The 72089-nt window shown below is 38.8% G+C and overlaps 3 protein-coding genes and 1 long non-coding RNA gene across 7 annotated transcripts in view; 1 reads left to right on the forward strand and 3 right to left on the reverse strand.

The window, feature by feature from the left end:
* Positions 1 to 21701: 21701 nt before the first annotated feature.
* LOC130185425 (uncharacterized) lies at positions 21702 to 37395 on the reverse strand. Its single transcript, XR_008830151.1, has 2 exons — positions 37010 to 37395; positions 21702 to 23150 (listed from the first exon to the last, which is right to left on the reverse strand). It is a non-coding gene; the product is annotated as an uncharacterized LOC130185425 (long non-coding RNA).
* Positions 37396 to 58488: 21093 nt separating this feature from the next.
* Positions 58489 to 62249, reverse strand: mrm2 (mitochondrial rRNA methyltransferase 2). The gene is made up of 2 exons (XM_056400459.1): positions 61923 to 62249; positions 58489 to 59685 (listed from the first exon to the last, which is right to left on the reverse strand). Exons 1-2 carry the CDS (start codon positions 62209 to 62211, stop codon positions 59255 to 59257), a joined length of 720 nt encoding a protein of 239 aa, XP_056256434.1. The 5' UTR covers positions 62212 to 62249; the 3' UTR covers positions 58489 to 59254.
* A 734-nt stretch (positions 62250 to 62983) lies between these two features.
* On the forward strand, positions 62984 to 67806 carry nudt1 (nudix (nucleoside diphosphate linked moiety X)-type motif 1). 2 transcript variants are annotated; one of them, XM_056402346.1, is made up of 4 exons: positions 62984 to 63178; positions 63278 to 63434; positions 65118 to 65263; positions 67236 to 67806. In XM_056402346.1, exons 2-4 carry the CDS (start codon positions 63283 to 63285, stop codon positions 67406 to 67408), a joined length of 471 nt encoding a protein of 156 aa, XP_056258321.1. In that variant the 5' UTR covers positions 62984 to 63178; positions 63278 to 63282; the 3' UTR covers positions 67409 to 67806. The 2 variants fall into 2 exon arrangements, with proteins under 2 accessions (XP_056258321.1, XP_056258320.1); XM_056402345.1 differs by having other exon boundaries at positions 62989 to 63158.
* snx8a (sorting nexin 8a) overlaps positions 67712 to 72089 on the reverse strand; it is a 10882-nt gene continuing 6504 nt past the window's right edge. For all 3 annotated transcript variants that reach the window (XM_056402342.1, XM_056402343.1, XM_056402344.1), the window contains 3 exons: positions 71879 to 72028; positions 69731 to 69880; positions 67712 to 69261 (listed from right to left, as the gene is read on the reverse strand). In XM_056402342.1, the coding sequence (XP_056258317.1) occupies positions 69181 to 69261; positions 69731 to 69880; positions 71879 to 72028 (381 nt within the window). In that variant the 3' untranslated portion in view covers positions 67712 to 69180. The remainder of the gene's footprint in view (positions 69262 to 69730; positions 69881 to 71878; positions 72029 to 72089) is intronic.

The following is a 72089-nucleotide window of genomic DNA, read 5'->3' on the forward strand; positions in this document are numbered from 1 at the left end:
GAATTTTAATAAGACTTCAAGTGTAGGAGGACCAAAGTATCACTTGCATACTCCATCATACTTACTAACACAATTATTTTTTATACGGATACAATAAAGCTCCAACACAAATTATTGTTGCTTTTGCTTAAAATAAAAGTAGACCTCCAGATGTTCTGTCATTCACCCCAAAACATGTACTCACAGTTACTGGTGGGGATTTGTGTGGAAAGTCCAGAGAATGAGTCATTGTAAGAAAAAAAAAAGGTTTGGATATAAAAACCCACAAACATGTTTTTTGTGACATGTTTTTGGCATATAATGATGGACAGCAGAACAATACACCACAGGGCCACAGAGTAACACTGAATATAAGACATTTTTCATTTCTTGGGACCTTTGAGCCTTCTGAGTTACACAGGAGTCATTTCAAATCTGCCAATACGATTATGTTTACTATCTGAACATTCATATTGCATTTAAGTACAATGTCTCTCAGGAAATTACTACTCTAGGTTGTTTCAACATCAAACAGCTGGCCCACTTTTTTGTGCAACGACCTTTTCAGCCCTCATGAAAACCATTTATATTATATTCCCTCAAGCACAGCAGCATTAATTCATGCTGAAACTCTATTCTAAGCTCGGGATTTGAACTCGGTCACATTCGTTACAACCCCTCTCACCTCTGCTGGTTTTCACTCTCAACAACAGATCAGCCGAGTGACTGAAGCCCGAAGCCCATTTAGTTCATCAGACTTCCTGCAGCAGCTGACTGGGGCGAGGCGTCCGTCACAGCTGCAACACAGGCACTCTCTCCAGATTGGAACATGTCGCTCCGACGAAATGCCAAGTGTCGGCGGTCATAAAACCTGTAGTGCATTGGTTCCTGTGTACTCCATGTCGTGGTTCTAATAAGCCTCATGCACTTTAGGCGTAGTCTTCTCATTATTTGAACATCAAACCGTGAAGACTGGTAAGCCTGCATTCATTAACACACTCAAGAAGATTAATGGGTCCAGCTACGGCGGCGCACGCCGTCTCAGTGCAAGACAACGTAAACACACAACTCTGACAAGGCTCTTCATAATGATCTTAAGTCCTCTCCGAACAGATTGCATCATCAGGAGATTGTCTGCAAGGTAATTTCTACTGCAGGACATCTGTAATGTTAATGGCCAATTCACATGAGATAACAGATCTCTAATCAGTCTTTGAAATTACAGAGATGGGGGTGTCTGCTCCATTTACAGAGGCGTCTGCTCTATTTACACACATTTGACATCAAAACAGTTCAACACATAAAGTCAAAAAGACAAGAGTATCATAATGGGCTGCACACGGCTGCTGTTCGGGAATGTTTCATCTTGTCTTTTTTATTGTCTGGCATTTAAGGACAGTATATTTCAATCACAGACACGTCAAGGAATTGACCATTTATAGCAAATGGTTGTGCAGTCAGATCAGCATTGGGATGAGTGTGTCAGCAGAGTAACAGTGATATCTATCAGGTTATAAAACCGTGCTGTACCTGCATAAAATTGGATTTCAGGTTACTCGACTATAAAGAACGTGACGATAAGACGCCACGAGCGGATCATTTTTCTTCAGTATAATGCCGAGCTGCGTTATGAGCCGACATGCACAGAACAGAGGTGCTGCTCTAAATATCATCTGCCCTCATTTACATCTACAAGTGCCTGTCCGTCACGACGTGTGCGTGCGCCGGCTGCTTTCTGAGCTTTGTTATACACACACCAAAACAGCTCATTTACTTTGTCACTTCCATCCACGCTCAGCTGGGTACTTCCAAAGTGAGGGCACTCTGTGTGTGTTTTAACTTTGTAGGCCAGTAGCTCTATTAGTGACTCTGTCAGCAGCCGTATTTCAGCATCTGTATGTGTTCCCACCCTCTGCTCCCATAACAAACACCGTAAAATGTCAACTGAATTATGAGCCCTGCTTTCTGCCTACTCATTTTGATAATAGATTTTGAGATAAATCACACAGCTTTGTTTGGTGACTAATGCTGGGCTGACAGGATAACAGAGGACAAATCTCCCTTACTCTGTAACCTCTACATCATGGAAAGCACTAACAAGATTCTGCAGGATGTTTCTCACAACAACATATTCACAGGAGACCACGGATTGAAATATTCTAACGCCTCCAAATCCATGGGTGTTAACTAGAGACAAAGCAGAGAGAGTGGCGGTAGCATGGCTAAGTACTACAATACATAAATACAAAGCAGGCAGGGATCTGTCCTGCTATGGTAAATGGACCCTGTTTATATTGCTGGAAGACCAAAACTCTGTAGTGACAGTTTTGCATTGTTCATTACCCAATTAATAACTTCACTGTGAAAGGTTTGCGGGCAGTGCTCATTGATTCTGTGTTATTAAAACTCCCAGTGCTACCCACTAAGTCTCTCAGCCCTCGCCTGCAGACTGTTAAACAGGAACCCCCCCCCCCACCACCACCACCACCACCACCCTCACCACCCTCTACTGTCTGCTCTTCTCATTTGGGCTGTTTGCTATCGATATTGATTAGTTCTTGATATTCCCTTCAGCTGGCCTGTCCGTGAAAGTCTCCACTGTAAGTCATTGCTCACCCACATGTCAATTACTGTAGAAAGGGAGAGCACCACCCTGTCTTAATGAAAGCGGATGGGCTGAGGAGCTGAACGGTCTGCTTCTGCTGCAGATATAAAGGGCTGTGTTCAGGAAGTGAGAAACTAGCAGGTTGCGGAAACTCTGCACAGCTACTGCAAGAAATAATCTAAATATGTAAGGTAGTGTGATTACACCGTCAACTAAGAGTGTGTTCATCTGGTTTAAAGGGAAAACATTACGGCTAAACGTGATATACAGAAGATTAGTGAGGGATTTAATGAAAATAAGTATATTTGGGGATTCATTTAATGTTTTTGACATATACTCTATTTTTAAGTTAATGCAGTGTTTCTGGCATTCCTTGTGTATTGTTGATAAGTGTGTTTTATTATCACATTTGAGGAGACAAAAAGGAAATGGGAAAGAAATGAGAAACATCCAGATCAAACCATAAATGTTTTTTATGAAATTTCCACATGCACCATAATGAGCCTCGAGCATAGCATTTTGAAAGGCTCAAAGTAATACCAACCTTTAAAAGAACTATTAGGCAAATATATGCCTGTAAAGCCTTATAGCTTGTATAAATGATTAAAGTTCCCCTCCTTTGAAAAATATGTTTTGTTTCATACTTTCTTACTTACTTTCTTACTTTCATCATCAATTAATCTGCCGTTTATTTTGTTCATGAACTCATTTGGTCCATGAAATATCACAAAATAGTGGAACAACAAGAATTATTGCCATCACTATTTCCTAAAGACAAATCACATAAGACAAAGAAACGCAAACCCTCATTCAGTCAGTCATTTAAATTGTTACTTCACTTGGATGTTGGAGCCTCTTTGTGCAGTTTGACAATTTGCTGTTTTTCACATTTATCTGCTGAAAAGGGAAAGTTTTGTGACATCACAACTATGGCCTGAGCGATACTTGAGTTTTGAGGCTGATACTGAAACAGCTGTTAGGTTGTTTAAAAATCCGATAATGAGACATTAGCCAATAGTCATTTTTGGACGATTTACCTTTCTAGCTTTAATTTCAAAAAGTTTGGCAGCTTTCAGTGAAGTAGGAGACCAGATCCAGTGTCCAGCAGTTCTTCTTAAATGAAAAATGATTGCATATTCATAGATATGATCTTGCACATCTATGAATATGAAGCAGCAGCTCTAATCATATCCCACCAATAAACTAGTGGTGAACCTACAGAGAATTATCACCTGAATCTGCAGCTCCCCTCTGCTCTATGGAGCTTTATGGCAAGTTTCAGCTGTTCAGCTCTCTGGCCTGTAACTTTACTGTTTAGATTTGCTCTCACTGGACTTTGCCAACCTTATATATCCAGTTGCATGTAATCCTCATATCTACAGGAAACTGCAAACTTCACTCAGTCCCATCGGTCTGGGCGGCATCAGCCACGAGTCGCCTGCAGCAATACAACCGAGGAACATACTAAGGATCACTTGATCCCGAGCTGACTTTGCAGTGCGCTGTTCTTTAAATTGCAGCTGTTCTTACCCAGATCAGGAATGGCCCCCAAGCTATACTCTGGGCATTCCTTCCCCATCAAAGCCACCTCCACCACTTCCAGACGGGGAATCCCACACCACTTCTTCTTCTCTTACGAAGATCTGCAAAGATCTGATCAACATCACAAATGGCCACGTGCAGTTTCATTTTGGAAACCAGGAGAACGAGGGCCGACTCTCCTATCGTCTTCCAGCAACCAGCCCTCACTAGTCCTCACCTCCATCTACATTGTGCAATGAATTACTATGAATCCATATCTCTACCGGAGTGGTCTTTATTAGTGAAATTCATCTAAGATTTACAGTTACACTCTCTTTCCTTACTCATACATTGTTTCTTGCTATGAAGCTCTCTCTGTTCTTGACATCTACAGAACGATAAATCAAGCCTTCCTGGAATCTGCACCTACTTAAAAATCAGACCCAACAATTTATCCTGGCTGGAAACATAGCCAGAAAAGCTAAAGGGGAACGCTGAATGACTTAAATGATAAAATATGGCGTTGCCACAGCTCTGCTTCCTCTGACCCAGGCATGTGAAGCTCATCGCCATGGCTACAAGCATGCAGCCAACACCACCAGCCAGGATTGCCAGCTTGAGGCAAAATTCAGATTTAGGTGCAACAGCCACTAAATTCAATGACAATACAGTACACAGCTGTTGGGCATGGAAAAGCATTAGTCTGCATAAGCATTATGGAGAAGCTAAAGAGAAGGTGTTTAACCATCCACCAAAAATAGCACAGATTTCACTTTTCACTGTATCTGATTATATTTCAATTAATCTGAAAACACTTTATAGATGCACATCTCAGGAATTAAACACAGGCCTATTAGGCATCAAGACCTTGAAGTATGTGCAATCATGATTCCTGAAAGCAGTTATTAGTACAATTTAGTCTGATGAGCTATTAACACATGTCAATGGAGATGATTGCTGAGATGCACATTTCCTCACCACCTGCTGCATTTGATTATCACTGACAGAAAGGCGGAAACGCCATCATGAACTTCAAATCAAAATCTGAATTTGAAAACTTTTCAAACAGGTACAGTATGTGTGGCACCTCAAGCAGAGACACTATTGCCCAAATGATTTTCATTATTTGAGTAGAGGTCTGCTATTTTCTCTGATGAAGGAGCAAGAACAAAGATTTCAAGTTGGTTGTGGATGTTTTCTCTTTTCTTTTCCTTTTTTTTTTTGCTAGTGATGGAGACTGCTGTAAAATTTAATGAGGCCATTTTCTACACATCCTATCTTATTGCAGCAAATGAGTAATGGAGCGTCATGCATGAACAAGGTTGATTAACAGGGAGGAGTTGCATTCAAAGCAAGAGTATGATGACTAATGTGGGGAGACGTGAATTATATTTGTTCAGTTTCAGATTAAAGCCGAGCGCCCCCTATTATCAGAGATGATCATGAACAGAAAGACAATGTGGATGAAAGAGGCATCGGCCCCGGGTCACTGCAAGTACAGTCCAAGATATGTAACAAAAAAGCAGTGAGCAGCAAATTACTCCTTAAAAGCACCCTTGTCTTCTCTGTGATGTACAGGAGGAGAGGACATCAGAGTGATGTTGAGGATTCAGAGGGGACTAGGTGGTGATAATATTAGAAATGGGTGTGAGAGCTCTCCATTCTCAGACAAGATAGATAATGGCATTTCTACCTACCTTCAATCACTAATACCTATAGCACTGCCTATTCCATTATATCACACTCATAGCCTCCATCAAGAATGCCGTTTTGCCCAAGCAGTCATAGGTCACACATCCAGAGGCCATAAAGACTCTGTACAGGCTGCAATTTGAATATAGACAATGTGAAGTCTGTATACCAATGGAATATTATAGCTTTGAAGCTGCTATAATCTATGTCTTTGTAATAACAATGTGTCGAATGACAATGTGAAAATAATGCCACAATGTGTTCATAGTGATGAAGCTGCAGAGTATTATCACCCCAACCTGCAGCACCCCTCGGCTTTACAGAGATTTATAATGACTTTCAGCTCATTGTTTTGTTGTCTGACTTTTGATTCACACTTACTTTCTAGCCTGAGCAGGCCGCTGTTTTAAGCAGAGAAGCTCCAAAAACTCACTGAACACTATACCTGCTCAGCACCAAACAGCAGACGGAACCAGTTAGCAACTAGCTGGTGAAGGTAGTGGAGCCACTAGCAGGTACTAAGCCACATATTTCCCTCAGAAGTTGGCAGAGACCAAAAACAGCGCTAAATCACTAATCCAGATGATAATATTGCACGGTAAACAATAATGATAATTATCACTATGTAATTTTCTTGGGTAGGAATATAACAAATGGTTGATAAATGTTCAGAACAGAACTAAATCAGGAACTGTCAATCATGTCGCAGGAATACAGGTATGCATTGCACAGATTAGATTTTAAGACGGATGTTTCAGATTCTGTTTCAGATTGTTTTGAATCTTATACCTCAGACTTGTGAAATGTTTCACTGCTTGGTGAGTGTTTGTCATGTTCTTATCATAAATAATAGTTTAAAATCACAATTAACTTTTACTCTGGAGCAAAAATCAGCCGTTACACTTGAAAGAAATTATGATTTAACATTTATTGTGATAATTGTTAATATGGCCCGATATGAAAATTTTTAATCGTTATAACATTTGTGGCCATATCGCTCATCCCTACTTACATGTTCACCGAATCAAATGTTTCCGGCCAGAAAAATCTGCTGCTGAAGGTTTAAACTGAGCTGTAAGAAGATTTAATAGACATGGGTCAGTGTCGACTTGATTCGTGATTCATGGTGTCCTGCTGCATCTGTCATTTTGACACTGGCTTTGACTTATTAAATTATTTTTCACTTTCACACTTACGAAATTTTACATGTATTTTCAACACAAGTGATGTGTATTTATGACTTTAAAAAAAACAAACTATTGCATGCAAAGCCCAGCACACAAAACCTTTACTTTAAATTCTAGCATGATCAACACATCTACAATGCTCTGTGTGCACATCTCTGATTTTGACACAAAACAATACGATCAAGGCTTTACACTCTGCACAATCTGCATTATTTTTAAGATATCAGCATGTTAAGAAACAGGATGCAAGCAACTGTGGGGGGTGGAGGTGATGATGATGGCGGTGGACTTGTCTGAGAAGCTGACTGCTGGGCTATCGATCTACCACAACACATCACTCCAGCTCCATTTACAGAACCAATCACATCCCCCGCTGATTGATGTGCGGATAATTGAGCTGTCGCTAGGGTTTTCATGTTTCTCCTCCAGCTTGTTCCAGACTTTAGGAATTGTATTGTATTTTACTTTAACACCATTTACAACAAAGGACATCCTGATGTGTATTTATGTCAATATTCTGCCAGACTGCTGTCAGGGGGACAGAGAGATGCTAACTCCTGCACCAGGCATGATAGACCACAAGCCTGTCCAGGCTAATTAACCTCAGGGGCCAGGCCTCCTGCCACCCTGCAGGGTCAGCCGGTGTGGCAGCTGCTTCATCCCGACATCACAGTCACAGACTCCTTTCTCCATCTTACCACCACAGTTTACTCACCACGATCGCTGTGATCTAAGCATTTAAGTAATTAAATTGCTGTGTCATGTTGTTCAGAGTTATTCAGCCTTAAACATTAACCCACCTTAAAAGGAATAGTTTGACGTTTTGGTCGCTTTGGTGGTTTTACTCACTTTCTTCTGATGAGTTAAACAAGAAGATTGATACCACTCTCATGTCTGTAAGGTAAATATATAGCTGTAGCTAGAATTTGGCTAGCTTGGCTTAGCATAAAGACTACACTGTATCACATTTTTTAAAAACCAAAATGTAAAAACCATACTTCATGTTTTTTTACAGAGAGATTATATGTCAGACTATTTCTTCGACATCCTGAGACTCCAGGTCCTGGCCAACAAATACTCATAACCCCATAATTAGTTGGCTTTAGATGTTCTAATTGTCAAATATTGTTACGTACAGGGGAGCCAGACTACCCTTATCCCCGTTTCCAGTCTTTATGCAAAGCTAAGCTAACTGGCTGCTAGCTCAAGCTACATCAAACTCTCAACATGAAGTTCAGAGCTAATTGGGATGATACACATGTAGCTTTTCCAGTTTGCAACACACTTGTATTTATCATCCTACCTAGAGACCCAGACTTGATAAAAAGCCATTGTAGACAGTGAGTTGACTAATGCTCCGTTAGTATGTAACCTCTGTTCTTTTCTTCCTTTATCATCGATGGCTGTTTTGCCACAGGGTGTTTTACATCCGCTCATCACCCTTCAACTTTTCCTTGGTTTTAGAAGTGGGTTTTGCTGATGCTGTGCTTTATGTGCAGATCCAGCCATCTGTAAAACCTGCTTCTTTTCTTTTTGTTCTCAGACGGGGTCCTATCCGAGGGTGGCCTGTTGTGGTGACAAGTCCACTCCTTTCTCTGCATGTGTAAGTGTGTAGTAAGCTGTATTTGCACTGTGCACTTTTTGAATGTTTTCAGTATTTTTATATCAACAGCGCCTGGTTCATAACTTAATACATTTAGATTCTTAACTAGTACTTTAGCCTAGTTGTATTGTTTCTTTTTTTAATTTTTTTTTTTAATATTGTTTCCACCCAATTTGTAATTTGAATTATCTGAATTAAGTGTCCCTTAATTCATAGCTCTCTTTTGTTGCTCCTTTACCACAGTTGTTTGGGTTAAACAAGGGTCTCTGTACTGAAAAATCAAATACTGGAATCTCACCAAAGCTCAGTTATGTAAATATTGTGATTATTATGTAAATGTGTAGATTTGCTAAGATGGCATGTCAAAAGCTTCAAAACAAAATACAACAAAGAGACCACAACAAAGGACACAGGAAATCAGAATGAGTTTCTTATTTATGCATTGTGTTGTTGACAACTAGGCCAGATGGTAGTTTACAAGTGTCTGGGGCAATTGTTCCCAGCCAGAATTTACATGAGTCCTGTCATAATGATGATGAAGATGGGTTTTCTCTGTGGTCTGAGCAGTGCCTCTTTACAGGGCACATTAGAGCATGAGAACCTCCTATGGTGTCTTTCTGTCTGTGAATGGCCAAACAGCAGGTAAACGCTGCCCACATGGAAAGGGCTGCTGCCAGAGTATTAATAATTAAAGAGGCTCTACGTTTCTCTTCTTGCATTGTTCCTCTCGTGATGGCCATAAGCGAGTTCATTATCCTTTTCAGAATCGACTTGGCAAGATTATCATCGGCTGCCCGCTGATGCAGCGGCCATCACATAAAAGCTTGCTTTCCAGCAAACTGCACCATTGCTCTCAGGCAATGGTAGCTTCATCAGAAAACAGCCAAGCACTGAGATAGAAGGTGATATTGCTTCCACATAGCAGGCAGCAACAGCTTTCGCTATCTCTCTCAAAAATATAACTGGGGCCTTGGCTTCTTAAAGCCTGTCATCAATATCAATGTCCTTATTTTCATTTACATATAATAAATAATGCATACATGCGTGGAATGTGTTAGATGGACAAATTATTTGTCAATATGACCGCTGGCTGTGTTCAATGTTCTCTTTGAGGGCAAAAAAAATCCTAATTTAAAAGACTTTCATTGTGGGGTTGTTCTCTTGACAGGTCTGGAAAGCTGAAGTGGCACTGTATCCCTGTTGGCAAGGACAAGCATTTTTTGAGCTGATGCTGATCAAGACCCATGACTTCTAGGAGGCTAAAACAAAAAGAAAATTTTCCAAGGAGTGATAACAAATCATTTGTTGCTATATACAAAGATCCACCGGGTGCTTGCAGGCCGAGTATCAAATTAAGTGATACTGAGCACCAGTGAAATTGAGACTAGGTTAAACAATAGGGGTCGGGTGGTAAAAGTTCAGTTCAGATGCAGAGATGAGGGGACCTCAGTGGGTCACTGAGTGTGAACAGTGGAGCAAAGGTGGAGATGGAAAAGTTAGACGGTAAAGTGCAAGGAACCTCTAGGGAAGAGAGGACAGAACAGCATCTTAATAGAGTTTGGCTTATTTACCTGGCACAAATGTATCAAAAGAAATCAAATTAATAATAGTGTTTGAGCCACTAATTGCGGTCTTTAATCGGCGTGTGTTTGGATGGTGACCCGGTTCAAGCTTGAACGCTAAAAAGAGGAGGGTGAGGATGTACTTTGTGGTGCTGCTGAACTGTATTGCATTGGATAGAGAGGTGTGTCGGCTTCTGAGTTGACAAAATAATAGAAACACCTGTCACACAGTTGAATCAACACCTCTCTAAAACAATTTCAATAAAAAATTTGGACATTATAACCTTGATTAAGATAGATTGATTGTGATTAATATTCACCACACTGTGGTATTAGACTGCATTAGTTTTTAGTTAGGTGTGCCTAACTATTTTATTAATTAGTGCACAAATTCATTTAAAATTTTAAAAACATTGGTTACAAGTTAACAGTCTGAGATTTTTTTCACCTGCAGGTCGCATACATGAAAAAACATGTATGATATTCGTTATTATAGATATGGATGCTGTTGACGGTCCTACTGGTTTGTGCTTTCAGAGATACTGTGGAACAAGAGGCTGTGTGAGGACAGATATGATCTGCGAGATGAAGAAATAACATGTCATGTTGTTGTTGGGCTGTATTGTAATACCCATGTAAGAGCTGAGAGGGTCCTCCGGGAGGGATGATATGGCTTCACATTCATGCAAGATTTCCCTGAAGGGAGAAAGCTAACCCCTTTCATCTATGTGCTTGGCATACCCGTGATTCATGAAGCATGTGACGCTGCTCACAACTGGGCCCTTTACTCTTTATGTGGCCCTTTAATTTGAAAGCCTGACCTCCCATAGCTGCCAGAGATGTGGACAAGAAAAATGGTGGCGCTTAGAGGAATCCATGGATGAGAATGATTTTGACATTTGTTTCGGGTGTTGTCCCATTTCAGCATGGATCAGTGTCCGGCACACATCAATTTCACATGAGTTGGATCCAAAAGCAAACACAGCCGGAGGGGCTATGGCGGCCTGGTCCTCAAATCCTTTGGAACAAGGCCTCTGGATATCATAATCCAGAGCACGTGCAAACAACATATGCTTAGTAGCTACCGCTCACCTCCTGATAGTACAGGGACTGCTGCTTCAACAGGTTTATGGTAACACAATATGTGGCTTATGATGTGTTTTCAACTGGTGCAGAGGCACATGCTGAAATTTCTTTTTTTTGCAGAACCAATATTCATCAAATCAACAATGAGAGCCCCTCTGGGAGCAAGGATGTATCCGAGTCCTGACTTTTATTTCCTCATATGTAATCTAAAGTTGAAAAGATCTGCTCAAGACAATTAATTAAATAAATCAACGGCAACCATCTCTTTATATATTTATAAGCATTTAATAACACTATTACTCTTGTTGACATTGCATTTATTGGTTGTGTATATCCTTAGTAAAGAATGTCTCAAAATCACATTAAAACAGCCATTTGGAGCTGCTCCCTGGTTGCACATTACAAGGCTTGAAGTTACAGCTCAGAGATGTACACTGCACAATAGGCACAACAGGAGAGAGCGCTGTGAAGTGGAGAGAGATAACACCAAAATGTGTCGGACAGTTTGCCGGAGTTGTACAAATTAAAGGGAGCGCATGGTCCTCAAGTGAAATAACAGTCTGATGTAGAGGATGGACAAATAGACACTGGGTTGTGAACAAAGTTACAGAGGGGCCTCAGCAGATACATACACAGGGAGCAGCAGATAAGTACATCCAGCTCCACACTGTCAGTGCATCAGGCTTTGCTCACTTTGGTTCTTTTTGTAGCACTTATTTTTACTCTCATCGGCACAAAATGAAACAATGCACACGGTACATGAGATGCGGACAGCATAACATATCTTATTCTTTGTGTCCATAGTAAGAATGACAGAAGGTGAAATTACAAGATTTATAGAAAGATTACATGCGTTGATATTTTCTGTAATCTGGATACTATGAAATAAAGATTCTGGTTAATCGAATGCTGAATTCATGGTTTTGCAGACTCTAGCTAGCTGGAAAAAACTTTATGAAAAAAGTGCTAATATCATCCATAATTCAGTTAGACTGGGTTTGAACTGTGACCAAAGGTTTTACCATGGGAAGGTTTTACAATTTTAAGATGGATAGTTGAAGTTAATGCACATTAGGGTTTTTTCAAGAAGGGAAGAAGTCAAGTTCAAACAAATTTGAACTGGCATGTAATTTGTTGAAACTAATTTGACTGCAAATTCTTTATTGCATATCCAATCCATCTCCCCCTCCCCATATTAAAACCACTGGTTTTCATTTTGTGGCTGATGGTTATATATTGCTCAAATAAAAGTTGCCATCACTCAGAAAATGCTCTTTTTATCTACAAACTGTAATGAAGTTTAAGAGCTCACAAACCGCCAAGCGTTTCCCTCAAACCAAGCTTAGTTTGCCTCTGGGCAACCACCTCATGGTGTGACTGTAAATTTGGATATGCCCTAAAAGAATACTGCACTAATTTAGCACCGCACTCCTAAAACAGAATGGACAGTTAAAAAGAAATATCAAAACTGATGAAGCAGAACGGGATTACGTCTTCATTCCACACATTCCTCTTCCTTGTCAAAACCTGGCGCCTACCCATAATACAACGTGGCTGCCTAAAGTTCAGTCAGAAGTTCAGGTGTGTTTTGGTAGTAGAGGCTAATGTAGCCTCAAGCTGCAAGCCTCAAGCTCAAATGAGGAGCAGGATACAGAGGTCTGGTAAGGTGATGTCTGTCTCCACTCCCCCAAAATTTTTTCATTGTCAAACTTGTAGTCTTCAGCCCCAACTGACACCAACTCAAATAACATCACTTCATGCAGCTCCCTCTAGAGTCACAAAGGCTTTTATATAACTTTTTCACAACTTTGTTAACAGACTTTAAGGTGTAAAATCAATGGTGTTCCCCTTTAAATCCGGGGAATGCAAGAATTAAAGACGTACACCATTATGCCAATATTATACAAGAAATCAATATAAGTATCAATTTCCAAAGTATTTTTGGGCACTTTTGCTGTTAGTCAGTACTGACAATTTAGAGCAGACAGGAAATGAGGGACAATGAGGGATGACGTGCAACAACGGTCCCCAATTCTATTCATTAAAGGAATTTTGTATGATTTTACACACTGTTATGTGATGAGTTGTACTCTTGGCAACATGGAGGGATTACATCAGCATCCGAAACTGGTGATTACTGCTCATCAAGCTAGTGACATGAAATACTATATATTCCAGCCAATTGATGTACTAATTAACTTCCCACAGACTCAGACTGCACTAACTCAGTGTGATATGTTAGATTATGTAAGGTACTCAGACTGGATTTTGTGTTTGGAATACGCTATATAAATAAACTTGGATGAAAATATGTTAGATGCAGCTCTGTTTATCATTAAAACAACTCATTCCTCCCAGAATTATATAACTTCATCAACCGTCATGGGAAATCTAACTCCTAAGAATCTATGTTAAATTATGTATTATTTTAATGTGCCATTTCCTGTATACTGCGGTAGGTGGGCTAAATGTATAATAAAAATGTTAAGTCCAGTGCCCGTTCGCCAAGCAGGCAGACTCACACATGAAACAAGTCGTGCTGGTTTAAACGGTTCTGGCTTAATGAACAGCGACACAGAATAATCTCTACTGCCAGGTCGCAGGTGCACACTCCAGGCTACTCAGGCTACTCTTAACTCAGTCAATCTGTCAAACATTGATCAAAAGCACACAGGCTCAGAGACGTGCAGCTAAGATCCCATACAACACTGCTTCTCTAAGGATGCAGACGGATATCCATCAGAAGTTTAACCAAGTGATAACATTTTGAAAAATAATCTAAAAAAGAAACCAGTTTCAATCAGACACTGTTAGATGCAGCCAACTATTATTAGTATTATTCTCAGGGCTTAATTTGTGCCAGATTCTGTCAGTACAGGATCTGGGACCTCTCAGTTTTTGACTGCTCACAGTAGGCGACGTAGTGAAAGAGATGAGAGCTGTCGGTTTATTTCAAATACTGATGGACAAGCAACAGAATTAATAGCATGTCAAAAAAAAAACTGAATGGAGAGAGAGAGAGAGTCTGCAGAGACTTTAAATCTCATCTATGCAAAATCGGTCAGATAATAGACACAAGATGGGTGAATAAACTTTTAGAACAATAGAAGAAATGTGTAAGAGCTACGCAACACTTTACAAACATTTTAAATCAGCAACAGGCAATAGCATTTCGAAGATACAAACATACAATGGACTTGTTATGCGCATATTTTCCCATGCATTTATAAACAACCTAAGCATCATATGCAATGCATTGCAAGAATTGTCCAAACCGTCACTCAAGCTTCAAAAAAGAGAAAGTACCACACAAGGCAATTTGTAGGGAAATGAGGGTATTTGAGGCCGTGTTGGAGCGGCGCTACACAGAACTCAGCCAGAGGGGAATTGAGGGTGTCACACTGAACAGGGGAAAACCCAGCGACAAAACACTTAACCAGAGGACGGTTCTCCGGAGTCTGGCTAAGAATTTGGAGGACCGTATGTTATCTGAAGGGGGGTGGTTGCCAGATAAAACTGGATATAACAAGTTTATTATTTAACAAGAGTTGAAGGTGCTTTACGCACAGCACTGGCCCAAGGACACAAGTGCGGTGTATGTGGAGTAAAAGTTGAATCAGAATTGCTGCGTCAGCACTTTGATATTGACAGCCTGCGCGCAGTCATTCGGGTCACTCAGACGGAAAAGACATCCCTGATGAAATGAAGGAGCTATTTGTTGTAAACAGCATTCATATATCCAGTGCTGAGTGTGAGCGTGGATTTACTGAAATGAACTTGATTTGCACCCCAAACCGTGCCTCTCTGTACACATCCACCATATCATATTTACTCTTTCTGAATCTTGTAGGACCCCACCCCCACCACCACCACCACCAACTCACCCCCACCCCCCACTCCACACCGGCCAAATTCAATCCAGTCTCTTACGTAAGGTTGTGGGCGGCCAAAGGATATAGAACTGCCACAGACACACACAGTAAAACCCAAAACAGGGAAAATTAGAGTCTGGACATGGCTCTGGTGTGGTGTTTTTATCTAGATAAGGTAAGCACACATTTGTCTATTAATATTTCAGAAAGCTCTGTGTGATTCTTTACTGTGAGCAATGAAGACTTATTGTCTTATTTGCGTGTGTTGTGCAGAGTCTAAAAGCCTAAAACACTTCTAAATTATTGCCATAACATTTATATCATGCAAATTCTTTGAAATTGAGGCCTGTAAGCCACACAGCTTAGTAAGTGGGCATTGGAAAACATAACATGTTTTTCTCACTGCTGTGTTCTGTACGTTCTGGGACTTGCCTCCGCCTAGTTTCGTCTGCTCATATCCACATTCCAGCACCTTCTGATTTACAAATTAATCACTGATTATACAGACAAACGACTTCTTCATGTAAATCTGATAAGGATATGTATATGATTAAGTGCAGCAAACAAGCACTTCTGAAAAATAGCAGTTGTCACATTTCAAAATATGCTTAAAGTATGTCATTAGCAGAGAGCTGAAGAAGTTAAACTTGACTTAAGTGAGGCCATTTGAATTTTTAATTATCTTAATATCTCATGTGACTTTGCAGAGGCAATTCCACTCATTTACCATCATTAGGATCCACTGACGATTTCGTATGCATCTTTTTCAAGGGGCAGGTTCATCATGTTCTTCACAGGCTCACTGTGAACAGGTGAAAAGTAAGCCATCCCACTGATTAAACACACAATTGCTCAACCTTTAAGAACAATTAAAGGAAATCATTAAGTTTAATGAAATACTGGAGTGGTGGTGGACTCAAAGGTTTTCCTCATTACAATGGCCCCACAAGGTCAAGTACATGTGATTCAGCTCTGTTCACCATATGAGTTAGGCCTCTCTCATTAGACTCCTCATCCATAGGGAAGACCCTGTCAGATTTAGCCCTCCAACTCACTGAAAGTACATGTTGATAATAGCCAGTACTTATGGCAGTAGCACTGTTTTTACTGAAGTAAATCCCAACTCATCATGCAAAGCGATTCTGGCCCGAGTCTCACCATCTCTCCACTATAGAGCTACTTGTCTTTTGCTTGCCAAGGTGCAGGCCCCTGAGGATGGCACTGAGAGCTGTACACTCAAAAGAAATTGATGCAGTAGCTCTAAAGGGAAGCGGAAAAAGCAGAAAAAAATTCTGGACTGTGTGATGTTAAAAATAAATAAATAAAGAGGGAAATGGGGTCCAGGTCAGAAACTGAGTCATGTTTCAATATGGACAGAACTCTCCCTGCTGGCAAGATTTTCACCAAGAGGATCAATACCATTTCCAAATCCTTTCTTTAAAAACAACCTTTTGTCCACCAGTCTGTTTAGATTTAGATTTGAGATAAATATAATTGCATGGATACTCCTTGATGGAGGTTGATCCAAAGCCCAAACTCGCTAATTAGGAATCTAGGAATAATCCAATGCCAATATTAGGTTGCCCTGAGCACTAGCCCTGGATAAGCATTTGTGAAGGTCATCCCCCTCAATCAGCTCTGCTGGTTATCATGTCAGAGCAGGAATCATGACTCACAAGGCTTTCAGATTCAATGAACGTCTTAACCTGTGACTTTTATTCCTTTTAATTTAGAAAGAATAAACAGGTCACATGGGAATCATGTCTGAGGGAACCTAATATATTAAAAACAAAGGAATTCCCTTGCAAACACAATTCTCTGAAAAGACTCTGCAAAGAGAAAAAAAATGATTATGCACAGCACATATTTCTACTGTTAAACATTTGGAATATAGTTTATCCTGAAGAAACTGTTCTAAATTTACCAAGGTCTTATATTTGCCTATTTGAACCCTATCTATTCTTGCATTCTGTGTCACTTTTTTAAGATCTGACATTTCAATTTCCTCGAGCCCAGAAAATTTCACTTCTGTTCACTATTTATGTTTTGACTCATAACCATCCCCAAATAAATGTGCAACTGTCGTGAGGAATGCAGAGAGGAGCTTTGTTTATGCTAGATACATTTTGGACCATATATACAATTGTATATGGGAAATGCAAACTATACCAAAACATAGTAGACTAATTGGTATTCACATGCCAGAAAAATAGCCTTATGGTTTTCTGCCTATACCGGTGTAAATCAATGCATGAGCACATACAAAAAAGCTCAGAATACCTTTAGGATATCATATGTAGCAAGCTTCAGTCAAACCAGGAATACTTAAACAGATTGTGGTGTAAATGGATGATTATTGAATAAACAGGATAAGCATTTGAGGGAGTCTTTAGTGTCTGAGTTTCATCTTTCTAAAGCGGTGGTAGGACTACTGGATTCAATGGATCTTCCCCACTGGGGCCTCACACTGCCTGCGGCAAGAAAATGACATGAGTGAATGAACAGCGATGTGGGAGGCTTTAAGTTTCATATGTATAATTATTTGATGAAAATAACTGAAGAAGCCATACTGAGTAAAACCAACATTAGAATCATTCAGATGTTTCTGAAAACTGTAGCCGTCAGGGAAACTATTTAACTATTTTTTCAATTAGGATGTGGGGTCTGGTCTGAACTGACTATCTGGCTAAATAATACTGTAGTGTTAGGCGTTTAAAGACAAAATCTTAATGGTGCTTGGATCGGACTCTCTCCGATTTTAGGAACAGTGATATTGAGCAACGACTCACATTAGCCAATGAGAGAGAGCTGACCAGGAAACATCACCACATTTGATGTTTCTCTACCAAGCAATTGACAGTAACATTTGTACCAGCCCAAAGTACTAATCCTTATATGAAACAGCATCTCCATGGCAGTATAAGGTCAGAGAATGTATATAAATGACCACATTTCTAATGATCACAGGTTTCACTCTTCCATCCACCTGTACAAATGTGCAAAAAACAATAATGTTAGCTTGTAGCAGTAGCTTGCACTAGCCCCGTTTGAGACTAGCAATAAAACACCTCTATTCTGATTCAACAAGTCATTCTGATTCCGTTGTCTGAGCCATGACTTCATCCATTTTTTTTCACGTATTTTGTTTTTAGGTGTCTTGACTGAATCATTTGGTGTGTTTGTTCATCTTATTAAAATATTAAAAATCAGTTAAACGTATCGTTATGTCTGCAGTCTCTAATGTTTTTAAAATCGCTTAAGATTTGAAAATCTCCTAGTGTGTACCAAGCCTTACAAAGGTTGATTTACAACTACAAACTTTGGAATTATTTCTGAACATCACTTTAAAATCTTATTGACCCTAATATGAGCCCATAGACATACAGCTGCTTTGTAGAGCTCTTGCCCTTAGACTGTTGTTGGCTGCTAATTTACAGGACAAACAATGTTTTGTCACGGTTATCATGCCATGTCAAAACTAAATAGAGATGACAAATCAATCCAGGCTGGAGATAATTTAATACACATACCATACTAAGATGAATGAGGTTTTGAGCGCTCCTGAGTGACAGGATCCTGCAGAAATGATTGAGCAGCAGAGTCTGTGGTTAAATTAACGACAGAATAAATGGATTTATGACTGTGCAAAGGACAAGCAAACAAACAACTCACTAACATCCAATATTGGTGGAAAGGATTGAGAGCAACAGACCTCACAAAAAGGCTTCAACACTGAGAACAGAACAGTCATCTTGTGTCTAATTTTTCAGGAACACATGTACAGTATAGTACTGAAAATGCTGTATACTTTAAAACACTGTTTTATTCTGGGACTTTGCATGAATTTATAATTGGTTCACAATTTACTTGAAATTCATGACTTGTATTGTTTTTCTTACAAGATAAATGTTTATCTCAGTCACCAACTTTGTCACTAAGTAAGGGGTTAATTAACTGGCTAACAGTGGCAGTGTTGTGTACATGTCAGACAGAAAAATAGAGAAATTAAATGGCCACACTATAACCTAACAGAGTGACATATGTTTTTATAGCTTTGTTTATAAATGAAGCTAAAGTTTTTATCCACACTAGCACTGTGGCGCTGGGATGACAGTGTTGGAGGTCTGTCAATTGGTCTTGACTGAAATATCTCAACAACTATTCAGTGGACATAATTTTGTGTTTCCCAGAAAATAAATCCTAATGAGTTTTGTCATCCTTTCACTTTGCATCTAGTGTCACCACCAAGTCAAAGTTTTTACTTTTACCTGTGAAATATCTCAACATCACTTTTCTCTACCCTCAGGTGTTTTATATCAGCATATTCTGTACAGGTTTGAGTAGAGTTGTCCCGATGCCTATACTAATATAGGAAATGAATCTGATACTGCCTAAAACACTAGATTCAGTATCGGTGAGTACATAAATCTATTTACGACATCGCATAATTTATCAATAAACTTTGTAGTTTTCTTCTTTGCTGCTCTAAAACAGTAGCCTACATAGGAAGTTGCACTGTGCAGCCAGTGGCAACTGTTTTAGAGCAGCAAAGAAGAATTAGCCACTAGCAAAATGTAAGCAATTTGGCAAAATGCTAAACTGTAAAGTCCCACCACTAAAAAAGCAACATGTACAGTATGTGTGGCTTTAGTTTTAAGGGTAAGTAGTATACAGCTTTTTTTTTTTTTTTTGTATTAAACACAATGGTATTGGATCAGTACACGGTACCAGTCAATATACAAGCACCAGAACCAGGAAGGAAAAAATAGTATTGGTGCATCTCTGAGTCTCAAAGTTAAACACCAACTCTCATCTGTTGCAATAATGCAGCTCAGAAACTATTCCCCTGTCGAACTGTACTCATGGTACAAATACCTGCCTTTAGCTTCATGTCATGAACAATGAAAGTCTTTTGGAAAAATGAAAAAAAAAAAAAAAAAACCTGACAGCAAAAACAAATCAATACACCTGAGACAAGCTGGCCACAAACAAGAGTCTGTTTAAGTGGAACCTAGTTTTAAGCTAAAACCCTGTCCTTTCTTCCTGTTGCTTACATAATAACACAATAGCAATAGTGGAAGAATCTGGTTTAATACATCAAAATATGTTACAGTGGCAGTGTGATAAAGGAGCAATTATCATTGTCATGTTACTCATTGAGCTTTATTGTCGTCTCTCAGCATGCACGCCCAATATTGATGTCTCCATCCACCTTTATCCTAATTACGCTCAGAATAATAGCTTGCTGACACGTGAAAAGAGTGGCCTTATGGGAGCACAACACTAAACATAGCTATCAGGAGCTTTCATTATGATCTACTGGGGGCCTATAATTTATAAGCAGGATTTGTATTGCTGTTCAAGGAGATAGAAGTGCACAGTCATTTACAAAAGGTAGGCTTTTTTTATATTCACCACTGGCAGCTTTTGCAATATTATTTATTTGCTTTGTGCATTGGCAACACATTCCAAACAGGAGAAAGTTGTGGTGCAAGTGAAAGGGACACTGGGGGAAAGGGACCCTCAAGGTGCCTTTGAGCAATACACACACAGGTCTCAAGCTGCTGTGTGGCCAGCAGGAGAAGACTGTGCTATTACTGGTAGAGGAGTGTAGACAAATTAATTTGAACACTAACTAAACCACCAGTGCAAATATTGCTGCAAAGCTGGGTGATATTAAGAAGTGTTCAGACTAATTGTCATTGTTCATCTATGACTGCTTCCATATTAGTAAACCAAGTCGCCATGCATGCAAGGGCGTAATTTCCACTGGGGAGAGGGGGACGGGACGTGCTCACCTCACTTTTCAGAAATCTTATTGTGATCCCCCTCAATTTCAAACTTTCTGATTGATTATTAATTCACTAAAGCTTCCTATTATTATTATGACCATTCACTCAAACTTTGTAAACGGTAGTGAGTAATTTGAAGAGGTTTCTTTTGCCCTGGACTCTCAGGAAATATGCATCCTCTGTGTTTTTGGGCCAAAAAGATCATTAGTCTGTTGTCTCTTCATGCCTCCAGCAGGTCTTTATGAAGTAGATTAGATAGAATGCTTTAACCCAAAAAAAGTGGGAACATCCATCATATAATGTATTTGGCAAAGGAGTTAGGCTCTCAATGCTTTTTAAAGTTAACAGTTATGTCTAAATTAATTAGGCTCCTGCTCTTTAATCTGCATGAACAAACTATATGTAGTGGGTAATAAAGCTGCGACTGTTTGCTACAGTTTACAGTGAGCACTGGTGAATGACACTAAACATCAGGGAGCACTTCCAGAATGTAAACAATTAAGTTTACAAGCTACTTAATTGCCTGCAGATACTACCACATTAACTTTGCCTCTAAATGTATTTAATACTGATTTAAAACAGTGATTTACAATACTGCGGTTTGAGCACAGTTAATTAGATTACACTAGTTCATTATGACTAAAAATATGTTACTTCTGTTACTGCATCCATCGTGCCAAACCGTTCTGTTTTCTTATTTAATGCATTATACTGTCTGCCAATGCAGAGAAAACTAACAGAAGCCAAAAGTTCAAACAAAACCAACAGATACCTGACACAAAAAGCAGACAACTTTGAAAGGTGACTTTCAAACACACAGGATATATTTTGGAACATCTCTGCAGTTGGTTCAGATTTTTCTTTCCTGAAATGTTACAAGTTATTCAGCTCATTCCAGATGTGTAAAAGCACATTTCTATCTATAATACTACATTAATCATGGATTATAACATTAAATTGTTTGAGGAAGGGTGTTATTTTTCACAGACTTTGTTTTCAAAAGCTGCCAACATCTGTGAACATCACTGTAACAATGAAATAATGGTTAAATGGAACATTTTCAGATATATCTTGCTTTTAAACAACACACAACTTCCAGTTGGGCTACATGTCCTTGCAATATCAGATCTTTCCAATGCCACTTAACTGTAGGCACTGTATGTTCTTCATTGATCAATGCACTTCCCACGCGGCTACAGTTCAATGGTCCTAAAGTGAATACTTTGGGTCACAATCATACTTTCAGTTCAATTCCTAGGAGCAACACTTGATTGAAAATGGCGTGTTGGGCTTTAGATTCAGAGCTGTCTGATAAGCAGTTTGCAGAAGTAATAAGAGCAGAACAGCTTTGTTAACAGTTGTCTTGGGAGGGGCAACATTCAGCTCTTATTTCATCAGACCTCTGATTGCAGGGATTAATTAACTCTGCAGTCCTGGCGTGTGTCTCAGAGGAGTGCTTCCATTTTGATGTGGGAATTCTTGATGCAGATTTACTGTAGCCTAATTGGTTTCGGCAAGATTACATATCAGATTTTTAACTGACATCAAGAAACACATTTTTGAAAGGCTAAAAATGCTGAAACTGCACACTCTGATACGACACTGCACTGCACAGGTTACGAACCTGCGGCTCACTGTGTGCATTTAAGTCATGTATGAGCAGAAACTTCTCAGGATGTATCCATAACTTTACAAGTATTTTTAAGCACTTCATCAAATGTTCAGCTTTGATGGCCAATAACAGCTGGAACTAGCAGTAGGCGATCTGGCCAAAAGATCATATGAAAATCTTTTTGGGTAGAATAGCAATCCACCATCTGAATCGCAAGTATCCCCATTAGTTATAATAAAGCCTGTCACTACAACTCAAGGCTAAAGGCCCAACTCACATATCTCTACATCCTTTTTCCACTCTCATTTAATTCTTAAAGTCCTGGCTGGAAGTTGTGATTCATATCTTTCAGCCATCTCAACACTTCCTATAAGATTTTTGTCTGCTAGCCACGACTCTTTGCCCACAATGCTGTCTTCTGTTCAGCGCTGCTGTTTATCTATTCATGAGGTGCTATATGTAAGTGTTTCAATTAGGAAGTTCAGTTGTTGCTGACCAGCTAGTCTCTCACTCAGGCAGGTCTCTCCTCCCCTGGGCAGACTGCAACTCCACCTTCTTGGACTGCAGCTGGTGACAGTGGCTCTTGTTCTGCTTTGGTGGAGAACTTGCACATGTGCTCCTACGCCAAGCTTGCCATCGCTGCAGAGCAGAACAAGGATTGCTGTCGTCAGCTGCAGTTAGCAGGATAGCTGTTTAACAGTTCAAACAGTTCAAACAGTTCAAAAGTTCAAAAGTTCAAAATCTTTTAAAAGTTAAATAACTAAATCTAGCATCTTTTAATGATGCAATTGGCACAATTCATCTGAAAAGTAGATGATATGCCAAAGTAAGATCTTCCATGGTGTAATATCATCAGATAAGAAGAGTGTCAGATACAAGAACAGCAGCAAACCTCAAAGGCTGACTATATCCTTTCAAGCTGCAGGTTCATTAGCCAATTACCCATCAGCCTACTGTTGCTGACGTAGATGTCAAGTTTGGGCATTAGTTTATATACTGTGGGCTAATTCTGAACCTTAAGGAATGCGCACTGTAGTAAACACAGTGTACCGCAACTCCAATGAGTGCCAGAATAAGTATGAGGGTGGTGTTTGTGGGACACCAGAATTAAATGCTGAGCCTCCAGGAGGCTTTTAGGTCCATGTCTGTGAAACACCTCTGGATGGAGGTGCCAACTTTACAACCCTAATGAAACACTTAGCCTCCTCAGGCCTTTGTCCTACTTTTACAACACTTAAGATAGTCATAGCAGGTACCATGTACTATTTTTACCTGACACGGGAGCAGTTCAATCAGCCAGAGTAACATTAATGAAATGCAAGGGATAGCAGAGATGTTCAATTTGAACTGTTCAGGGCAGTGGCCCATAATCCAAAGCGTGGGGGGGGGCAGTAGACACCGACTTGCAGTTGGGTTGGGGTTTGATTAGAAACACACCGATAAATCTGCCAGGCCGATATTAGCTTATTGCAGATACTATACTGGTGTATATGCCGGCTGATAAGTGCGAAGAAATTGCAGTACAAAATGCCAAAATATGTTTCACATAGTTTAGAAAAAGCATCATTATTATATAGTTTGTCCACCACATCACGCTTAAAATTGATGTATGTAAAAGGAAAGATAGAAATTTGAGGGATTAGTGTCAAGAATCTTCACGTATTTGTTTGATTTTTATTAGTAGAAAAATTTAATCTTGCAATCTATCTTGCAAAACATACCTTATTAAAATGTAATTCGTTGAGTTATAGTAGTTTTAGTTTTGTTATACTGGACTGGATTTTATATCTCAAACCCCACCAGACAACCTCCACACTGTGTTGTCTGGTAATGAAACTGAACCTGACCCAACTTTTTGTATCAAATATGCTGAAGAGCACCGTCCAGGTGGAACACCGTACGTGAACAACATTTATTCTGCAGTGATCTCTGCATACGTTTTTAAGAGTTTGAAATCCTCTCTAATACCATTGTAAAACTTTATGCCAATCGTTGGTGTCTGACAAGCTTGAAAACTAAAATGTGGGTAAATGGATAAACTGCTAAAACATCTTTCCGAATAGATTTTCACATTTTCATCTTATCACCAGTACCTGTAGCAACACGCCCACACACCAACACAGCCTCTTGGTTTTGTGGGTTTTTTGTTTTTTTTTTTTTGTTTTTTTTGTTTGTTTTTTTTAAACATAGCGCTATTTTTGGTTTGAATGCCCACTAAAAGAGGTTTTTGTAATTGCCAGGAGAGAACATCGTCACACCTTTTATCTTGGCCTCAAATCAACCTTTGTGACAGTTTCACACTCTTTCTGTCCGAGCATCTACCCAAGGGTACAGAAATGGTAAAATTTCCAAACCTGCCAAAAATCTACCGAGATAAGGGGTAAAGAGGTCATGTAGTTTCATGTAACCACAGAAGTTTGGCTACCCAGTGGAAGGACATATTTGACAGTATATGTCTGTGCCTTGGCCAGTGAGCAGACAGGACTGAGTGGCCCTCCCTCAGGGCTGCCACTCTCTGCTGTCTGCTGCGAGGATGAGGCACTGTGGTGAAGCCTCTCTGCGCAGCACCCCTGGGACCCAGGCTTGTGAACGTTCTGTCACAAGCAGTGAGCACCCACGTCAGGCTGGGATTGCTCTGTTACATATACTCCAGCGGAGGCTTTAATGAGTCCATGTTTTTCAGTTTTATCAAGCAAATTTTGCTTGCTGTTGTCAGATATCTCCCACCAGGAAATAGAAAACAGGAAATGGATTCTTCGTACCAATTTGGAGAATTTTGACAAAACCTTAGTGCGTACGATATTGCAGTGATAGTCCTAGATGTATACAGGGAATTTTTGATAGTACATAGAATGTATTTTCTTTACTGGTCAAAGAATGATGGAAAACCAGTAGAGACAAAAAGACCTACAATTTCTTATCAAGGACACAAATATTTTGACATTTATCACATTTTGTCAGTACTTGCAAATTGTATAACAATAATTCCGAGGAATACAATTATCAAATAATGCAACCTGGACCCTGACAAGTGGCAGAAAATTGATGGATGGACTAATCATAAAAAACTGTCAATTTAAGTTCATTTAAGTTTTTGCAAAACTAACATAAGCCCATTATGAGTCAATAAGCTTCCTAGTTACTGGAGTTATTAGTTGTAACAGTGTTTGCAACAGGTCTGATGGTGCTGACTCTAATTCCACAAAAGGATTAAACAGCCTCCTACATATGTTATCCACTGTCACACCAGTCTCACTTGTAGTTTATACTGTTGATGTACAATGTCTCCCAATAATCCGCAACAACATACAAGCAAGCAAGAAAAAATATTCAAGACTTTTTAATACCTTCTCAGGCCTTTTTTTCTAAATTAAATGATTTTCAAGACTTTTCAAAAACCTGCAGATAGTTATCTGGTAACAACAGATTTCCCAAGGTAGCGTAGTAACATTCAAATCTAAACCGCAACTTATTTACAAGAATAGATCTGAAATGTAAAGCCAGTCAGTCCCTTAAGCCCCATCCAGTCTTCACCTAGGGCCCAATTAGAGGAGTTGTGGTGACAAGTCAAGCATTACTGGCCTCCACAAGCCAAAGAGATCTGGACTCTTGTTTATTATCTCTTATTTCAATTGTAGAAACCACATCAGAATTCTCCTTCAGCGTGCTATTAATAAGTGCCAAAACAATGTAAGCTGCATGGCCAGTACATGTTCAATTAGGATTACCCAGAGACACAATTCATTGGGACTGTGGAGTTCAAGTCTTCATGAAGCTTGTCAAACTGCACAAACTTCCATCTGGCCTTAAAGGGTTCAGATTTGCAATTAACTAAAGCGACAGCGAGGAGAACAATACACCTACCCCTGCCACCCCCAGCCCAAAGCTTTTCCATTATTTTAACAAGCACAGCAACATATTGTATGTTAATAGATTTCCTCCCAGGACTCTAGAGCTCACCCGGCTTGTTGTCAGTCTTGTTGATTAACAGGAACGCAATTAGAATTTGAGGACACTGTTTAACATTAGTATTCCCGATATACGGCTTAATGCACCTACATGGTCTTCTTGGTGTCACCCGCCTCCTGTACCTGGCTGTTTCCTCCTCAGGAAGTGTCTCTGTTTGACCTTCGATGAGCATCACGCCTAAACCTATCACTGTGTTAATTTGAGTCGTGATTACATCTCAAACAAAGCCTTACCCTCTCCAAATGCTCCACGAATACTAATAAGTCATATCCAAGTGCATCTATTGCAGCAGCGAATGCTCCTTTAATTAATCTCTGACTAAATTAGTCTAATTACATTACAATATTTCTAAGACACTTCAAGATATTGTAATGAATTTAAAATGGAGGAAAACCCGCATTTTGAGTGTCCTAGCAAAACAAAAGTACAATAGAGCTGTGGAGTGTCAAAACACATTTGAATGCAACAAGAAAAAATGGGTCACAACCCTGGATGAGTATCAGTAATCCATATCCTTGACACCTTAAATTAAAAAAAGGACTGGCCAATTACTTATGTTGTTTCCATTAAAAATGAGATCAAGAATACGACTAGACCAATAAACTGGCCTGACCGATGTACTGGGTGATAATTGCAGATATTGAGATATTGGTATCATTGTCTTTACTAAAGTATATACTATAGTTTAGCAAATGACAAACTGAACCAAGCGCTGACTATGACTACAATGTCTGATAATCTCAGAGAAAAGAAGTTCAAATCCAGGAAAATCCAAATACTTCAAATAGTTGGGCATTTAGCTGCAGTAATTCTGCAGACAAGAGGAGCAGAGCAGCAGAGTGGGTTCAGGACCACAGCTCCCAGTACAGCTCCCATTGAGTCCAGTGTTACATAATAAACAGTGGGCAGAAAACAGGAATTTAGTCTGAGTCTATTCTAATAAGCTAATTAAAGTGCTCAAAGTCTGTATGATCAGGTCAGATCTACAGAATTTTATACCGTAGACACCGTGCTGTCTCCAGATGGGTTCTGGTGGTTATCAAGAGCAGAAACAGGACGGCAGCAGACAGCATATCTAATTATCTAATCTGACTATAAAGCAAGAATCTATTTCTGCCTCAGTGTGTGTGTGTGTGTGTGTGTGTGTGTGTGTGTGTGTGTGTGTGTGTGTGTGTGTGATATTAAAGTAAAGAAACAACATTTGATTTTGGGATGGTTTATATTCACTTTGAGTTGGTTGAAATTGTTTTTCAGGACAGTGGTGAAGAAGTTTGGTGGTTTCCAGAGGATGAATCCCTCATACTTAAGTGATCCCCCTAATTGATTTTTTTTTTTCTTATACCATTTTGATTTTCTACCGAATATCTCAACATTTACTACATGGATTGGCACAAAATTTGGCACTGACATTTGTCTTGGCATGTTAGCATGCAAACACGCTAAGCTAAGATGGTGAACAAGGTAAACGGTATATCTGTGCAGTGCGGATTGGACACTTCTGGCCAGAAGTGCTGTATCAGTTTCTGCCGAGGACAACATACTTGAAACGCTCCCTCTCCTCACCACAAGGCTACAAGCCCGTCTGTTCTTACAGCATCTCTCACTAGTATATACAACCAGGTTACAATGAAAACCGCTCAGAAAAAAAAAAAAAACACCGGAACCCAAAAGGACTGGCACAAATGGCAGTGATGTCAACACTAACAATGTTAAAGCTTAGGATCCTCAGACAAGTAATAGTAACGTTACTAAGGTGACGCAGGTTCAGGTTTGAAGCAGTTCAAAGACAAGTTTCAGGCAAACTTGCTCAGAGCATATCTGTGGCTCAAACTGAACAATGGTTAAATGAGCTCCTCGATTTGTGCGGTGCTGAGATTTTTTACCAGCTGATGTTACAAAGTGTCAACTTTAAGTCATCACCAGATGATGTTTCTCACCCAGCACCTTTTAAAAGGAAGCATGAGGCAGATTTAGCAAAGACTGATGTCATGTGAATGCAGATTCAGCGCATAAAACAGGATTAAAACTAAAATCATAAATTCACTGAGTAATACAAACCTCACTAATTTGATGCTAATTTCAGAGCCTAATCGTTGAAGTTGTTTATCCAGTAAAACTGTGAAACTGTTTATCAAACAAGCAGTTGGACTTAATCAATTGAATAAAAAACTAAGGAAAACAATCATTAGCGGCAGGCCTAATTCCAACAAAACATATAGGCTACAAAGGACAGACACACAGAGGTTTGTTGCTGCGTGTTTGTATGGATTTGCTGATTTGCTGACAGGGAGATGGGTGATTTTCAACAGAGAGGAATGATTCAGACCACTTCAGTTAGCTCATTTTACCCTGAGGACGATCGAGGAGCTTCCATTATTTCACTTCTCTCTCAGTAAACTGGTGCTGTTGTAAAAGCTGCAGTTACTGCTTAAATGTATAATTGTTCAGGTAACGGCCTGTTGTAACTGTGATGAAGACATCAGCTGTTGGTTGTCGCTGAGATAATTCAGTGGATCCTGCTTCTGTCCCCACTCCTACGCAGACATCCCACACAGTTATCAGGCACTATGAATAATCTATTCAGAGCACTCCAGCAGTGTGATAATATGTTGGAGGGACCTGCCAGTTAATGATACACTTGTGATTCTGAGCATAAAAGGTTTACAGACACTGAAAAAATGCCTATTACAAAGACACCATTTGGTTCTCTGAAATTTTTCTTTCCAGTTGAGATGTCCGAGAACAAAGTTTCTTATCTTTACAACTACAGCACCTACATAGTGCATGTTTCACACTGAGGGATTGCGTACTAAAGTTCCACATCAACAACGTTTAGATACAGTAGATACAGTGAAGCCCCGCAACAAACTTTTCATTGTATCTTTATATGAGACAATGAACTCTACCTACACATTCCTGGAACAGCAGTGGGAACAAACATGGCTGCGGGTTATGCAGCTCTTTCAGTGGGTTGACTACAGGGAACTGTTTTCATGTTATCCAGAGAAGAGTCATTTTCTACATTGTGTAGTTTGCTGGGAGATCTATACATAAAATCTGCTTTTATTTGAAGTCCTTTTATCTAATTATCAAGTGGTGGTGTTACTGTGCCTTAAAGTTGCAATAAGTGTTTTCAAAATCATCATAATTATAATTATTACTAGTATTATTAGTACTATAATGTTGTGAAGACAATATTGACATATGGTGAACTTATTATAGTAAATAGTTGATTATCTACTCATCCAACAGTTATGAAGTAACATTATCATTAATTTAGATTTGTGTTTTCTGGCCACCTGGCAAATATAAATCCAATATTCACTCTCTTTTGATCCATTTCTGGTTTCTACTAACTTCTGAGGAAAATATCTGGCTCCTCATCTACTAAATGCTCCACTGTGTTCACCAGCTAGTCGCTAACCATGTCTGCCTGCATTTTGCGTCTACCAATAGCTTGCATGTGAGGCAATAAAGGAACATCTGTAAATTGCAGCTACAGAAAATATCTTGGGTTAAACTCTCCCCCTCTAAACTGCATGAGTCTGTGCATGCACATCGGTCACACAAACACTGTCTCTCCTGGTCACATATTTACACGTTGCTCCTCCTTTGTTGTTCAAATACTCAGACGTGCATGTGTTCATGGTGTTACTTATTCATTTTTATGACATTTGATCGAGCGCAATTGGTCAAGCACAATTCTTGATGGACTTTTTGCCTGGGGCCCCCAAAAAAGTCTAGGATCACCACTGATGCTGCTAATGCATCAGGAAACATAGCTTCATAAGGTGATAATATGTCATCTTATTGTGCTGTCTGACAAAGACAAGTATCCTACCATTTAAGTTTTGCAAAAGAAAATGACTAAAATGAACCATAAACTATGACTCAGTTGCAGATCAATCTTCTATTGAGCAATTTATTTCTCCACTGTAGAATATTCAGCTGAAAGACACTGGTTTTGATATTAAAGCTTTGGCAAGTTGTTGCTCAAATCCTGCTACAATATTTCAGCCCATATTGAAACTGGGAATCTCTCAAAGGCCTCCATTTCACCTGCAGCATTTCTTCTTTGTCAGTTTACAGCTCCAGATTACTGTGATTTCAACCTTGTAAATTTTCAGTTTTCAATTTACCAAGCTGAGTACAAGTACCAGTTCAATTCTGTGTACATCAGAAGAAGCGAACAAAGCAGGCTTTGTTCAGATTAAAATAATTAAAATAATATGACTTTGAAAGGCTTCTATCCCCTTACATTTTTTAATTTCTTAACAATTTGATGACAGTCAGAAGTGTTGAAGAGGTGTTTGTTTATATATATATATTTAGGGGATATATATATATATATATATATATATATATATAAAAATACTTTTTTTTTTCTTTTTTTTTCTTTTTTTTTTTTACACAAAATGCCTTCATCTCCTTTTTCTTCAGCTAGAATTACTGTTCATTAAAGCTACAGTTTGTTACGCCAGCATGCACTCAAGAGAGACAGAGCACATTTTTGCAGTCTAACAAATTGCTTTTCCCTTTCATGTCTAAGAATCTAACAAACAATGAGGAGATTATGCAGCTTGTATACCATCTAAAGCCTCAAAAAGCATTTTGTTTTCACTTAAAAGGAAGACCTGCAGCTTCCCCTCCTTCATTCAACAAATTCCAGTAACAAAAATGAGGGATATTCAAATTGTGTTGTATAAGCCAAATGTTAATTCTCAGTTGTTTTTTGAGCAAGTCAGGAAGTCTTGTATCATCAGTACTGCTGTATGTCCATTTGCAAAACAGCTAATTTCTTTCACTTCATGTTTACAAAGTTGTAAAGAAAAAACAAACCTTTGAATATGAGTGGTATATGTACAGCTCAAGACTGATTTCTCTCTGCCAGCAACTTCCTGGAGGACATCCTGACATCGCTGTATTAACATCAATTCAATCAATACTTTCCATTTAGAAAATGAATAGATTTACGTAATTGAACCTCCGGGGTCCACTCAGTACGACTCAGTGATTTACCTCAATGGTTAAACCGCTCGCTGATACCTGTTGTAATTTTGTTCTGCTTGAACTGCTGCAGTGAACTGAAAACATTGGAAGCTACAAATGAAACATTGCAATGATGTTTTGAGAAAAAAAAAGGAAAAAGAGAAAAGCTTCAAAGTCTGTGTTTCTCATTGTACTCCTGCTTGCAGTTAATATTAGCTAGTCAATGTGCAACGAAGACTGGATGAATAGAAATGGCTGTTTTACTGAAATTATGTATTACTGAAACATCTGTGCACGTTTCATTCTGCACAAACATTCAGTGCTTCGAAACCAGCTGAGAGGATTTTCTCTGACTCTCACATTATATTTTGACAAACACAAGACAAGAGACTGTGAAATGCTTTGCACCATTTCTGACAAATCATGTACAATTTCAGTAACATGACATATTTAGAGGTTTTCGTTCTGCATCATTTGAGGGGAATAGCATGACGAGGAGGAACTGCAGTGGCAGTAGTCGCTGCAGTCGCAGTAAAGATACTGATATGATGATAGAGACATCATCTTATCTATAACGAAAATGAGGCAATACATTTTCTTTCAGTATTGCAGTATTGCGTCACACTTTATTCTTCCACTCCATCTTCCATCGCACCTGCAGCTCATGCCTTCCTCCCAATTGCTCTCCTCTTTTCAACCACACTGGGTGTCTAAATGCAGCAATTAGCCAAAGTCATTTACATCCCAGGGCTCTATATCAGGCAAGTCTTTTCTCATCTGATCACTTTTGTGTTTCTGAATTGCATTTTTAAGGTGTCATATAAATTGAGGAAGTCTATTTAGGCACAATTGAATAGATCCTGTTAAAGATCCTTGAAGCCGTTTTTCAACGCCATGATTAATGTTTTTGTCCCGTTCACTGGAGAAAAGGTGATACAGGCCTGTTTTAGTCACTGCTCAGAGAAATGTTTAACATCACAGGGGGATGGGACAAACCCTGATTCACATGTGTTGAAGCTGAAGCAACCAGACGTTTAGCTTTGATGTTGCAGTTTTTCAGAACTGCCACGCTCAATCGGAATAGTTTACAGCATGCGAATCCCATCAAGAATTACAGAAATATGACAGGCAGCAACCTCATGAGATTACTGTAGATTCTCACTCCAGTCGAGACTGCCTGGAAGATGTTTTTTCCACCAAGAGAACACGGTGCTTACTCAACTTTGTGGAAAATTAAAAAAGGAAATGAAGCATTTCTTCTCGAAACAAGCTAAAATTGAAAATTAACTGCTAAATGTCACACAACAGGTGGCTCCCTTTTCACCCACCTCTGCCTGGGTTTGTCATTGATCCTGAGGGTAACAATGATGTTTCATAATGATGACATTTTATCAAAAAAGACCCAGGATTGTAAAAGCCCCTTATTGGTCCTTTTAAAAAAGAATTGCAACACTTTGCAGCATGTCATTAAACCCGATTTACAGCACTTAATTTCCCAAGACAAGACACAACATTGTCTAATTCCATCTGCTGCATTGCATGAAGTGCTGACAGAGATCTGTACCGTGTCTTTCATGTTTCAACAGACTTACTTGAGGCACATACACTGTCTGTCCTACAGTTTGAGGGCTTTTATCATGCAAAGCGCTCACATGCTGTGGATATATTGTCCTGCTCTCAATAACAGCAAGCCGCAGCTAACCACTACATCAAGACAAAGATCTAAAATATTTCGCGACACCTGTGCCTTTGCTCGACTATTTGAAATCTGTGCTCTCACTGAAAAACGAATTGTCCTAAGTGACTACCTGCTCCGTGTCACCTTTACTAGGAGCGTGGCACCAACAATGACACCTGACGGATAAGATGGGAGCAGATAGGACATCCAGATATCACAGTTCACACACAAGTTTCGTAAAGCAACAGCACACACTCGTTTGGCCCAGCTACAAGAGATTAATTATGAATGGAGCTGTGGACTCTAATTGAAATTATCTGTTAGAACATTTTCTGAATGCATACAAAATCATAATATAATCAATAATGAAACACTAATAAACTTTATATAGTTGATTAATCATTTAAGTAATTTTTCATAAGATAATGCCTCATTTACCACTTAGTTCTTCGCTTATGAGTATTTGCTGCTTTTCTCTGTTTTATATCATTATAACTCAAATATCATTGGCTGTTGGTCCAAAGACTGTTTTAAAAAACTTCTGGTTTTAATATTTCACCTTGGGCTCAGGGACATCAAATTTTAATCAAAATAAATATTCAACAGATTAATCAATAACAATTACATTCATTAGCCCTGACATAACCCAACAAGCCAGAGCAAATGCTTTAATTACATTATCATCTTGAGTAGAAAGGCCAGATCCTAACTCAGACTGCTGTTTGCATAATAAGATTTTATCATTAACTGTTGCTTGCATTTCCATACTTCCAGCTTGATCATACAAGAGAGAGGAAGCATGCATCATTGCCAGTCGACAAACCACAGACATTTCAAAAACCCTTTGTCATTTTTGTAAAGACTCAAGGAGTCCGGGTGTTGTGATCATTTAAAATTTAATTTTCAACTCCAGGTAACATATTGAAGCATCAATCAGGGCAGCTGCACAATGTAGAAAAAAAATGTTGTGAGAAGTGAGAAATTACAACTAACACCCAGGTAATTATGATACTATAATAATTATAGGCGGGAGTAAATAATTCACATTTTCCAAGATATGACCACATTTTCTAGAAACCACACAGGTACTAGCTCTGATTACATATTTCAGGCCACTGACAGTAAAAACACATCATCGTTACTATTTGTGTATTAATCTAATATCCTTGTCACAAAACAGGTAGAACTGGTTAAAAAAAAGAACGTTTTTGAGGGTTTTGATTTTTGGTAAAGTTTGGTTCGATTTAGGCACATAAATAACTCGGCAAGTTTTAGGAAACATCACCTTATTTCCTACTTTGCTCCTGCCATAATCACTACAGCTGCTAGACGCAATTGTCGCTGTCAACAGACACCAGTCTCTTCCAGTCACCTCAGGTCTGTGGCAGTTCAGTGGTTGTATAATGAGGGAGTTGGTCATTCACTTCCTTGCTCTATTTTTTTTCAAGCTTATCTCAGCACTTAACCCAAGAACCGCCGATTTTTCAAACTTTTAGGTCCACACTGTGGAGCTTAAATGAATACGGAAGACAGGGTTCTGTGTTAAATCTTTTTTTTTAAACTGCAAATATATTATTAAATATTTTGTAGTTCAAAATATTAAATGGTTGCTGTCCGATATGCCTGAGTAATACACTGGGGATTGTTTCACACCACAACATGAAGGAACTACTGGGCCAGCAGCACAAACTAATGAAGGGAATGTTTATCTTCCAAAGGACATGTGTCATTTGAATTTAGGCACAACCTAATATGGCTCAAATCTGAGGACAAAGCAGAGGAAACTGCTGCAGGACACACCGTTTTAGTTAGCTCATTAATTGGGTGGCAATTATGGAAACCAATCCTTCAGGCTGTTCTCTGTTTTCTGCAGCTGTACTGAATACTGTATTGCTCTCGGATGCATTAGCGATAGCCTCTTCAGTCCAGTTTTTAAAAAATAAAGTAAAAGACGCTAACGGCTTGAAGAAAATGTTTTGAGATCACATAAAATAAAACATTTTCTTCTTCAGATACACAATATTACTTCACATAATAACTTTATGAAAACAGGGAGGACAGATCATTTCAATGCAGTTTCTGGCAGCTACACCAGAAAGGAGAAATGATTCAACAATTATGTGTCATGTAGATAATGTGGTGGTGTTGTCGTTGCTATTGATTTTCAATTTTTATACAAAAGAACATTTAATTCTGAAAGATTTTTCCCAAATGTTCTCCACAAACTAACTTAAAGATGAAAGGAAAAGAGTAATGTTTATCACCTCTGTGTAAAATCCCACATCTTCCTAACTTCTGAGATTCTCCACGGGTTATTTTCCCTTGGTGATATAATGTGGAGGAGGGTTTAAAGTTGTTTGGGTCACTTTTCAAGACACATTGTTGTTCTTCAAAGCACCAAATGGAACAATTTTGTGACAGCTCTCACTGATCCACCAGCAGCCCGTGATGAAAGCATAAAGACGGCTCCATTCATCACTAAAGAAACCAGAGTTGTACATAAAATTATTTGCACTTTCGCTGTAATAGAGGAATGGAACAATTATGTAGGTCTATGCAAATTGTAAGCTTACTTTAATAAACCTGAGTGTGGAGGACGTGTCACACAGTATGAGAGAGCATGGAGGACTTTATCCAATACAGACACACTCACTATTCATACCTGCAACACTGAGACACTGCACATCTGCACAACATACCAATAAAGACTCACTCATGAATATTGATGAAATTTCACCACCTATGGAAAACTACTGCACATGCACTTTGCATGGTGTATCATATTAGCTATCACGGCAGCTCAAAAAATCCTGCTCTTTCCTTTATATACGCTTCCAGAAATACAGTATATCTGCTCATACTCATTCAAACTCATTTTTGCATTACAAATGGTACATTTGCTGAAATAATCTGCTGATTATTGGTTAATTGATTGAAAGAAAATGAATCAACAATTTTGATAATTGTCACAGTACAAAGACCATTTTTGATCAAAAATGCTGAAAATGTACTAGTTTCAACCCCTCAAATATTCAAATATCAAGATTTGCTAGAATTCTTAGTCTTTCATGAGAGCAAACTCGATATCTTGAATATGTCAACTTGAGAGGCAAAACCCCAAAATTACAAATTAGTATCAAAGAAGACAGGAAACCAGAAAATATTCCTATTTGAGAGGATGAAACCAGAGAATTTTTTAATATTTTCTTTTAAAAAATGATGAATCAATTATCAGAATAGTTGGTGATTATTTTGCTGTCAATTAACTAATTGATTATTTGTCTGATGATTTCAGCTCTATACTGAGGACCCAAGTGTGCAATGAGACAACAGGAAACTCAACAAAGTAGGAGAAATGTTGTACAACATGTCACAGAACCCAAAACACTGCTACAACCTCAGTGTTTACCACTCACACAATGAAAGCATCATAATACACATGCCAAACAACAACCATAAGAAAAAACAGATACTCCAGTACAACAAAGTATTTCACTATTAGCACCAAAACAGCAGAAACAGCAAAAATCAGCAGCCAGAAAATGCAATGCACACACACACACTGCCCAAAGCACTTTAACACACAGCATAGATGTAAATAAAGCCCGCAGCAACAATGGTAGCATCTTAAGGTTGGCTTAATTAGAGAGTGGGACCTTGGGAACAGTAGCTAAGAGTATTAATTAAGCTACAGTGAAAATATTTCAGGTCAAAAACGCACTTTGAGTCTCAGTTTCTAAGCTCTAAAATGGACAAAAATGTAAATATTAGCCGTTTTGTTCACTAGCTTGTTGCCTTTAGCCGGAGCACTGGAGCCATTGACAAACAGACGTCTGCACAAACAGCAAATTCATGCACTTACCTTGTTGAAGTGAAGCCGTGTTCTCCTCGGGGACGACTTACAGAGAAGCAGAGACAAAAAAAACTTCCGTTGTTGGTGACAATTTCAGGCCAACGGCAAATCCAAATAGTGAGGAGACGGACGATTAAGTCCTTCAAAAATTGGTGGTTTGCGGGTTAGCTTGTAATGAGCAACAGTAGAGCTAACATGTGGGCAGGGCTCTGAAAGCTCAAATATCCCGCTTATTTTAACATGTTAGTATGTCCAGTGGCGGAAGAAGTATAATCAAAAGTAGAAGACATTGGGCAGCAGTGTACTTGCTACCTTATGAAACTGTATCATATGTTGTCTGAATACTTTTGGTTGGACCAACCACGTGTGACAACTTGCAATGAAGCCTGTTTGAAAAGTGGCTAAATGTTGCTAGATGACGCAAATACGTGACGTCATCGCGTGGTATTTGTATTCAGCCTAGTTTCCTTAGCATTTGCTTCTCTCCTACTGTCTGTGCTCACATGTTGGCTGCAGATTTGTTTTTCCATTTTTATTTCCAATAAAGTGGTTCTCATTGACATTTTTTTCTATTTCTGTTGTGAGACAAAGCAACACGTCAGAAATAGTGACTTTTTAACATGTTAACCAGCACTCACCTCCAAGCCATTTCCAAGCTGTTGCTTAGCACTGCTAAAATCCTGATTTTATAATTATGATATCGTCCGACAAAATCACAAAAGACATATGTTAAAGACTGCGCTGTATTTCAGCTATATTTACTTGTAACATGATCACTAACAGAGAAAGTTAGAAGCTACAGAATAGCTTTCTCATCTCATTCTCTGTGGACTGAACGAACTGCTCCGCCTCTCTGCCTCCCTCAGAGTAAACACAAAGACAGGTGCCTCTCACCAGCAACTTTCTGGAAAGTAGCTAGATGGTTTGTCCAAAAAGTCATTAGATTTGTCGAATGATGATTTGAAGGAAAAAAAAGAAGTCATTAAAGGGGTCTGGAAAGTAGCTAAGTTGGCAACACAGGTGATAAATGCATTGTGACTTTATGGTTATCTCTCCCAAAGGGCATGTAATTTATTTGATCATTTTAGTTTTCATTTCCAGCAAGAAAACAGTAAAAAAAAGTTTAGTTCAGGAGTTTGTTACTGTAAAAGAAGTAATGGCCCTTGTTTTTTTTTATTCTCAATATGGTTATCAGTAAAACAGAAATGAATAAAAAATGTTATCTCACTAAAAGCATTGCACTAGCCGGTATTCCATGTGTGACTTCTTACCAATACACCTTAACCCATCAGCCTAGATGTTTTCATTAAACAGCTTAGATTTATGCTTTGTTTTAATTTCAAAAGACTGATGGAAACCTGTGTCTGGCTTGAAAATGTTTGAGAACAACATATTTTTGGCTTTGAGTAAATAGTCTGGATAGTTTTTGCAAAACAGTCCGACATATTAAAGGTAACACAGGTACATGCTGCGAGATCAGCCACATGCTAGGGGAAGTAGAATGTGTCCAACTTGATGTAAGTCTACTCCACGGCCACCATCACCGGCGGTTCATGTTGACTAACAGTGGAAGTCCACAAGAATCAAAAAAGGACGCACCTATGGAGTTGACTGAGTGATGAAGCTGCATCATTGGTCAGCTGAGTGTTGGACTTTTCCCTTTAGCCGTTGCTCTTTCAAAATGATTTGGTGCCAACAGTTTCTATTTTGTTATTAGGGGGCTTTTAAGTCTGCCTCACAACAGTTTTGACTCTTTTTTCTCAAATAGTAACTGGGGCCTTTATTCACTTCAACTGCAGAAGGAAACAGACTTTTATTTGAGGCAGGCCTTCATTTCTTAATCCCTCTGTTTGATTGGTCAAACCAGTATTGTAGTATGAAGCCTCATTTTGAACCACTCTGGTTTGCCATGTTAAAATTACTGCTTTACACGTCAATACAAACTCAACACTTCCTGTATCCATTTCAAATTAAAAGCCCTTTAGTGCACAGAAACTTTTATTTCTCAACAGGGCTTTTATTTGTTGTGCTGATGTGCTGCAGAAAGCATATCATCTAAGCATTTCTGTTGTTCACATGCGATTCAGATCTGCTACTTATGGCTTCTGTCTCGCTCCCTCTCTCATGCTCTCTCTGCTCGGTGTATCTCATGTTTAGTCATTCCTCTGCCTCCTTTAGCGATAATGGTACCTGTAATACATTTTGCTTATTTGCCATAATGGAGTTGAGGCTCAGTGAATTGGAAGCACAGATCCACACCATTAGCTGCTGCAGTTAGCCAGCTCCCAGTAGGGTGTCGGATTGGGTTGATTACATATGTAAGCCCAGTTCTGGAACATGCACGCAGCATGCTCTCAGTAAATGAATGACAGGCACACAGAGAGGGCAGGTAAAAACTCCTCAGTGCACCCTGAGCTCACATACAGGGTATACTGTATATTACCTGGTTTTTACCAAGTCTTCTATACATAAAATTGCTTTTTATGTTGTTATCGGTCCAGGAGGAGCTCATTTTAACCACCATAGTTTATATATGTATGTCTGTATTGGTAGTTAACAAAATATAATTTTAGTTACTCATCACAGATTTTTATGTGTAACAAAAAAAACTAAAGCTGAGTAAAAATTACAATATTTACTCTGAACTGTAGTAGAGTACAATAGGTCGAAGTGGAAACACTCTATTAAAGTACATCTAAATTTCACCTCATGACATTACTTGAGTAAGTACTCAGTAACTTTTATCCACTGACTATGTTATATGTGAGTTCTCCAGTCGTCTGCATGAACTAGTGTGCAGGCTTGTAATGTAGAGCAGCAGTCGCCAGCCTACATTCAATACCTAAATCTGTGATGAAAAATTCAAGCAAAGCCGTACTAAGAACCCAAATCCCAGTTTGTTTTTTTTTGCACAAAAAAGAAATACACAGCAGATAAAGAGGACAAACAAAAAAAGAAGTTGTACTTTGTATTTTTGTTGGTTAAAATGTTATATGCAGCCTAAAATAAGAGCATGTTCAACACAGAGAATACAGGAACATGATATAATGGGGCAACAGCGTCTCTATAATTAGCTTTAATCCATTTAACTGTGTACAACTTACAACATTTCTTAGAAAAATATAAAAAATAATAAACACTAGAAGCAACAGGAAATAATAACTTACCATGGTGAGGTTTTATTTTTATTGAACAGAAGATTGCCATGTCACTTCTAATAGGTAAAGGATTATGTAATGAGGTAGAAACCTGGTAGATATTTAAGCTTATTTCATGTGCCTGAAGACATCAGTTCTCCCTCTTTCAAATGAGTTTTAATTGCTCTGTGTTTTCTCCATTTTCAGCAGGTTTTTCAGATTTAATGGGTGAATGTTAAATTTAAATCAGCTTCCTTTGTTTGTGAAGTTTGTGAAAATAATGAAAAAACAAGTGTTGCTGTCCCTCTCTAACTTGTGGCACAGTCTAATCATCCCTAAATAACTATTAAGGGCTGCATATTGACTGGATTGTGGTTTCAGCTCATATGTCTCTTAATTATAGCACAAATTAGCCAGTAACGAAATGTTTTGAGGGCACAGATACTTTGTAAGGGCAGAGCATTTTCTGAACTTCTTGTTATTGCAAAAATAAATCTCTAACATTATTGGATTTGGTGTAAAACGTAGAGGTTGTAATTTTCCACAACCAAAGGAGCAGCGACATCATTGAAATAGCAAGAACTCAAAAAGCAGACTCATCCAGTTTTTATAATCAGTGATAACGTGGCCATTACATTCACTGTGATGACTGTACATGGCAGCTATTCAAATCTGTCTCTGTAATATGGGGATCAGCACCTCCTCCACTTATAGACCTCAGCAGAAATGACATAAAGAAGGAAGACAGTTACTATTTTGTTGACTTAGATATAATGAGACTACTGCCCTGCAGATGAGCTACAGGTTTCATAACTTCATTGAACAAGCCGTGAATCCAAACAGGCGCACAGTGTTTATTGGGAAATAGCTGATTATGAAGTTATGTGATGTTTCTAGTAAGCTGATGCTGTAGAGACATTGTAGAGATTCAGTACTGACTTTCAAAACTATAGATACACATGGTAATAAAGCTAAAACATATGATGCATTGTTATAGTTGACCCCAGATTTTTTACAAATCAAATGACAGATGTAAGCATTTAGCATACTGGTTCAATTCCTTAGCAAACATCGCCCAGCAGACAATGTTAAAATATTGAAATGTAATGACTAGTCCAAGAAAGCAAAACATGTACTTTCTGTGCCAAGAGTAAAAACAAATGTGAAACTTCATTCATTCATTTATTTCCGCTGCTTTCTAATGTCTCCAAAAAGATTGTGTCCAATTCCTTTCTAAATTTAAATGTGTGTAAGCACTTTGAAACTGCCTTATGTATGAATTGTGATATATATATAACTTTGTCTTGCCTAGCCATATATTTTACTGCCCCATAAAAAGTGAACATCCCTTGACATCACTGTGTAAAGTTGATATGGCTTCTTTACACGTTTCTGTTCACCTGGCAAATACAAGTCCAACATTCGCCAATTGTTTTAGCTCAGTTTTTGGTCTCTACCAACTCCTGAGGGAAATATTTGACTCTTTAGCTGCTAAACACTCCACTATGTTCACCAGCTAGTCACTAACTGTGTCTATCTGTCAGTGTATGGTGGGTTTTTTTTGGTGGGTTCAGCAGCCGGTCTGTGCCTCACTTTATTAAACGGTAGTCATTAAAGGTCACCTGCAGATGTAACCAACCTTTAGAAGTTTTAAACATGCCATTAAACACACAAAGCTCCACTCAGATATAGTTGCTGCCAAAGGTACATGGGACGAGTGCCTGACTACTGACCTGAATTAGTTGTTTGATGCCTGTGGCTGTGCCACACGAAAAGGACAGTCTGTACTTTGAAGAGTGACTGTCAGTCAACAAGCTTCACACCCGCGTCAGGTGGAAGATATGAAAGGAGAGCCTTGAAGGACTATAGCAGGCTGGAGCGTGAAATGGATGGACACAGTGTAAGAGATTGCGATTGAAAGAGGAAAAGGAAAAAGTTACATCTGATACAAGTAAACGTGCACTGACATGAAGTATGTCCCATTTTTTTCAATGAACAATCATATATATTATATGTATATATATCATATTTCCCAGAAGATCTGTCAAAAGCATTTATGGAATTTGAAAAAGTGGGATAGTTCATACAGCATATTGATCATACATAAAATTATTACCCAATTATATAAATATATCAGTATATGCTGCTATCCCCATACTGCAATAAAAGTGAATTTTCACAGTTTAAATATTATAAACTGTCTGCGATAAATTATTACCAGAAATTTGTGGAGTGCAGACTTCAGCTTTCTTGCAAGGTTTAGAAATGTAATTAAGGTGATACACAAAATTGCTCAACCAGAGTAGATTTGTTTTCGTCTCCCCCAATTTAAGAGCCGCTTCCCGATGATAGGTTGCTCATCCATCGGTACTGTAATTGCACATCCAGTGTGATGATAGAGAATAAGCTAATTTCAATTTTGTCATGGATAATGCCACCTGATTTTCTGATGCCGAATCTGGACAAAACATCTATCAAAGTACATCACATAAATCATCCCTGACATGGTATTTAAAAATAAATAGACATTAAAAATCATCAACGCAGACTCACACGGTGCCTTGGCTGTGCACTGACTCAAGCTCAGCAACCAGCACTTGGCACCAGATCATCAGTTATACCTTTTTCTTCTACTTCTATCAATGTCCACCATTACACTGATTAATAGTGACATTTCATTCCATTCTTTTTTCATAGCTTGCAATTGCTTCCTGTGCACCAATGTAAACGTGTGAACAATGAAATGCAGAGCACAAAACAAGATGGACAGCAGTATTGTGTGTGCGTTTCTGTTTGTGTGTCAAGGTAACCACCCGAGTGGGCCGCTGTAGTCACTGTGATGAGAAACAACTTTCAGCTGCGTGACTCACATATTTGGATGAACACACAGAATCAGGTTATCATTGAACGCTGATGCACCACTGGCTTGGAGACAGACTCCCAGCATCACACGGACTTTGACCAAGAATAGTCAATGAACCTACTCTGCCATTTCTGACTTGAAAAAAACATGCCGGTGTCCTACAGAGGAGGAAGCACTACTTGTGGTACTTATTTTCATTCCACTTTGCTGTTTCCAATAGATAACCAAAAATATGCACCTGCTCTCCTGCTGAGCCAACGCTGCTATTTTCTAGTTCATCCCTGTGGTCGACCTGACTGTCATATTGGAATGTGCCTATACGACTGGGCGGATGCTCAATGGACAATTTTCCAAGATGAGAACTTGCTTGTGCCTTTTAAGTCTGTCAGTGAGGTAAAGGAAATATGAAACAACCCAGCCCCGCCCCCCTCAGAAATGACTGTGTGCTCTTATTGGGTGATTCTGCCAATGTGAAAACTATATGATAGGACCCATTCGTTGTCATGGTTAGAATGATAAAGTTATAAATGAAAGAAATGAAGCTGAGTATCAGTTTGAAGTATGAAACAAGCACTGAGGTCCTCCTCCCTCCTCCTCCCTCCTTCTCCCTCCTCCTCCCTATGTCGCCATATAACTACGTAATTACTTCGGCCGTTGGAGGCCTTTGTCACTTGATCGTAAACATGTCATTTGAGGCATTAGCTGAAAAGACTGATGCTGTCTAACACGACTGCTAGCTGTCGCTTAACAATAAAATCTAACTATAGGTTGTAATAATTTGCTTCCACAAACGGCATATGGGGGCATTTATTATGGGAGGACAGTCTCTGACATTTATATATCACGGTGGAGGTCAAGGTTGGTGAATGGGCAGACATCATGTTTGATATTAATGCCATGCAGTGGCAACTCTGGGGAGCCCCAGGCAAAGAAGCCCACAAACTATCTAGCAACTTATGGGAGGTTATAAGGGGGTTTAGAGTTGTCATTGCAAAATGTGCCAACATGAGAGGTTATCGTTGACCCCTTGTCCCCTTAGAGGCCTCAAGCATTCTCCTGGTTTGCCTCCCCTCATGGTGTGCCTATGATACCAGGGGACCATGGGCTGTGCTCTGCCTCACACCAACAATTTACGTTACATTTTGATATTTGTAAAAAGAAGGAGAACGCTGTACAGTCACAACCTCGATCCAGTCGTTTCATTTTTAGCTGTCGGCGAAATCGGTCAGGCAGTCCACCACTTTGGTCAGGATTGAAATATCTCATGGACAGTCAGAAACATTTTATACACATGTAAATGTATGTGTGTTGCCAATGCAGAGGGCTCCAGCAACAAAGTTGAACCAGGCTCTCAACTTTTCCTGCAACACAACATGACGTGATCTGACAAAATGGAGCATTGGCTAATCGAAATACATTCAACGACACATTTTTCCTCAGCACTGTTTTTCTACTGTGCACCTGACATAAGATAAGATAGTTGCCGCCATGATACCAGAACCTCATCAGAATAATTCTGCATTTTCTTTACTGAAGTAGTTCTAATATTTGACCATGAAACCAGTCATTGTTTAGTTGTCTTAACCTCAAACTTTCAGTTCACAGCAACATGATATTGTCCTAAGAATGAACATTCAAACATCTCACAGCTGCTGGATTGGGCTGTGTATGAAACACAACTGTTTACTGCAATACTGTAATGGCTTTGCAAATCAACAGTGTAAAAATGGCCCGTCATTGTTTGTTGTTTCATTCTACTGAGCTGTGACTCATGCTGGCAACTGCCCAGCAAGGAGGCTCAGGTGTGTGTATGTGTGTGTGTGTGTGTGTGTGTGTGTGTGTGTGTGTCTGGTTCAGTGATACAGTCCATGTGTGTAAGTGTACAACAACAAAAGTGTGGAGACAAGGTCGACTTGCCAGCTGTCATTTCTTGCAGATGAACACTGTATTTTTACTTTGTACTCAGACATTGATTGTGTTTTATTTTTCGACTTTTGTTTTGTTTCTTGTTTGTGTTTTTCTGCTGCTATTGACTACGTTTTCCTGAGGTAAATGTGAAGCAAATGTGGCATTATTGACTGAAAAGTCCCATTTCGACACACAGCAGTGCAGCAATTGTGTTATCACCATGACTGCAAGCTATATAAACTTTCACTGTTGAGTAATAAAGCTTTAAATTAATCAGGCAAATCGTGTTGTTGTGTTTGCTATCAGTGGCCCAGGCTGCAATGTTTCATTAACACATGGCGAGCCAATACTTGCCGCTTTTCAGGAAAGCACAGCCACTGTTTGGAAACAGCTACTTCACGTCCTGAATGAGGGATTGAATGAGGCTTTAGCAGAGTTTCAACAATGTAACATAAATTGAGGCTCCGGGCCCCAGAGGACTCTGGCTTCCTCATTCCCTCCTCAGTTGGTCAAATCTGATGAAAAGAAAAGAGTAGAAAACATCCCCTAAACAGAAAATTGGGTTGAAAGTGCACCACTGTCCACAGCCCAGTTGTTGAAGAACACACAACTGAAATACACAAATCTGTGAGGGTCAAAATTGTGTTTTATTTAATGTTAGTGTTTCTTTATTGTACCATAAAGGATGTACAAGTTTGTTTATGTATAATATATAATGTAGTGTTTTAGTGGTTTAAACTTTCTTATCTAAAAAAACAAAAAGCTTCTGTCCATATGATGTTCTGTAATATCATGAATTTAACAGTAATTTATTAATTGAAAAACATGATAGGAAAAGATAAGTAAAGACTGGGTAACACTGGCACCACCCATAGTAGTGGATGGATGTACCAATCACTGGTCCAGACCTCAAAAGGACGCAACACAGCCACAAAAACACACAAAACAGCCACAAAGACGCCCAACACAACCATAAAGAGATACAAAACAACCACAAAGAGACACAACACAACCAAAGACACAACACAACCACAAAAGACACAAAACAGCCATAAAAAGAGTCTTGCTCCAATGTTGTCTGCATTGTCTACATGTGCTGGATTTTAAAATACAGCATCATTATCTATTTCCTTATCTAAAAAACTTCTGTACATATGATATTTTATAATATTATGAATATAACAGTATTTATATTTTAAAAAAAAAAGACTGGAAAACGCTGGCATTACCCATAGTAATGGATGGATTACTGAACAGTCACCAGGCACTGGTCCAGACCATAAAGAGACACAACCACAAAGAGACATAAAACGGCCACAAAGAGACACAAAGAGACACAAAATGGCCACAAAGAGACACAAAACAGCTACAAAAAGATGCAAATGAGTACAAAGATATACAAAATGACTACAAAGATACAAAAAACAACCACAAAGTAAGCCTTTCTCAAAAGTAGGAGGGGTGGGGGGCCTTTTACATTTCTGCACCAAGGGACCCATTGTCTCATTATCCACCCTTGCCATGTATTTGATGGATTTTAACCAAATATTGCATTATTTTCTGTCACACACATTCCTCTAAAAATAGAGAATCAAGCTCTAAATGAAAAAGCATCAATATTAAAGCTCATGTCATTAAGTACCAGCAGCATTATATTTTGTCCTACTGTAATAACGTTCTGATCTGAAATGGCTCAGTAACTAGGAGGCCTGTCAAAAGGTAAAATATATGCCTCTTATTTATGGAACATCAATAATATGGACGATCTGTCTGCAACTTGCTCCTTTGATTAACTCACTTCATTCGGATCTACTCTCATGGGCTTGTTTCAGTCCCAACTTCAATCGATGCCCACTCTGTTTGTTAAACAGTCACATGATCCGGAGTTGTATTTTTAGCACCAGCAACATAATCATTTATTGAATTGCCGCACTGATTCCAGATTATGTGGTAAATTCCTTATGTCTGCTATAAAATGTAAAAACAGCAGCATCAGGCATATGGTATACAGGCAGTAGGTATACATTATAATGAGTATTGTCATGTTTTTCTACAGTCAGACTTGGCATTTTCAGCATTATACAACCAGAGGTGCCATCAGTATCCCTTCATTATGTAATTCAATGCTTTAGTTTTGTATTCCAGTTCCCATTTTTACGCACATAGCATACCTCTGTTGAAACCTCACGATTTTGGTCTTTGTATTCAACCCATGAACTTGGTGTCGTCGCAACAGAGACGAAATTAAGCAGAACAATTACTTTGGCAAGCTCTCTTCATTAAAAAGAAAATCCACCCTCTTTCAGAATCGAGACGTGTTATTCCCATGACTTTCAGACCGAGCTCACTTCATAATGATCCAACCCTTCTGTGTGAACGTGGACCGCTTTCCTTTCATATATAGCTGAAACAATGGAGTCACAAATCTCATGAGGACTGCAAAGCCCCTGCACTGACGGTGATTGTCAGTTACAGTTAATGTGATAGATGGTAGTGGGCAAAGAGAAGCAAGACAGGGTGGTAGGAATGGTGAAGAATTTCATATATATATCATCGTATTTACGCCTAAATCTGAAGCCATATTTTAAAAAATGGCTTAGATAAATGTCAATGTGAGCAGAAATTAGTCCACATAGGATATTAAAGACTGATGCACCAGCAGTGGAATTAGGTTAAACTTTTTAAATGTCATAAAAGACATCAATGTTCTGGTCTCCAGCAGTATGCCATCAACTGTGTTGGAGCAAACTGACAATAGGCCTTCACTGATCATTTATCCAGCCAGACAAACACAGACACTTTCTCAGCAGAGGTCAAAATTTTTGCTTCATTAGTCACTTTTTGTTGTCATTAATACACACATCTCCTGTTGAGAAAAACAACCAATTGTTCCACATTAGCACCAACAAAAGGCAGCAAATACATTATTCCTGACACTGCCGATTTAACACGAGCACAGTTTAAAAGGAAAATCAGCCAAAGAACGGCATCAGCTTTCAACTAGGGATAAACAGCTTTTGTTGATTTTACCTCAACAAAAAAAGTATGTGGACCCTTTGCCATTACCTGGTTTTCAGCATTGATTGGTCATGAAATGTGATCTGGTCTTCATCTAAGTCACAAACATGGACAAACACAGTGTCCCTAAGCTAATATCACACAAACATTTGTAATCTTTTGTGTTTTTTCCTTAAACACAGCCATTAAACATTCACAGTGCTGGTGGAAAAAGTAAGCAAACCCTTGCAATTAATGACTGGTCAAACCTCCTCTAACACCCATAACCCCAAACAAGCTCTTCTAGTAGCTGCTGATCAGACCTGCACAATGTTCAGGTTCAGAGACCTGGATAAATGTGGGAATGCATTTTCCCCCCTGATGATGTGGAGCTGTCCAGGCTCAGAGGCAGCAAAGCCCCAAACCATGATGCTCCCTCCACCCTGCTTCACCTTTGGGATAATGTTTTCATGTTGGTATGCAGTTCCTTTTTACACCATACATAGTGCTGCATGTTCTTTCCAGGTGGGGAATCAGGGTTTCACCTACATCAATAGTATTCATTGTTCGAGAATCATGAATGTCTCTACAAAATCTAATTCTTTGAGTAAAAGTGAAGATTTTTCACTGGATAAGTGAGGACTTTGACCTGCTGGTGGTGCTACACAAAAAGTTGGGGATCACCAAAGTCATAGACATCCATCCATCCATCCAATAGCTGCTGAGATATTTCAGCAAGAACCAAAGTGGAGGAGCCTCCATCTGACAGAATACTGATTTAAGTATTAATATTCATTGTATCATATAGCAGAGTGGCTGAACTAAGAAATAAAAATTAATTATGAATATAATACAGGCATTCTGATGCATCATGTGAAATTGCCACCATGTCACAGCAGACCATTTATATGAATAATAAATCATACCTGTTGTAATAGGAAATATGTACACTAAACCTTAAGGACAGGCTGAGAGTCCAGTCCCTATACACCTGCTGCATAGATAGTTAAATAAAGGAACAGGAAACTTAAATCATAGAAGGAGTTCGTTTGTCATGTCCAACTCAGATAATTTTCTTGTGCATTCTTCTGCGAGCCAACTCCTCTTCATCATTGTTACCAAAGTCACAAGAATTTGTAGTCACACTGCAAGTTTGAAACATTGATTGCAAAAGAGTGATCTGACTGGGATGAAGTGATGTGAGCGTGCTGCTTCTGCTGCTGCTGCAAACAAACCTCCTCCTATGGTGTTCAGCTATGACAGCCGTGAAAGATTTCAAACTTTGCTGCGCTGACCTTCATCTAACCAAGGTTATTTGCGATATTGAAATCCTTTTTGAAGAGTACTTAAAATTGCAAGACAGAATCAACATAACCAGAAGGGACAACGCAGCATCAACACAAGACTTTAGAATAAACTATTTCATGGACAACTATACAATAAAACACATTAAGAATCATGTCAAAATGAAATGAAGAAAATGTTACGTATTCCTGTTACTTATCACTCATGCAAATACATGAGGTCCTTGCACGTAAGGTATTAAAGGATGTCTCACTGTTGTTCCTGTGGGAGTCTCACATTATCTGGATGACAAACCGAAGGCAACAAAAGACAAGGACAGAGTGACCTGCAAAATTATCATCATCATTTCATTTTGGCAGCCTTGACAATGGTGATTTTTCACCGTTAGGATTCATTAGTTTTGGTTTAAGACTTTATCAAAGAAGTAATCCGGCATAATTTGCCATCACAGCGTGTAAAAAATTGGTGGTGAGGTGGTCACACAAGATACAGATTCTGCACTGCGGGAGAAACAAGAAAGTCACGTACATAAAGGGTGAACAGCCTTCCTATTTTGATACCATCACGTGGTGCTGAAGTGAAAATTAAGAAAATAAAAAAATCTGATGATGGATGATGATGAGTGTGATCTCAAAAGCATCATATATATTAATATCAATTTAAGACAAAAAAAAAACCAAAAAAACATGTTGTTTGGATGAAAATATATATTTACAACAATAATATAGGCATGTGATGCAGGTGCCCAGTATCTATACATAAATTCACACTTCTATAAACATAGTGTATAATGTGTGCAGATGGCCTTAAGGTTACATTGAAGTACCTCCAGGACTGGTTGAGCAAAGAATGTATGGAGCATGAGCTGGAAGGTGATTAGCTTAGCCTAGCATAAGGGGAAACAGCTAGCCTGTCTTAGCCTCAAGATAAAAAAAAAAAAAAAAAAGCTTACCAACACCTCTAAAGCTCACCAGTTAACATACTACATCTTTTAAATGAATGTTAAAATGATGATTTGTGGGCTATTTCTTGACAAATACGATTATCCATTCACCCAGTACTTTCGATGCAGCATCTCTGCTGGTTGCCTATAGCAACCTCACTGTGATGACTAGCATCTGGCTGTTGAGATATAGTTCAATTACATAACTCCCCCTAAAACCATAAATATTACAATTATCAAAAAAATAACACATTATTTCAACTGTGTGGGATTCTAGGTGATGAGACGAATTGTCCTTCATCACTTGACACATTTAAGTGTGGAGTCTGTGCAATCAAGCATGACACAGGCAATGATACAGCAGGTTTGACTCTTTAGTCTTTAGCCATGATCACTCATCACCACAGGTGAGAGGAGGAGGAGAAGTGACACGGACATTTTGGTCCATACGTCTATAAAATCAACACATGTGAATTTGCTTCATTGCAATAAAAAATAAGACCCTAATTTAATTATGTCCTACACACATTCTCATTTTCAACTGCCCTGATTTTAAACACAAACTACCATCTCAGCAACCTTGGCTAAGCCCAATAAGACTACGATGATGCCCTTGGGAACAGAGATACACAAAAACAAGCCCAAAATACCAGAGTTGTTTTCTAGGCAACATGTTGTCTTTGTGCTGGAGTCTCACTCTTTCCTTCCTCTTTCAATTCACGGAGCCAAAGGCCCATGGCAAGAGATGTTCATTCATTTAACAGCATGCCGGGGGAAATGGGTGATAGAGCAATTCTGAGACAAAATCAGAACGATAAAATGGGAAACAAAGAGACTGCTCATCTTGCAGAGGTAAGGGGAGTCCTGTCACAATGGAGAAGTTTGCAAAATGGTGGCTTCTCCTGCATCTGAGAAAGAAATGAAAAGGAAAAGACAGCTGCAAAAGGCTATTTTCATAAAATAAAAACATGTACAGCACAACGGTGAAGCCACCATATGGTGAGGCAGTGGGAATAGGTTGTGACTGTGCAGAAGGCCGGGGACAGATATAGACAGTTAATGGGACTCAGGTGCTGCTTGTTGTCTCATCAGGCCGCCCCTCACCTCTCTCCGCCTCCTGACCGAAAACCCGACTCGCCCCTGCTTGCCACACACATCCATCTTTTAGTGGATTTTTTTCTTTTTCTTGTTTGCTCCCTTTTCTCATATTGTGTATTTATTTTATTTCATAGCTGTAAAATCTAGAAATAAACTCATCTGAAGCCTCTTTTCTTTGTTTTTTAGCACAGCACTGCTACAGAAACCTGTGAATTAGCTTTAATTCTGATGAATGTCTCATGAACAGATTCTTATATAGTTCACTTCAAAGCCTTTTCACAGGTTCCTGTGGCAATGAGGCAAAACAAGAAACATCCCACAGCAACCACTGTACACTTCCTGTATGTCTCTTAAATCCCAGTTGACGATTTTCCCTGGAGACGAACACTGGATTGATTTTCATTTCACAATGCTTCAAAGAGGTAAAAATGATGAGCAGGATTTATGCATTTTTATCAGTGTATGAGCGATATATTGTTTGTGTTGATAGCTTATTGTATGGCAACACTTATATAGACAATCCCCACTATCTTGAAACTGAAAAGTCCTTCAAGTTAACACACAATCTTTGCAAATTGTATGAATATTTACAATCACAGCTTGAATCGACCGAAGCTCTAAACCGTTAACAAGAATAATTCAATCCTCTTGCATAACAATGAGGACATGTTTTTCCTCTACATTCATCAACCTCCCGCTGCTCTCCACTCTGAGAGAATGTTAGATGCCTTGCCAAAAGTGTTGTCTTCCTCTCCTGCTGGTAGAATGACAACTCCTCCAAAAGGTGAAGTTTTGCACCTTCCAGGAATAAGACAAGTCAACCATAACAACCAGTAGAGAACTGTGGGAGCCGGCAGACAGCTCACCCCCATCCGTCTCCCATTCTGCAAGAGAAAAACAAAACCCAACACAGCGCCTCCGGTCGTACAACCCGCTCTCCGTACAGTGCTGACATGAACCCAAGGGGCACCCACTGTACAACCATGTCAAGTCCTGCCTACAGCATCTTTAGAAAGATTAATGAGCAGGCGCTCTCCAAAAGACTCCCCCGCTTCCTCTCTCACTTTCTAAGTAATCCAGCGGGGGTTCCAGCCATTACCTGAGATGCTAAGTGGGTGAATTTTACTTCAAAGTCTGGGATTTGATAAACACCCCTAATTTATATAATTACAGCCTCGCAGATTTCCATAAGATGCAAAATACTGGCAACATAAGTGTAATTTTACCCCACCAACTAAAAACATTTTCAACATTAAATAATTTTTATTTTTATTATATTTTATTGTAAGAATATTTGCTAGTAAATAAAAAGTGGTTTATTTAATTCACTGTTAATTTAAAGTTGTTTTTTCGCAAATCTGTGTCTGAATTGGAATACGGATAATGCAAAGTCCTCTGTCCAAGATGTAAACATAACACTTACATAAAGTAAGATGTCACACAATTAGCCCCTGCACCATCTGTTTTCTGCCCAGTCTTCATTCCCACTTGTATTTCCTCATTTTTCTATCCACCAGCAAGCAGATCGGCCCCATGATTCCCACCAGATAGCTCCCCACCTGTCCCATGACAAGTTAATTAAATGGAAAAGAAAACAAAAATCCAATTAAAAGTTAGATTTCACATTTCTGCTCTCTGCACAAAGGACTTAAATTGAGAAATATTGCATTCATGAAGTTCTACTGCAGTCTCCTCTGAAGCAATGATGACTCCCCATAAGGCTTTGCTAAGTTTTCCTTGCTTTGTTGATTTTGCACAGGCATGAAAAGTGTTTCTCATATGTTAAGGTACAAAAAATGCCTCATAACCCATAAAGGTGGTAAAGATCCTGACAGGTGTTGTAGATTTCAAGATGGATGACAACATGGGCTTGAAAATCTACTATGCCTTTCAGGATCCACTGCAGAGATGAAAGTAAGGGAACCATGTGTCCTCTGATTGGACTCATTGTCTGACTGATCCAATCAGATTGCAAACATCAGAATTATTTGTGAACATCAATTTACAAGCTCAAAATAATTTTGACCCCAATTTGAACCCACATATTCGAGGTATGAGGTGTAGTATGTCCATGACTTACCATTTCTTGCTGGTTGTGGGTGACCATAGGGGTTGGTACTGGTCTGAGTGTAATTCTGGCATCCCTATGAAAACACATAACTATAATTACACTAAATGAAATGACTTTGCATTGCATGAATGTGTAAGTAGCCACAGCAGTAATTGTCCGAAATTTCTAAAAAAAAAAAAAAGCAGTTCCCACTACATCTTATACAAAAGCAGCTGTAAAAGCCTCAGTAAAAATAAGTTTTCACTATGTGTTTTGTTACTTCAAGGAACACATTCAACATTTACATCAGATGTCATCATGTTTGGCATGGGACCCCAGCCTGATATTTGGCGTCATCAGCCAGTTGCTACCTGCTGCTCCTTCACCAGTACCTCCTATCCCAGGGCAACCCTCATGGTGTGTCTGTCAGAGATGCAGAGAAATGCCAACAGTGGTGGAGAGGAAACACTGCAACCCACAGCCACAAATGTGTATTTCACAGCAGGAGGGAGTCTTGTGCCTTACAAGGAGCATCTTAAAATGACTTACATGCTGTAGCTGACCATCCAGATGCAGGAGAAGACAGAGGTTTTCATCATGTTTGTTGCAAGGCAGCAAGTAAGTATGAACTTTTTTTGAACAGATAAAAATTAAAGGCGTATAAATATTAAATTGTGTCAATACAACATAACACTGATCTGGAATCACACACCAGCTAATAGTCTCGATATCATTTATTGTGTTTATAACGCACTGTCCGGAGTCATCAGGCATCTGGTTATAGTCTGGCCCTTTAAACAGCTCCAGCTCTTCATGTGAACTGTTACTTTGTTCAATCAAAGAACATTTTAATACATAATCCATATAAACTGTGGTGGCACTGCACAGCTCTGTAGGGTTTCGGGTTTGATTCCTTTATGTAAAAATCAACCATAAACATGTCTGTACTCTATGTAAGGGATCACCTTATGTTTCACTTCAGAAGATAATACAGTTATAGTTGAAAATATATATTCAAAGTCTTTGGATTGGTTTCCAGGGTTGGTGATTTCCTCTATGTATTCATTTCTGGTGTCAGACACATTTTACCGTCTGTATAAAACTGATACATACAGTATGTTGCACAAATTGTATGAACTTGAGTTGATGAGATGAGATGAGATGGATTTTCTTTACACACTGAATTCTCACAAAATGGAACACATTAATTTCATTATCATGAATTCCTAAAATTTACACAGCACAGATCTACTGTAAATCTGCAGTCATCTTGAAAATGTTTCCAGGAAAAATTTTGAATGGGAGGTTTTTGGACCTTCTGTATAATAGGCTACAATGGTCAAAAGACAGTATTTACAATCTAATCCAACACTGAGTGTTGTTTGACCTGCTTGATGCTTCCATCTTTGGACTCCACTAACATTGTCCCTGAGCCAATGACCAGTTTGTTCTAAGCTGATTAAACTTTTAGACCCTCACACTATAATACAATGCGGTGGCACAATCCATAATGTCAATGGCCATAACTAGGCGCATATCTTGTCTGAAGATGAGTTGGCTTTTTTTTTATTATTCTGGACTGGATCCTGCCTACAGCTTTCACTGTCTTGCTGCATTCACAAACTGCAAAAGGCTGTAAATGATGTAAACTGACCATTATGGTTTAAAATCAAATTCATATCTACTCATTAGCTGATTCATAGGAAAGAAATTATCTCAAGATCTAAGTATTGTAGACGTTTGAAGTGATTATAAAGACTGATAAGTGTCTTTTTGGTCTTCACATGGTAGCCGACGATAGTAAAGAAGCTTTCTAATTCATGAGCTAACTCGTGTTTGAAGGTTTTTTGTTTTTTTTTTTTTGTTTTTTTCTGCTGGCATCAGCTCAGGCCTTCCTTCGTAAGTGACAAGTTAGTTTATGAGTGGAAGAAAAAAAGCTTTGTGTTTGGGTCCAGTGCAAAGAGGACAGCAGAAAATGATGGTGTTGAGAGAAGACAGGACAGCAAGATGACAGGACATCCATTTTCTTCTTTATGTGCTCAAACCCTTTGTCCGAACTTGGCAGAAGTTTTGGCTTCGGTAAAAACCCTGTGAGGTGAAAGTCTGACAAATGCCTTCTTACCTGGAGGGAATCCACATTAGCAATAAGAGCGTTTTCTTTTTAAATTATGAGCTCTCAGTTTCCATCTGCAGTCATTTTCCGTTCCTCCCAGTAAATGTCAGTGGCTACGGGGAAGCAAAATGCTTTCTTTGTGGCCCCCGTGTTTTGTTTTTCCTGTGTCTCTTTAACCCTCCTCCCACAACCTTCCTTCACCCTGTTTGCAATAATCTTCCTGACATTTTTCTGCGGGACTGCCATAAAGATCAAGAGGAGATTGTCTGATTATTCACTGACATGTGTCCTTTTGCATGATAGTGTCAGAGAGGCAGAAACAAAAATACCTGTAAGATTTTGTCAGACTTTAATAGGTCATAGTATGAGCTGCACTGGAAACGCTGTGGCTGCAATATCGTATTTGGACAGGCATGAAGATTTTAATTGCATGCTTCATTTTAAACTCCTACGTTTTTCTGTGACACTCAGTTGTTTACATTATGTCCTGCCAAAACATTGACATCATAAACTGAAAGTGGCACCAATAAAAAAAAAAAAAAAAGAAAAAGAAAGAAAGAGTTGCAGACGTCACACAGTCCTGAGATTTCAGATTCATTTTTTCTGTGAAGACGGTATGAAATTATCATCATAATAGTAGTCATTACTTTGTGTCAGTGAATGCCTGCTTGGCTCAGTCTGCGAACATTCAGGGACAGGCTCGGCAAATGATGAATGTTGTCAGACGAGCAATTCATTTTGGCAACTCGGGTCAGCCAAGGGAATGAATGGCACGATGGTTAGAAATGATATTACCATTTCTTTAATTTCCTGTCAATTTGAGACTTCCACTGTGGTAATATTAGCGAGACTGTTTGTTTTCATTATTGAGACAGAGCCGAATTTAAAAAGGAAACATTCCTTCTTCTCCAAAATGCAAAGTTTTACCGTTTTGTTGCATCACTTTGCATCTGAATATGGTGACATTTTCGAAATCACCGAGGTCCAGTGTCAAAGGCCAGCAGAAGACTTGACCTTTGACACCAGAGCAAATAACGTCAGAGCACATAGGTGGAAGTGAAATTTTTTTTTATTCGTAATAAAAAAAACCTTCCTCCCAAGGATTTCCAGGTAATACTTTATTAGAGTCACACTAAGTGGCAGCTGATTATACTCATCTTCATCCGCATCTTCATCAATTTGATCACACGCTACATCTCACACAAACCAGATATGTTGAAAAAAGTAAATAAACTGTTATGAGAGATATTAAGTGTCACCTTTCATTTCCATTAACAGCATCAGACTATCAACGTGCAGTTCAAAGAGGTCTTTGTGAGGCAGATTTGTTTCAAAATCCAGATGATTATAGAAGTGATTACAGGACTCGACATCAGATCTGAATTTAAAATCTATGGCTCTCCAACTGTTTTTTTTTTTGTCTCTCTTAATCTACTAATATTTACATCTGAACCTGCAGCTGGCCAGAGAAGAATGAATTTACCTGTGAATGAATCATCATTCATTCTGAGCCCGAGTGCCCTGCTCCAATGGAATATACATAAATCCCACAGTAATTTTGGAGTAATTTAAATCTAAATAGCAATGGGCTGAATAATCAACAAGTAATGAGAAGTAAAATTGGTCATCTGTTCACATCTTTCACTATCAGCTTCATCAACAGGCACGGCTGCTCCCATTCATTCCAAACAATCATCTTTAGAGGTCAGTCCCTCTTCTCTGCAGTTAATTCTACCAAGAGGCATGAATGTTTCAGTTCATACTGTATTACTCATCACTCCTGAGACAGGGAGGCCAAATAGCAGCCTTATTAATTTATTCATGTGAGCCGTCTCTTCCTTTCGCAGGCGTAAATGCAAATTCAAGCTTGATTGGGCTTCTAATTGTCATTTTGTGGAATGATCAGACTTTAAAAATCAATTTAGATTTAATCAGATTTTAATAACAACAGTGATTCATCAGTAATTTGAAGGAGTTGTGTTTTCATGATAAATGAAGATTTTCCAGTTATGCATTAAGGAAGGTGTATTCAGCTAGAAAAGGTATATATATATATAAAAAAACATCAGAAATATTTTTGCTACAGGGGCAACCCTGAAATTTAAAAGTTCAATACTTGATTGAACTTTTATCTAATCAGGTGTGTTATTAATCTATGAATAGCAGGGGCATCATAGTGGAGCTAATTACCGAAGTATACAGAGGTCCCTCAAGAGGCATGAAATTAAGTTTTTATTTTTTTCCTCCAATTTTCACATTATCACGCCAATTAATTAATTATTATTGGCCACTAAATCAACACCACAACTGACTGCTCTTTTTATCCAAAACAATATTGTTCATAAATAGCTTTAAACTGCTATTTAGATTGTACCTAGCTACCTAGCAACTTTGCCTAGCTTGCAGATAAATAAAGCAGCATTACCTTCCCTTCATATTCTCGTGTTACTGAGGATGTGAGGCAGTGAGCTCATAAAGGGGTTATTAGAAGATGAATATTAAGCAACTGTTTGCAGCTGTTTACACTGAACATTTGCATGAAACACTACTAGTTAGCACAGTGAAAAGTGAAACTCCAGTGAAATCTGACTTACTTGTCTTTTATTATTAAACACTCAGCGCTGACTACCCTGACAGCCATTAAGAATGCATGTGTTTGTTTGTTATTCATTTATTTGCACATGGGGGCACCCTGGTGGCCTAGGGGTTGAGGTGCTCACCATTAGCGGCAACATCTCTGGGTCCGGCCAGGGCCCTTTGTTGCAAGTCATTCCCCATCTCTGTCTGCTGTTGGCTATAATAAAGCCATAGAAAATGCCCAAGAAATGATCAAAGAGAAAGAGACAGTTATCTGTACATGCATGAGAGCTGATGTATTAAAGTGGGCCCACTGAGACCTCATATGCACAGAGCCCAAATTTTCATGCTACACCCCTGCAGACTGGATTCACTGGACTGCAAGAACAACTATGCACGTCACACTGCAGACAGTGTTATATCTATCGCATATCGGCAAGAACTATACTGTGAATCCCTATATAGATTCCTTTGACATCAAATATATGACTTGTGTGTCTGACAGAAACATCCTTTTATTTCATTAGCAGTGGTTCCAAACTCACAACAGAACAGAATCGCAGACACAAACAAAATAAATAGCCCTTCTCCAAAGTGTTCAGCACAGTGATTTAAAGAAGAATCTTAAAATCTGTCTACTGGCCTGAAAATATTTTCCCAGGAAATGGCCATCTCTCCACTGTCAGAGAGCAGAGCCCAGCAACACTCGCAGCGTGCCAAGCTCCAGCATCATCCCACTTCCCATTAGTCATGCTGTATGTGACTCTTATGTATTAGGTTTTCCCTTCATAAACTCTGAATGAGAGAATGATTACATATTTCTACATGGCTGGCAGTGCAAATTATTAGCATAAGCAGCACTGGTAAATGACTTTCTGTAACAAAGCAAATAGCAAACTGAGTGTGTAGAACAAACACTGTGGGGCAAACAATAACTTCAGAGAAAACACAGCATCGGGCTCTTGAGGAATATCACACCGATGATTCTTGCATAGGCTTACATATTACTGATTCACTGATGCTACTGTGTTAAGTTTGCTGGGATGAAAATCAACACCAGCAGCATTTGATGTGCCTTTGCCTGGAGCCGCGAGCCTTCACCGATGCCTCAACAGTGCCACCTTTTGATCAAAGGTATTAAGTGAGGCCTCATCCTCAAGATCAGACTGATCAAAAACACAGTGGGGCACTTTTTGTGAATCTCAACAGAATATTCAAATTTCATTTTAGGATACACACAAGGGAAATAAAAGACAGCTACCATCATCTCACTGGCTTTCTGTACATTCTAGCAAGGAAATATCTCTCAGACGAATCCTTCCTGCTAGCGTTTGGCTTTAAAGTCCGAACACTGCCGAACACGCTCGAGAGCTTCCCCTGGAGTTTCTGAACCAGGATCCCGTCCCAGTACTTACAAACCAGAGATCCCCCCGGCTGTAAAATCCTCTCAGCCAAGTCTATCAAAGACAAACACATCACGATGAGTTTCTCGTGGTCCATCTCTCGAAAACCGCTGGCGTTTGGCGCCATGTCGCTCAGGATGACGTGAGCCTGTCCGTTGGGGAGCAGCTCCAGCAGCTTGGCGTGTGTGGCGGGGTCGGTGACATCGTGACTGGACAGGAAGTGGGCACCTTCCAGAGGAGGTATGTTCAGCAGATCAATGCCAACGACTGTACCCCGCCGTAACTCTGGATCTTGGATTGAAAGAAAAATGTTTCCATTGTAATTTATAAGCAGCTTTTTTTTGTTATTTGAACATGTTTAAGTGTTGCTTCACATATCACAGGCTGGCCCACCAATGTGGTTACAGGGACTAGAGTAAAACCTAAAGACACTGAAATCTTGCCGGTGAAAGACAGTCCAATCCACATACTGTGCCTCAAAGTGCAGCCTTAGTCTGTTCACACACCCTCCAAATTTAAAGCATCGAAAAATATCCAATAGTAAACTGTCCATGGAGAGATTTTACCAACACAAAGCAGCGAGACAATGTATTGCAGTATGGTTTGGCCAATAGCACAAATAGCCAACCTGGGAAAAAGGAAGTTGTTACCAACTTAACTTAATGGCCTTGAATCTATTACCTACTTAAATGTTGCTTTAATATTAAGTTAATATTGATATAGAGGTTACTATACTAGTGTTCATGCATTTTTTAGACAAAAATAAATGCAGACATGATAGATATGCAGAAGAATTATCTCACATAAGATACTTGTTAGTTTTCATGCAAAAGTGAAACTAATGGAAACCAGTGTTCACAAGAAGCGTCTGCTGATGTGAACTATAACTCGCAAACAAAACAAAAAAAAAAGAATCTCAGAAGACCTACGATCAAGAATTGTTGATTTGCGTGAAGCAGAATGGTTTTCAGAGTCATCTCAAAGAGGTTAGATCGTCATCCATCCACAGTCACACAAACTGTCTATAAATGGAGATGACTTAGTTCTGTGGCTTCTCTCCCTAGTGGTGGGCGTCCAGCTCAGATGACTCCAAATGCAGAATGATCACCGAGGTATAAATGAAGCCCAGAGCAACAGGGAATCTTTGGAGGTGGTTATAAAATCATGGTGGATGGTTGCAGAGAAGAGCAGCTTCACATCACAACGCTACTGAGAAACATTTTTTGTGGACAGATGAAACTAAGGTTGGATTGGTTTGGAAGAACATGCAGCACTATGTGTGGTGTAAAAGGAGAACTGCATACCAACATGAAAACATCATCTCAATGGTGAAGTCAGGTGGAGGGAGCGTCATGATTTGATGCTTTGCTGCCTCTGAGCCTGGACAGCTCCACATCATCGAGGGGAAAATGAATTCCCACATCTATCCAGGTCTCTTACAGGATAATGTCAGCGTGTCTGTCCAACTGCTGCTGAAGCTCAGTAGAAACTGGGTGATGCAGCAAGAGTAAAGTAAATCTACAAGTTTCAAACAAAGAAAATCCACCTGTTGGAGTCAGATCCCAGACCTTAACCCAGTGAGGTTTGACCAGTTATCAATGAATGTTTAATGGGTTTGTTCAATAAAGACACAAAAGATTATAATTGTTTGTGTGTTATGAACTTATGCGCATTGTGTCTGGCTACATTAGTGACATAGATGAAGATCAGTTCACACCAGGTAAATTCTAAAGTGTCGCAAACTTTTCCTTGCCACTCATAATAGGTTCATTACTTCAGGTACTCTGGTGTGGATGAGATATTATAGAACTGTCTTGCACATTGTTGTGGCTTTCTGGATTGTTTCCATGCATTTGTACAAAGTTGAGAGCAGCAACTATTGATTGTTTTTGTTATCTGTTTCTCTGCCAGTTGTTTGATTGATTCGTCCCAAAGTGAAAAATGCCCATCACAGTTTCCCAGATGGCATATTCAGTTGTCTTGTTCAGAGACTAATCCATCAACTGCAGTATTGTTTTACAATAACTAGAATAAATTGATAGTTTTCTTACTGATTATTAACTGTACATAAAACAGGATCTGCACACAGTACTGCAGTATTTAACCGGAGGTATTGATCCTACAGTACCACAGGCTTCTATCTTGGTTAATGAATAATGTCAGGACAAACTAATCCGTCAAATACTTTCTTCAGTATTGTTATTTAATTTTTTTTAAATCAAAGTAAAAAACAGAGCAAGAAGTCTGACATTTACAGGGACTGATCAGTAAAAGTGTAAATCTCCAGTAAAAGATAATGTAAAACAAGTTCTCCAATAAACAGAAGCAAGCCAAGACCCTATGATTTAAGGAATATAGCCAAGGTCCACAGTATTTTGATGTAAAGGGGGTGGACAAAATGGAAAACTGAAAATGTGGCTTCAAAAGTTGCCAGATTTTAGTCATTGCTTCCCATCTCTCTCTCATACTGTCTCCTTGTATTAACTATCTGGCGTCCATGGAGTGCGCATACCCGTGTGTCCTCTCACCTGTCCCGGCCGAGTTGACCCTCTGGACGGCCACCTGGCTCCAGGCTCCAGGTGCAGCCCCGCAGTCCACCACACTGTCTCCAGGCTGTAACACCCTGAACTTGTCATCTATCTCTAGCAGCTTGAAGGCGCTTCTGCATCGAAAGTTTTGCGCGTGAGAGGCTTTGACATACGGGTCTTTGAGCTGTCGCGTGAGCCAGCGCTGCTCTGCGGGAGTTTTACCTTTCTGCTTCTTCATTAAACAGAAAGAGTGGTGTAAACATCTCCTCTGCAACGATACACCCCACATTGCTTTTACTGTTCAGGGTCATGTGTACGGGACGATGAACTGCGCTTGCGTGGAAGTGCAATTCGCCATTGCTAAGTCACGTATTACAACACACAGACAACAATAGTTCCTACCTGGGACAGCAGTGTCTTTCAGCTCAGTAGGCTATCAGACAACAGTGTAGTATAGTCCCTGCATGCCGTTTCTATTAAGGCCCCTACACTTTATAAAAACATACCAGACGTAGCAGCACTTCTTTTAAATCAATTTTGAAAATGCCTTTTTTCATATAATATATACATTTTGCCATTCCTTCCAATACATTTTATGTTTGTTTTCATGTATGTATGTTTTAATCTTTATCAAGAATGCTTTTTATTTCGAAATATTTATGTATAATATGATAGTTGTTTCTGTTTCCTACCTCTTTAAACAGTTTTTTGTACTGCTATAACATGTGAATTTCCTATCTGGAAATCAAATCCATCCTATCCTATCTTATGATCTTATCTTATCCGATCATATTTTGTTTTATCCAATTTAATGCAGTTGTAGTAATTTCTGCGTATTATTGCTTTTAATGCAATAAAGCCCTTTGTAAATTATTATTATTATTATTACTATTATCATTATTATTATTATTATCATTGAATAAAGTGAGTTGAGTGGTTTAAATTGATTTACACGTCGGTACATTAAACCGCTGCGGTTTCTAGTCGAACATATTTAAGGGTGACACATCCAGCTGATCTTTAAAACAAATGATGGCACTCGCGGTTTCAGTCTGTCATCGCTCAGACCAATCCACGCTCTTAAATATCAGCACATCACGTGAGGACGTCTGCAGCGGTTCACGCGGGACTCTTTCAACGTGCACTGTTCTCATACAATTACATATTATTCATTCTGTCTTTATTCAGTATTTGTTTTTGCGCTTTTCAACAGTTTATAGGGCAGAAATCGCTCAGGTAACGATGTTAACGCAGAGGTGACTTATAATTGTAGAGCTGGAAGCTAATGTTGCTTAAGGTAGTGTTTACACTGTGTTTATGTCACGTCATATTTCCTAACTTCCTCTCTCATATAGGTGAGATGTTGACCTCTAAGCTGCTGACCCTGGTGCTGGTGGTCCAGCCGGGCAGGGTGTTGCTGGGCATGAAGAAGAGAGGATTTGGGGTTGGCAAGTGGAACGGGTTTGGGGGCAAAGTTCAGCCCGGAGAAACAATTGAAGATGCTGCAAGAAGGTAAATTCAGTTCCCTTCATGTTAAGGTATCTGCCTTCCCTTGCAGTTTTTTCTACTTTTTTTTTTTTTTTTTTAAATATATGTATTTTAGTGATTGTGTAAGCCACAGGGATGCTTGTCTTTCACTATACACAAGGTTTTTCAATGTGATGCAAATTAATTCAGAGGAAGGTGAGGTACTGAGCAGAGAAGGGGTGAGGATTACAACTGAAACGATAAGTAGATTAATCGACTTGATCAAGTGAAAAATAATCAGCAACTATTTTGATAATAGATTTACTGTTTCAGTCATTTTTCAAGCAGAATGAGTGAAAATGTCATATTGTCTGATTCTAGATAATCAGATAATATGATTTCCTCCTTTTCTATGTCAGGTGTAATTGTAAACTGAATATTGGGGATTTTTGGTCTGTTGGGCAAACAAAACAAGATGTCACCTTCAACTCAGCAAATTCTTTTTGACAACTTTTGAGGTTTCATACTCTGAACAATAAATTGATTTAAATTATTTCACAATCCATTTTTCAGCTCCACGAGGCATATTATTTCATCAAATCACAGGTCATCAATCAGAGTTTTGTATTGAATTATATCACGCCATTGGAAATATAATACACTTATTACTAAAAACTGCATAAACCAAGATCTGTTTGGGCATTTGAAATCAAACAATGTGTGTATTTTTCATGTAAGAGCAGAAGCAATAAAAGTTTTGTGTGCAAGTGTTAAGTGGAAAGGCTGTTTTGTGAGTTTGTGTAGTTTGTAAGCTTGATAAAATAAGTTAATGTTGAGTCTGGACAATGTGCGATCAGTCAGCAGCAGGAAGTTTGCTCCAAAGCTCGAGGAAGGAAGCCCTGGAGGCAATCAGGCCCATTCCTGAGCTGCTTTCTCTCAAATGTGAAAAAGAGACCTGCTCTGCGGAAACTATATTGGAAGGGTAAATAATATCAAGATTATGTTGGTTACACTTTGGAACAAAAGCATCCGGGACAGTCAGTGTATCAGTAAAAATACTTAACGTTGTGATTGCTGCGTTAGCTGTTAGTTTGATTGAAACAACCAAAGGAAATGTTTTAAATCAAGGACTGTGACTGAAAACATTTAGACAGACTCCACTGGGTCAAATCTTTTGAGCTATGTCACTATGTTACTTAGGTATGTTATCATATTGTTTACAATATTTAACTTTGCTTCTTTTGCGTGAGAGTGACATAGTAAAAAGGGAAACAACAAATAAGAAACAAGAACTTGCTTCATAGATACTTGAGAGTGGGGCTTTCCACACTGAGAGTGTACAGTATGTGGTTGGAAATCAACACTGAGCATTGACTACAGATATTTGTCCTTGAATGCACCATGTGGCAGGCAGATTTTCTTTTTTTTAAATCTGGGTAGTTATATTGTGACACTGGCTTTCATATGGGGGGGGGGGGGTTTCAACTTCATCTCACTGTCTTCATCAGCGAATGTAGCTGACTCAGTGGGAAAATTATTTTCTGTCTCTTTGGGTGGTCTGCACAAATAGATACTCTGTCTGGGAAACACTGATATCATGATTTCACCCTCTATGCTCGCTTTTAGTGTGTGTGTGTGTGTGTGTGTGTGTGTGTGTGAGAGAGAGAGAGAGAGGTTATTTTTGAAATACTCATAATCAAAAATTTATTTGATGTTTTCATTTTTCAGAGAGCTGCAGGAAGAAAGTGGCCTCACGGTGGATGCTCTCGAGAAGGTCGGAAATATCAAATTTGAGTTTGTCGGAGAAACACAGCTACTTGACGTCCACGTTTTCAGAGCTGATACCTATAATGGAGATCCAACAGAGTCAGATGGTATGATTTCTACTGCGCCACACTGAACTGTGGGTAGTGTTAAAGGATTATTCCTGTGATCTATGTCCTTATGAAACTGATTACCGTTGTGTAATAATCAGAGGAATTCCGGGGAGGTAAGAGGAAGCAGGAGGTGGGGAGGGGTCTTACTCTCCAAAATAAAACTTCATTGAAACAGCTATGTTCTACACACAGTATATATACACAACTATAGCCTCAAAAATAAATAGAAGGTAAAGCTAGATTTGACAAAACTTGCCACTTGTTGCCATAATAAAAAATATCCATGAATTTGGAGGTGAAGGGGAACTTTATGATTTTGTTGTACATAATTCCACGTAAATGATGTGTCTAAAAAAAACTTTAATTCTGCAAATATTTTCTCTTTTTACTTTTGGTTCCTCTTAATCTTGACTTCCTTTCATGTTGTCTCAAAGCGAGTCCAGACTTCATGGCAAATAACTTTGATTTCCACTGAAAACAGGTTGAAATGTAATTACAGTTTTTTTCACTTTTATCAAGAAAATAAGATGTGAAGGATTCAATTAAAGACTAAAATTATACAGACGTGCTTGTGAACAAAGTACTAATATACTGTATACTAGCAAAGGGGGAGAATCTGTAAGTGTGCTCTCAGTGGTGAAGTAAAAAAAATAATAAAGTAAAAAAAAATACTGTAAATACACAGAGAACATGTCAGCAGAGGGAACATTGCAGAGACCCTGAACTGATCTATGTTTCCTGAGAATTTAGTCAAGGTCAACTGGGTGAAGTTTACAGACGGCAAAAAGCAAACCACAACTCGTGGAGGATTCAGAAATCAGCTGTGAGCCAGAGACTCCGGAGGGAAACAGAATGAGTCAAACAGCCAGTGAAATAAGAGGAGTTTAGGAGTTTAATGAAGTATCAGGTTTAATTCAGAAGCAGTCTGGGCAACTGATTTTTGAGACTTTTGAGAAATAAGAAATCACACATTTATTTACTCATACGTTGCAAGTGCAGGGAAAGCCAGAGTTGAAATATAGTATCTTTTATCTTTAGGGAAAAACTAAATTTCATCCATGATTTATTTGTTCATATACAAGTCGGCATTCAAACTTAAAGGGAAGGTTTGCATTTTTTGAAGTCTGTTTTAAAACAATGCTCACATGCCCATATGTACTGTTCTGTATATCGAGAGAATGATTGGTTATTGGTGAATAAATTCCTTCTGAGCACAATTTATATGTAAGAGACGGGGGACACGTAATTATAAATTTAAGTCCAAATGAGCATTTATAAGACTGAGTGAGACAAATCAAGTGGCAAAGTTTTTCTTAGCACAGCGTTCTTTTTGTGACTCTTCCTTCACCATAGCTCATCAGGGGAATGCAATGAGGAATTTTTGTACAAAAATGACAGTAAGTTCATTAGATAACCCACTTGGATTTGTGTAACTCAGACTCGCATTAGCTTCAGATGAACTTTGACAGGCCTTTTTATTTTTTCCGCACATAATGACAATAGTGGATTTTGTCCCCTATCTCTTGCATTGGTGTTGAGCTAAACAGAAAGAATCTTCAATGTACTTATGAACTTGGGGATATTGTTTTAGGAAAGACTTCAGAAAACACCAACCTTTACTTCAACTGAATTGGAAGTGTTTTTTTTGTTTTTTTTTCATTTTCAATTTAAAAGCACATTCACACATAGAACAGATAAGATAAAGCAGGAAAGGAGTCTGGAATTGCTGTTATCTGCACTGCATTAATAACGAAGACTGTCAGCAACTTATTACTTACTAATTTATAAGTCCTAATGCAACTTCATTTGATTCAGTTATCATTGCCACTATGCACTGGACGGTGATGGCTCAGAAATAACTCAGATAAGTGATAAACTCAGTGAATCTGAGTAACGTTACAAGGCAGGTGATAAAAATGTGTTTCACTCTTGTAAGGTCGACTAATTTTTTGTCTCTCTGCTGTTCTAGAAATGAGGCCTCAGTGGTTTGAATGTGACCAAATCCCTTTCAGTCAAATGTGGGCTGACGATATTCTGTGGTTCCCTTTGATGCTGCAGAAGAAGAAGTTTGTTGGATACTTTAAGTTCCAGGGTCACGACGTGATTCTCAGCCACAAACTGGAAGAGGTAGAGGAGCTCTGAGATCACCCGGCTGTTGCTGAGGTTGTTTATGACTGGGCCTAAATACAAAACATCAACCTTAAAAATTTTGATATGAACTACCAATATCCCACTGTTCAATGTTCTTGTCCGGTTTCATTTGTGGGAGGACATTAGATCCTGAGGACCTTAAAGAACCATGTTGACTGTACAGTGTTTACATGTAATTTAACATCAGGATAAAACTTTTTATTCTTTGTCTGTTTTCATCACAAACATTACCAGCTGAATATTTTGTATACACCTTACATAAAACAAAATCAAAGCAGCTTTGTACTGAAAAAAAATGTTTTCAATTCAATTATTTTATTTCTCAGGATAACTGATTTAACAGCATTCAGCAAAGATTTTCTTTTCTTTAATAAAATATTTACAATATCTACAGTAATAATTTTATTGGGTTTCATTTTCTGTGCTAATTCCCAAAACATTTGTGTTGCCAAAACAAAGTATCAACAGTTTCTTAATAAAATACCTATAAATGGCATCCTTGATTTCCACACAGTCACTTCGGGATGTGATGAGATGAAATCAGCTGGTGACAATTTTTTAGGTAACTTATGAAATGAACAAAAATGTAAAATGTTCCTTCTTATTCTTTTTTTTAGAAAAATATATCATGTTCTGATAAACTATATGTGCACAGTCACACGTGCATCATTTTTTCCATGCCAAATATCATATATGGAAAAGGAGTTTAACAACATCCACATTGTGTTTGTCCTCACACACACAATTACACAAATTCAAACTGATATCTGCAACTGTGAAGAACAGTCCTCATGTATGGAGTAAAACGGTAAGATTTTCTGCTGAAATTAAAGACATAAGGTGTTAATCATAGAAGTTCTATCATACATGTGTATATTTAAGTGAATTTATAATATTTATCTTTGGTAGTTAATCAGTAGCTTATAGTGTTTTAATTACTGACATATTATGCCACTAGTGCTGGAGGTCATCATTTTATCAATACATCTCAAATCTCTGCCCTTTGTAGTATCCTACAATTTGAGCTCAGGCTTTTCAAGAAAATAGCTTATAAAATAAAAGGGAGTCTTGCAAACAGTTAAAGCAATGAAAGCAAAGATATTTCTCTACATAAAAGTAAACCATAAGAAATAGCACACTTATACTTAAAAAATATAAAGTATGCTACTACACATCCTTATGAACTAAAATCTGTATCAAAAATACATTGGTCTAAAGTTATTCAGTAAGTAAAACCAAAAAGTTTGTGACTAGAGGATTTAAAATAATCCCTTCCTTTAATAAAGTCCTTTAATAAAGTAAAACTTTCTCTCCCTCTCAATTTTATTTTAGTGTATAAAACTTTTGAAAAGTTTCAGTTAATAGCAGGTGCTTTATCAGAGGAGCTGGAATGTATGAAAATACTGTCATCCTTCTTTTGTCCCTTGTAAAATAACACCTGAGAGGGTTTTTCTTCCTTGTTGGCGGCTGTAAAAGTTGACTTGGAGATTATAAAAGGACATTATACCCTCATCAGGCAGACCATAAAATGACCCATGAGCAACACTGTCCCGTTAAAGGTTGCATGGTTGATGGTCAAATCCCAAAAGTGAAAATCCTCTCACTGAATGGAATGTGTATTGTGTTATAGAAGATGTAGTACAATGAAAAATAGTTGTGCAATAAACTTTTTTTTTTCTTTGCTTTAGCTCACAGAGCAAGTTATTTTCCAGTTTGTAATCCTCATCAGCGGCAGTGTTTCTCCTTTGCAGATCCCTTAGGTTTTAGATGGGGGTTTTCAATCCATTATTACCACCAAAGAGACATCCAAGCTTTGGCTGGAGTTCATTCCACACCTCTCCCATCTGGAAAAAAAAATAGCAAAAAAGTCAAAAGTCAAATCCTGGAACAGCTCTTAACATAAATATAACACACTGCATCTTAATATTGCTTAGTGGTTTGCATGTTTATTGTGTTATCTTCAGGAGCTCTGAGATGAACAGAAAGCCTATAAAAATGCTGGCCTATCTGAATTAGAGTGAAAAAGACTCAGTTCAGATTGAGGTATCTAATGACAGAAATATATGCTCTGCACTTTATTTGATTATATAACAGGCAAAGGTTTATAGGAGATTCACTTGTTCATGTGAAATGTAAGCCAACTCAAATCCTAGATGAGACGATTATCCATTCAGTGATACAAACCATCATTATTAGTTCTTTTGTTGGACTTTAAAAGCCAATTTAAAGCTTTGACCCTCCCTGGAGCGAGCAGTGCTGTGTCAATATAGAGGAGGGTCTGAAGAAAAATTATTTCCAGACATGCAGTCTCACCTCTCTGTGTCCTTGGACCTGGGAGTTAACAAAAGCCCCGAGAATGTGGGATGTGATTGGAAGGTAGGTGAAGATAAGCTGAGTCTCTTGATGAAGGCAGAACAGGGAGAAGTAGTTACGCAGCTCCATGGTCTGAATGGCGTTTTCTTGCTATTAGCAGAATGGAAAAATACAATGTGAAATCATAATCACTTATCAAGTGATGATAATAATCAGAAAAAGAAACATTTCCTGTGGGCAATAAAGATTTTAGGATTTAAAACATTGTCAAAAATCACAAGCCAGGCTGCATTAATCTCGGCATATTACTTTACTATTACAACAATGGCTTTTTTGCCACTGGCTATGTCAGTCTGTCTGTGGGTCCAGAACTTTGGCCCAGAGTGAAATCTCAACAGCTGTTGGGCAGATTCATGGCCCCCAGATGATGAATCCTACAGATTTTGGTGATCCCCTGACTTGCACTCCAGTGCCAGCATGAGGTGTACATTTGTGTTTTTGTGAAATGTCTTTACTAACTAACTAACTAACTAACTAACTAACTAGATGGATTAACAATAAACTTGATACAAACATTTACGTTCCCCTCAGGATGAATTGTAATTATTTTGGTGATCTTTTAACTTTTCAAGAAGCACCATCATCAAACCATCCGATACCTCAATTTATGAACATTACCTGCAAAACCAGTGACATTTACATCAGCCATTTGTGCTTAATGCTAACTGGCAAGTGTTAGCATGCGCAAACACACTAAACTAAGGTGAACACAGTTAACATTATACGTATCAGCATGTTAACATTTTCACAGTAAGCATATTGCTAACGTTAACATTAGCAATTAGCTCAAAGCACCACTGTGCAAAGGTACAGTTTCACAGAGTTGCTAGCATGACTGTAACATAGCACAGCTAATATCAGAATATTATTAAATTTTATATTTTAAACAGTTACTTGACCCACATATTTAAATTACTGTACAAATCTCCTTAACTCAGTCATTTTTTTCTGTCTTGAGACTTAGATTGGACATTTGGCAGCTTTTATTTTGATAGCATTACCTTAAAAAAACAAACTGTTGATGTAATAATCTGATGCAAAGGTACTTTAAAGCTCTCAGCTGACTCATAGTTGAAAATGTGGTCACAAGGGTTGATCAACTGACAAAGAAACAGCTGTATAAGCCCAGACTAGAGATGTATTTAGTGTAAAAGTACAACAATACTATATACTGTTATGGGGAATGATCCGGAAATGTATGAGTATGTTCATAAAAACACAAGAGGAACTGCAGTCACAAGATGAAAACCAACAGGGATACGACTGTTGAGATGACAAACTCTGTTAACTGTCAGAAAACCTAACGTGACTCAGCTTTGTTCCAGTGTTTGAAATGGTGATTTGGTACATTCAAAGTGAAGCTCTTAATCACCATGTTATTTTATTTTAGGCGTCCACATTTAGTATGTCGGTATTTCAATACAATTAGATTGCTAGAAAAAAAATTAAAAGGTTTAATCCTGCGAGATATTGATGGTAGGAAACACTGCTAAAGGAGATATACTGCATGGGGGCACTGTCAGTATTTATACTCCAAAGTGTGAAATGGTTTGATTGACTTTAAAGAGAGAATATCTTGTTGCTTTCACACCTCAGAACTGGTAGGATATGGGAAATGGTGTGAGAATTTCTAACCTCTCCAGATATCACGCAGCATTTTTTATTTATTTTATCTATTTTTATCTAATGAGATATAATTTCACCATGTGTCATTTGTATGCATGTATTATGTGGAAAGCTGGATTTCTTTAATGAGTAATGGAAGGTTTGCAAGTTGCTGTGACAGGGTTGCTATGGTGTCCCGCTCAAGATGTGGCCAGACTGTGTGTTTAATGGCGAGTGGATTAGTAATAGACACACTCAAGCCAGTGTCGCATTTTATTTATCAAGTAGAAAATGAGTTAAAACAAAATGCAATCAGTGAGGAGGCAACCTGAGAGGCTAAAAATGTGTGTGTGTGTGTGTGTGTGTGTGTGTGTGTGTGTGTGTGTGTGTGTTGTGTGTGTGTGTGTGTGTGTGTGTGTGTGTGTGTGTGTTTGGGGGTGGGGGGGTGGGGGGGTGGGGGGGGCACTGAAAGAGACTGATCACCTGAACAATTCGTGATTCAAGCTGCTCCACAGATGTCTGCTCTTTTGGCTGAACGGTGGCGCTCATCATCTGCCTCTTCATCAAACTGTACTTGTGCAGAGCTCTCTGGTGCTCGTGCAGCACGCCTTTCTCATGGCGCTCACAGAGATCCTAGAGAAAAAGACAGTCATGGTCACATAACAGCAGTTCTTATTTGCCTCAAAATGGCAAA

Source organism: Seriola aureovittata, chromosome 17 (assembly GCF_021018895.1).
Source record: "Seriola aureovittata isolate HTS-2021-v1 ecotype China chromosome 17, ASM2101889v1, whole genome shotgun sequence".
Classification (NCBI taxonomy): Eukaryota; Metazoa; Chordata; class Actinopteri; order Carangiformes; family Carangidae; genus Seriola; species Seriola aureovittata.

Excerpts from the sequence above, each read along its gene's own strand:
- nudt1 (XM_056402346.1), top strand. The coding sequence starts at position 63,283 with ATGTTGACCTCTAAGCTGCTGACCCTGGTGCTGGTGGTCCAGCCGGGC. Across the intron at positions 63,435-65,117 it reads ATTGAAGATGCTGCAAGAAG|AGAGCTGCAGGAAGAAAGTG; the intron begins GTAAATTCAGTT and ends TTCATTTTTCAG. Across the intron at positions 65,264-67,235 it reads AGATCCAACAGAGTCAGATG|AAATGAGGCCTCAGTGGTTT; the intron begins GTATGATTTCTA and ends CTGCTGTTCTAG.
- mrm2 (XM_056400459.1), bottom strand. The coding sequence starts at position 62,211 with ATGTGGGGTGTATCGTTGCAGAGGAGATGTTTACACCACTCTTTCTGT. Across the intron at positions 59,686-61,922 it reads GGTCAACTCGGCCGGGACAG|ATCCAGAGTTACGGCGGGGT; the intron begins GTGAGAGGACAC and ends TTTCAATCCAAG.